At 34.5% G+C, this 64,907-nt stretch overlaps 2 protein-coding genes across 4 annotated transcripts; one reads left to right on the forward strand and one right to left on the reverse strand.

Moving 5' to 3' along the window:
* The first annotated feature begins 2,451 nt into the window (after positions 1-2,451).
* Positions 2,452-19,034, forward strand: LOC129257177 (RNA polymerase-associated protein LEO1-like). Its single transcript, XM_064095982.1, has 14 exons — positions 2,452-2,518; positions 4,569-4,808; positions 6,556-6,720; positions 7,974-8,402; positions 8,756-8,869; positions 9,207-9,316; positions 10,137-10,360; positions 13,684-13,774; positions 14,473-14,570; positions 14,886-15,020; positions 15,573-15,708; positions 16,373-16,565; positions 16,993-17,087; positions 17,654-19,034. The coding sequence occupies exons 1-14, from the start codon at positions 2,452-2,454 to the stop codon at positions 17,774-17,776; spliced, it is 2,220 nt and encodes a 739-aa protein (XP_063952052.1). The 3' UTR covers positions 17,777-19,034.
* Positions 19,035-19,360: 326 nt separating this feature from the next.
* Positions 19,361-51,729, reverse strand: LOC129257176 (WD repeat-containing protein 49-like). 3 transcript variants are annotated; one of them, XM_064097136.1, is made up of 32 exons: positions 51,649-51,719; positions 51,305-51,438; positions 49,761-49,830; positions 48,681-48,789; positions 47,995-48,078; positions 46,854-46,907; positions 45,728-45,793; positions 45,218-45,252; positions 44,706-44,829; positions 44,418-44,520; positions 44,019-44,106; positions 43,580-43,713; positions 42,514-42,612; positions 41,994-42,096; positions 41,273-41,337; positions 40,584-40,648; positions 39,629-39,788; positions 38,734-38,891; positions 38,104-38,268; positions 36,455-36,570; positions 35,605-35,677; positions 34,615-34,782; positions 33,994-34,176; positions 32,928-33,090; positions 31,275-31,409; positions 30,137-30,288; positions 29,400-29,462; positions 28,926-29,061; positions 28,041-28,159; positions 27,273-27,308; positions 23,858-23,996; positions 19,361-23,481 (listed from the first exon to the last, which is right to left on the reverse strand). In XM_064097136.1, the coding sequence occupies exons 3-32, from the start codon at positions 49,823-49,825 to the stop codon at positions 23,204-23,206; spliced, it is 3,438 nt and encodes a 1,145-aa protein (XP_063953206.1). In that variant the 5' UTR covers positions 49,826-49,830; positions 51,305-51,438; positions 51,649-51,719; the 3' UTR covers positions 19,361-23,203. The 3 variants fall into 3 exon arrangements, with proteins under 3 accessions (XP_063953206.1, XP_063953204.1, XP_063953207.1); XM_064097134.1 differs by having other exon boundaries at positions 51,305-51,480; positions 51,649-51,712; XM_064097137.1 differs by lacking the exon at positions 27,273-27,308 and having other exon boundaries at positions 51,305-51,729.
* Positions 51,730-64,907: the final 13,178 nt, after the last annotated feature.

A 64,907-nucleotide genomic window follows, 5' to 3' on the forward strand; every position in this document is an offset into this window, starting at 1 on the left:
TAACAGAAAAAATGAACGAAATAAGGAAGGAAATTTAAAGAAATGAGAGATTCAAAAGATTGAAAAGAAAAGGAAAGATAGGCAGAAAGAAAGAAAACAGTAAGGAAGAAAGCTCAGACTATCCAGTCATAAATAAAGAAGAAAATTGATCAATTTCCTTGGCAAAAAAAAAATTGTTACGAAAGAAACCACGTTTAACAACATACACACAAATGCATATGTGGGACTGTCAAACAATGTATTTCAGTGTGTGCGATACTAGACGATCATTCGAAACCCGATCTTTTTGAAGCATAACAGAAGTGAAAATTTCTCCTTTTACTGCTTACAAATGATAGAGCTACCCCAATTTTTAGGAAATGTGGACATTACAAGAGTTTTCATTAGTAAGAAATGTGAAGTTTGACAGTTCTGTGGGAGATTTCTTCTAGAGCAAACTTCGTTCGTGCAGCACCGTTGAAACCATGGGCTGCGTGGACTAGGCGCTAACTAGCTAGGTATGCTAGACTGCCATTGATTCTGTGTGTGTGTGTACGTGTCTGAGCTGTGTGTTTATTGCAGAAAATGGCGCAAATTTTGCAATTCGAATCATGCATGACTTGTAAACTTTTTTGAAAGAAATTAAAGATATGGCTTTTTTTTCTCTCTTTTTCTTTTCTATATTTTTGATGGTGAAATATGGGGAATCTTTCTAAAATATAATTTCTATATGAGAATTTTGCTTGCCCGATTTGGGCAATTAGTTTTTGTCTTTGCTTCAAAACGCTTGCCCGACTCTAACTTTTACTTGCCCCAGGCAATCGGGCAAGCGCTTATGTCGCACCCTGGGAGGGGGGGGGCTGAGCCAAAAGTGTGGGGGGGCTGACCATGCAAAAAATCACAATCGTATTGGTCATTTTTACATTTATGTACATGTTTTTGGTAAAAAAAAGTGGAGGGGGGCTGAAACTCCCTCCCCCCCGCTTCCGCGGCCCCTGCAATACATTGTGCTCACTCAACTATGAACATACAATATCAAAATTGTGTGTGGAGTGGCTAAATGATGGATAGTAAAACGTAAAACAGCATAACACCATAAAATTCACCCAAAAAGAACTTTTGCCCAACTTTGTATTTGCACAATCTGAAAAACAACTCTTGTGACTTTCAAAAATTGTCACTTTTAATTCAATCTTTAATTACTCATGCATGACTCAACTGATCAATCTCATTTTTCCCCAGGAGTTGCTTAATGAGTGTAGAAAACCACCTACGAAATATCATATCTCACAATAATTCCGTTCAAAAGTTACAGCAATTTGATTTAGGGGGACTTACTTTTTTGATGTGTATATATGATGGGGTGACCATAATTTGCTTACATTTTAAGAATTATCATGAAGTTGATTTTTAATTAAAAAATTATCCTAGTTCTCGCAAAATTTTTTAAAAATCATGATAAATACCAGACGGAAGTCAAGATCCCAAAGTCAAATTTGCTTGACGGAATTTAGACCAAAAGCTTCGGACTCTGTTTTATTGGTTGTTCCGCTGAACTCCTTTGGCTCCACTCACCAATGACAGAGACTGAAGCTCTAACTCAATCTGTACAGGGACTCAATGCCATATGTTTATGTATAAAATTCGGATAAACCAGGGAAATAAAGTTGCGCGACAGCCGAAGTAAGTCACTGTTTGTCCTTTTAAGTTTATTTTCCCCGTTTTGGTGCATTTCAGGCCAAAACGGAATAATAATCTTTATTTTGGTCCCGTTCTTTTCATATATTTTTATGAACTAAAGAGAAAAATCGATGAGCTCCATTGCATTTTTAAACCCGTAATGGCGGCTTCCCGATCACGAGCCGTCTGCGTACGAGGAGAAAAAAAGAAGGTTAAAAAACTCCTCGAAGCAGATGGCTGCCAGCTGTCTAGATGGAATTATAAAGTAGGTCAACTGGTCAAGGGTTTCGTTGGTATTGCGATCTAAAAATTCAATGGCTATCAACTAGTGCGCTCTCTGCTGAAAATGTGTTATAAAAAAGTGTGACCTTAATTTGCACATGATTGTTTTGCAAAGCTTCAGAAACAAATTCAAGCAGACAAAGGTAAGATAATTATATCAGATGGAGGATAAAATACCATAAACTCGATTGGTATCAGTTTACTTACTTATTTGGAGACCTCTGCTTGCAAACTAGCGATTTCTTGATGCTAGTTGAGAAGATACTGGGTAATTTTGGGTCGCTTTTTCTGTTTGTGATATCAGTTTTTCAAGATATTAATTAGATATAGATCTAGAGATATTCGACTGGGTATAGGTAAAATGGGTAAAGCGCAAATTAAGGTCACACCATCATAGAAAATAATTTATAAATGGCTGAACAAATTAGACCGATGACTCATTTTGTTAGTTGTTCATGGCACGTATAAGATGGGGGCCGGACAGCCCAACCCGCTGCCCTGGCCAACTCAATGAGTCGACCAAGTCGAGTTTTCCAGACACCAGGGCCAGGCTGGTTCGTCCATACCTCAGGCGAGGGTTCGTATAGGCTCCACTACACTTCACTACCGCTACCCTCCGCTCCAACTATCTGAACTTTATGGTATCAAAGCCAACATATGAAGACCTAAACATCCAATCAGCTTACTCTACAGTTACTAAACTTACCATCGGACACAGACTCACTCCTTGCCCTTTCTTGAAAACATCTAAAAATCAGTGATTTTGAGCAGGTTCTCGATTCATCACACGTATTAAATTCTCTGCTGAATCAAAAATGGCGAAGGCAAATTGCGCATGCGCGGAGGTCTGCAGCAATTTGTACCTAAAATTGCTTCAAATAATTCATGCACCCAACTTGTATTATGGTGTACATTTACCAAAGTCCTGGGTTGCGAATAAAAACAGAAATGACCAACCCATATATGCGGTATTGTCACCTATGAGATCCATACATGTTAATGTTTGGACCTCATTGGTATTAGGAGTGGTCCAGGGTTGGCTCCGGTTCGCACAACTCGACCGCTTGAGCCTTGAATTCTTCTTCAAAATTTAATGAAATGAGTTTTCCAACTTTGCTTCAAAAGTATTTTTCTGCATAATCTATGTTTCTACAATATATTCTTGACAGATGAGAGCTCAAAATCATAAAAATGTCAAATTTTCTGTCAAGAATCTTGAGAATTGTAGAAACTAGATTAGGTAGGACAAAAAAAAACGAAACAGCATTTCTACTACAAAACATGACCCTAATATATTCTTTATTAGCATTATTATCACAGACATTGCTCAAAACTTACTTCAAAATTTCCTAAATAGTGAAAAATAAGGCTTAAATTCTCCATAAAATGTGCCTGGAAATGCATGTATTGGTCCATCCCTATGGGCTATACTGTGTGGGCTAGTGGCTAAAAATAGGCATTTTAAAGTCTTTATGCTGAAGTACACTCCTCTGTGAGGAGCCGTGGAAATATGTCACATTGATAGATAATCAACTTGGCTGCCAGAAAATGTGAAGATGTCGCTACATTTAACTACATTGTGCAATATAGAAAGAAAATTTGAGGCCAACTCACCTATTGACTTTTTGGACACATGTGTACAGCACATATCTAGTGCCATTGCCTACCCTAACTAGATCTAACGTTAGTAATAGCCATAGATTATGCCAAAAATATGCTTTTGAAGCAATGCATGGGCGTAGGGGAGGGGGGCTTGGATTTTTCATGACTAAGAAAAAAAAAGAGAAGAGGAAAGACACAAGGGTGAAATATATTTTTTCCGAACATGTCAAAATCTATCACAAACTTTGATTTTTTAAATAGAATGTCAAAATTTTTGCCTGCTCTAAAAAGAATGGACACTTTGCCGACTTCGCGTAATGCTTTGGATCGATATGAGTATGGACTGGGCTCAGGACTTTTTGTACTGGAATGGCTAGGCGACCTGAAAGCGCATCAGGCAAGGTTGTTACGTGACTAACTTCTGGTGCAAGTGCAGCAGTTCCCAGTCAAGCCTCTGCTTTTGCTGAGACACTGTTATGCCTAGAATAGTCCCCAGTTACCAATCGAGCTCCTCTTTTTTGTATAGCTTCAATTTGATTTGTTAGTGTTTGCGTATGTGGGTCCCAGACAGTTGAGCAATAGTCTAGGGTCTATCTGACCATTGTCTTTGATCTTCTTGGCACAGTCGAAGAGATTCCTGCATAAAAACCTAGAGATCTGTTAGCTTTTACACATACTTTGCTGATATGTGCATTCCAGGTCAGGTCATTTGAAATATTGTCACCTAAATATGTGTGAGACTCTGAAAGAGGGGAATCAGAGTGTGTACTGATATTTAACTGGATTTCTAGAGTGGGTTATGTGCAGTACATGACATTTCTTTGCATTGAAATCCATCTGCCATTTTGTCTGCCAAACTACAAGTCTGTCAAGGTCATTCTGCACCTTGTGTGCATCTTCCAAGTGAGACACTTGGTCATAGATTATGCAGTCATCAGCAAACAAACGACTAGGCCCTAGACCAATTTTAGAAAAGTACAGTCGAAAGCCCAAGATTAAATTCCCTTGTTAACATTTTTATTCAGGATCTGACAATGAAGAGGAGGAATTTGGGTCTGAAGAAGAAGAACATGTAGCAGCTGGGTCAGGCAGTGAAGGAGAGGTCCAATCTGAAGAGGATGAGGGACATGGGGAGATGGAAGAAGAAATGGAGGAAATAGAACATGAAGAAGAAGAAGTAGATGAAGGAGAGATATTAGAAGAGGAAGAAGAGATTCAATCTCCAGATGAAGCTCAGCAAGAACAAGAGGGAGAACAAGAAGAGTGTAAGTAGGCATTGTTATAAGTGCTTGTAATATGATTCTTTTCAAAGTACGAAATCACATTTTGAAAAAAATTAGTCATTGTTTTGAGATGTTCCTGCGTAAAAAAAGATTCAAAAGTTAGTAGGCGCCGCTTTTCCGACGAAGGCGTCGTCAACATTGAAATCTTAACCTTGGTTAAGTTTTTGAAATGTCATCATAACTTAGAAAGTATATGGACCTAGTTCATGAAACTTGGACCTAAGGGTAATGAAGTATTACTAAACATCCTGTCTGAGTTTCAGGTCACATGACCGAGGTCAAAGGTAATTTAGGGTCAATGAACTTAGACCATGTTGGGGGAATCAATATCGAAATCTTAACCAAGGTTAAGTTTTTGAAATGTTGTCATAACTTCAAAAGTATATGGACCTACTTCATAAAACTTAGACATAAGAGTAGTAGTGTATCACTGAATATCCTGCCTGAGTTTCACGTCTCATGATCAAGGTCAAAGGTCACTTAGGGTCAACAAACTTTGGCCATGTTGGGGTTATTCGAGGAATTGTCCTCATGACTTTAGAAGTTTATGGATCTAGTTTATGAAACTTGGACATAAAAGCAACCATGTATTTCTGAATATCATGCGCAAGTTTCAGGTCACATGACCAAGGCCAAAGGTCAATTAGGGTCAATGAACTTTGGCCATATTGGGGGTATTTGAGGAATTGTCATAACTTTGACATTTTATGGATCTAGTTCATGAAACTTGGACATAAGAGCAATCAAGTTTTCTTGAACATCCTGTGGTAAATTCAGGTCACATGATCAAGGTCAAAGGTCATTTAGGGTCAGCAAACTTTGGTAATGTCAGGGGTATTTGCGGAATTTTCATAACTTTAAAAGTCTATGGATTTAGTTCATGAAACTTGGATATAAGAGCAGCAATGTATCCCTGAATACCCTGTGTGTGTTTCAGGAACATGGCCAAAATCATAGGTCATTTAAAGGTCAATGAACTCTGGCCGTGTTGGGAGTATGTGTTGATTTGGCATTATAACTTAAGAATTTTATGGTACTTGCTCATGAGACATCGACATAAGGGTAATCAAGTATGAATGATTGTTTTGCACATGTCTTAGGTCACATGATCATGGTCAAAGGTAATTTTGGGTCAATGGACATATTTTATTATCAGTGTTTTCTTCTGTGAATAATTATTCATTAGCTGTTTTTCAAAGGAAGCACTGCTGCTATATCAAATTGCGTAATGCAGGCAAGACTGCCAGAGGCGTTCCACTTGTTTAGGTTTTACTGCAGTTTTAGACATTCAATACAGTCTAGTAGTAGTATTTTCTGTTGATGTAGACATACAAACTATATGATTTTCTGGAATGTACATTTTTGCTCTCATTCCTTGAACAATATCAAAAGCTGATTTTTAACATATTTTGAAAGGGATAGATCTGTTCCATTGAATAAGTTCAGCCATTGAAATTAAAAAAAAAGGGAAATAATTATACACCAGCTTTGACAACTTTCATTATAAATATGAAATAAATTGAGAGAACAATTTTTGTGAAGCTTAACCTATTTTCCCAATGCTGTTGTACACTTTTAACAGACACATTTTTTTTCACCTTGACAACATTTCAAAAAGGTAGGATAGTCTGGAGGAATTTTTATTTAAGCTACTCAAGTATTCTCTCATTTCATTTCACATGTATAAATTGCAAGTATTCATCAATTATAGCTGAAAATTGCTTCACAGATGAAGAATATGAATCAGAGCAAGAGGCTGTTTCAGAGCAAGAAGAAGCAGAGGGAGAAGAAGCAGGGGAAGAAGAAGCAGGGGAAGAAGAAGCAGGGAAAGAAGAAGCAGGGGAAGAAGATGGCCACTATGAAGCTGAAGAACATGAGAGGGAAGAATATGAAGGTATTTGATAACTGGCTTATTCTTTGATTTGAATGTCATTTATTTTCGTTAACTTATTCATTTTATGTTAAAGTCATTCACCCAACACAAAGTGGACCCTAATCGTATAACCCTGGTTTTTTTAAGTGTTCTCAATTCCTTTCTTTTATTACTTCAATGATTTCATTTCCTTTCATGATGATTTTTGGTTATAAAGAGTAGGCCTACCCAGTCAGACGGCAAGCCCTGAAAAAGTAGCTTCTTTTATCTAAGTGATATTCATGACCAGAGGGTTTTTGCATTGTTAATGAGCTTGGTGCGGACGAAAACACCTCTTTTTATTTGGCCATTGCTGCTCTAAATATTGACCAAATTACCTGTTTTTGGTATCTTTATAAAGAAGAAAAGTCATTCTTTCAGGTCATGTGTTTGGATTTTTTAAAAGATTGTGTAATATAGGTGAAACCTTTGATCTAAACCATGAAAGAAAATAATTATTTTCATGCAACAAAAGTTGTTATTTTATAACTTAATTTCTGTTTGAGCCCAAATGATTTTTATATCATGATAAAGCTGAAGATCTAAGCTTTAATATGATATAAGTTTTATAAGAAGAGGTATTTTAGATGGGTCAGCAGTCAGTTTTTCATAGGCCAAGTACATTTAGCAGCTAAAAAACAAGAATACTGCACTCTGATTGGTCACAGAGACCACACACCCACGCAAATTCCAATGTTCCCCACATTGGGCGTCTGCAAGGTCACACTCACCATGTGGTAATCTCTTCAAATTACCTGTGCCTGTTGTTTTGAAAACATTATTCAGCCAATCAGAACTCTGGATTTTATGTTACTCGGAAATTTCAGAAATCTCGTCTTGCATCTTGATGAAAAAAGCTGGCTGCTGACCCATCTAAAAGATGCCACATATCAAGAATGACATTGTAAGAAAGTATAGAGTTTGAGCTTTCTGATGATATAAATAATGTTTGTGCCTAAAACAAAAAATTGAAAACAGAGGAAGAAAATTCTGTTTGAGGCATCTTTTCAGGTCAAAATTTCACTTATTTATTAAAATATTTTATTCAAAAGAAATAACCAATATAAAAGAGTAACATTTAGTCTTTCCTATGGTACAAAAATAATCAATATTACTCAAGGAGAATTGTTATTAAAGGGGTTTTATAAAATAAATTGTATATATAACAGTTAGTGATATAGCCATATAACAAAGATTATAATTTGTTCCTCATTCCCTTGGTATTTTACCTTTAGAAGAAGAGCAGGAGGAAGGCGAGGTCCAGGAGGAGGAGGAAGAAGAAGGAGAATATGAAGAAATGGTGGATGGTGAAGGAGAGGAAGGAGAAGAGATGTTAGAAGAGGAGGAAGAGGGGGGAGAGGAGCATGAAGAAAGAGAAGAAGGGTCGGAACAGGAAGTTGAGGAGCAGCAAGAAGAAGATGAAGAAGAGATGGAAGCTGAGGACAATGAAGGCAGGCAGTCTATGGATGAGGAAGCACACTTTCATGGAGAAGGTGAAGAGGAAGGTGTTCAATCACAGGAGGTATCAGAGAGAGAAGATGATGAAGATGGGGATAGACTAGTCATCAGTCAAGATGAAGAGGAAGAAGATGATGGAGAAAGAGAGCAGGAGCACAGGGATGAAGAAGAAGAAGAGACCGCAAGGCAACGGGATTCAGATGATGGTAATATTTTGGACCTCGTTTCTCTGAATATTTTTTTCATTGTGTTTCAATAATTAGCTAAATTCTTTTCATCCTTTTCATCATTTGTTTGTGATTAGGGTTTTGGACACCAGTATGATTCAGGAAGCACTTGGTAGAGAGCAAATCTTGAGTGAAAATGTTCATTAATTAAAATGCCTTTATATAAGTACTATAAAATATTAATTACAGTATGTGTTTTGTTTAAAAAAAAATTTGCATAAATTTCTTTACTCGATAACGAATGGTCACTTGTGGTGGTATTGAATTGACACAGTTTAGATGAGCATTCATCGAGACGATCATTGAAGTATCTGTTTGAATCCTTGTTTTAGGGAGTGACAGTGACGACAACATAGGTAGGAAACCAAAGAAGAAGGTTGTGGTTGGCAGTGATGATGAAGATGCTGAACAAGCAAAGGATTCTGATGATGAAAATGCACCAGGTGGTATGTTATAATTTCTTCATTTCTGAATATACATTTCAGCCTTAATTGATTTTTAAGTGAAAATAAAAATATCAAAGATGAAGATTTTGCCAGTACAGTGGTGGCTTGTCAATTTCAGATATCCATACAGTCCTACTCTTAAATGGATACAATTTTGAAATTCCCTACACTTGTGTGCTTTCTCAGTCTAAATAATCTTTCTTGCAACACCCAGTTAGTTTTTTACTTGTAATATATTTTTTTGTAGCTGGTAAAGAGAAATTGACAAGATCTAGATTTTACCTACATTGTTTTGCAATTAATATCCTGATAATTTGATTTCTTTTATTGATAACAGTTGAAGCAACTCAAGAAGATTTATTTGGTGAGTTGTCTGATGATGATGATGACGACAACCTTGATGATATTGTAGATCAGCTTGGGGATACGCAACGTGACTCTGATGATGTAAGTCTTTTTTGTATGTTTCTAATATGAGCCAATTCCACATAAAAAACATGGTAAGCTCACTTCATAATCATGATGGTCCAAAATACTGAATTCCTATTGTTGGATGAAGCTAATACAGATAAGATTTGGTATAATGCATGTTAAATGTTTGGAAGTTATTTTCATTCTGTGAAATGTGCACAGTTTTCTAACAATTTTGCAACCATGGTTGGATACTACATTTTCATGACTGAGCAAGAAAATTGTTAAAATAAGTTAGTTTGGACATTGGAACAGACATATTTTACTAAAATTTAGTATTAAAAGGCAAAAAGGAAGACAATAGTAACGCAGAAATAGGCTATCAAACTAAAAAAAATGTTTTCAAGACAATTACATTTCCAATGTTGATTTGCTCTAGAGCTTGTGTCTAATTTAAGTAGAGTCATCCCTTTCATCTTTTGTATTTGGGAATTCAAAAATATTACTACAAGGGGGACGGGTATTTCTGATAATATGAAATTTTCTGTGGAAGTTAGAGGAGTTCACATTGATCATGATTACAAAACTTAAACCATTTTAATTGAGGAAATTCATTCATTTCTTGAATATTTGTGAATACATGTATTACTAACTATTCGGGCCCTTTAAAACAACCTCAAAAACATACAATATTTATTTGAAGTAGAAACCCTCTTGTTCAGTCAAGCAAATCTGGAAGCATTTCATAATTTTATTAAAGTCATGTAGCAAATTTTTGAAAGTAGATTTCATAAATTTCACAATCTTCAATTGTAGAGAATCATGATTGTTTTGGTTAATTTGATTCAACCATTAGGAAGAGAAAGGAAGAGATGAAGATGAAGAACACGAAGACCGTGTCATCCGTGGAGCAGATATCAACGAGGATGGTGATCTCATCCAGAGAGATGACGATGAGGAGAAAGAACCAGAGGAGATACCAGAGACAAGGATTGAGGTAGAGCTGCCCAAACTGGGAGTGGACCTGGGAGAAGAGTATCACTTTGCAAAGCTTCCTAACTTTCTCAGTGTGGAAACAAGGTAAACAGCATCTTTGGTTAAGTGGTGAAGACTCAGGTCAAAGTCTTCATTTCATTAAGAGACAACAATACTCCCCTAAGATGGTTATAAAGCCCGTTTTTGGAAATAATTGATCTTTGGATGTGGCAGAATGTGAGAAGGGAGTATCAGTTTGCAAAGCTGCATTTTCAAAACAAGAAAAATACAGACCTGTGAGTATAGTGGTATTTTCTTTGACGGATGTTCAAGGTTCAAGTCTAAAATGTGGTTGAAAATTGGAAAGGTGTCCTGGCTCTATAAGCCACCAAAAATCTGTTTAGAAACGTAGGAGGGAAAGTGTTGTGGTGGGGTAGTTTGGCCAATTAATGGGGAACATCCTAGGTTGAGGTTCGGACCATGACCATTTGGAAATTACTTTAATTAGAATGAAGACTGTTCTAAGACTGTGTTATATTGCTTTTAATTTTTAGCTCATCCAGCTAGATGAGCTTATGCCGTGGCGTCCGTCGTCCGTCCACAATTTCAAAATGCTTCTTCTTCGTCATTTCATGTCCGATTTCAATTCTGTTTGCTTTATATGATAGCACTAGGTGGGGGATTCAAAACTTCTACACAGAATTTTGAAATTCATTAAATATGCTAATTTATGTGCATTTTTCAAAATTCACAAAAAAATGCTTCTTTATTTGTTGACCGATTTTGATTTTTTTTTTTTGCTTCCATCTGGTAGAGCTCTATGAGGTTCACCAAACTTCTACACAGAATTTTGAAATTTTGTCTAGAACAATTTTTATGCTAATTTATGAAAAATTAATTTATGCATATTTTTAAAAATTGACATAAAATGCTTCTTCTTTATTTGTTGACTGATTTTGATTTTTTTTCCATCTGGTAGAGCTTTGTGAGGTTCACCAAACTTGTACACAGAATTTTGAAATTTTGTGTAGAATATTATTTATGATAATTTATGCAAAATTCATAAATCACAGAAAATGCCTCATCTTCTTTTTTGTTGACCGAATTTCAAAATGCTCCTTTTTCTTCATTTCAAGTCCAATTGCAATTTTGTTTGCTTTGTATGATAGCATTAAGCTCGGGATTCCAAACTTCTACACACAATTTTGAAACTCATTAAATATGCTAATTTATGTACATTTTTTCAAAATTCACAAAAAATGCTTTATATGTTGACCGTTTTTGATTTTTTTTCCATCTGGTAGAGCTTCATGAGTTTTACCAAACTTCTGCACAGAGTTTTGAAATTTTGAGTGGAAAATTATTTATGCTAATTCATGCAAAATTTATTCATAATCACAAAAAATGCTTCTTCTTTATTTGTTGACCAATTTTTTTTTCATCCATCTGGTAGAGCTAACTGAGGGTCACCAAATTTCAACACAGAATTCTGAAATTTTGACTAGAAAATTATTTATGCTAATTTACGCAAAATTTATTCATAAATCACAAAAAATGCTTTTTCTCCTTCATTTGTTGATCAATTTTAATTTTGTTTCACTTATATGAAAGCTCTTGGTGGGGATACAAAATTTCAACACAGAATTTTGAAACTCATTTAATATGCTAATTAATGCATATATTTCAAAACTCACAAAAATACTTATTTGTTGACTGATTTTGTTTTTTTTGTTCCATCTGAGATCTTACATGAGGTTCACCAAGGTTCACCAAGGCACAGAGTTTTGAAATTTCGAGTGGAAAATTATTTATGCTAATTTATGCAAAATTTATTCATAATCACAAAAAATGCTTCTTCTTTATTTGTTGACCCATTTTTTTCTTCATCCATCTGGTAGAGCTAACTGAGGGTCACCAAATTTCAACACAGAATTCTGAAATTTTGACTAGAAAATTATTTATGCTAATTTACGCAAAATTTATTCATAAATCACAAAAAATGCTTTTTCTCCTTCATTTGTTGATCAGTTTTAATTTTGTTTCACTTATATGAAAGCTCTTGGTGGGGATACAAAATTTCAACACAGAATTTTGAAACTCATTTAATATGCTAATTAATGCATATATTTCAAAACTCACAAAAATACTTATTTGTTGACTGATTTTGTTTTTTTTTGTTCCATCTGAGATCTTACATGAGGTTCACCAAGGTTCACCAAGGCATAGAGTTTTGAAATTTCGAGTGGAAAATTATTTATGCTAATTTATGCAAAATTTATTCATAATCACAAAAAATGCTTCTTCTTTATTTGTTGACCCATTTTTTTCTTCATCCATCTGGTAGAGCTAACTGAGGGTCACCAAATTTCAACACAGAATTCTGAAATTTTGACTAGAAAATTATTTATGCTAATTTACGCAAAATTTATTCATAAATCACAAAAAATGCTTTTTCTCCTTCATTTGTTGATCAGTTTTAATTTTGTTTCACTTATATGAAAGCTCTTGGTGGGGATACAAAATTTCAACACAGAATTTTGAAACTCATTTAATATGCTAATTAATGCATATATTTCAAAACTCACAAAAATACTTATTTGTTGACTGATTTTGTTTTTTTTTGTTCCATCTGAGATCTTACATGAGGTTCACCAAGGTTCACCAAGGCATAGAGTTTTGAAATTTCGAGTGGAAAATTATTTATGCTAATTTATGCAAAATTTATTCATAATCACAAAAAATGCTTCTTCTTTATTTGTTGACCTTTTTTTTTTCATCCATCTGGTAGAGCTAACTGAGGGTCACCAAATTTCAACACAGAATTCTGAAATTTTGACTAGAAAATTATTTATGCTAATTTACTCAATATTTATTCATAAATCACAAAAAATGCTTTTTCTCCTTATTTGTTGATCAATTTTAATTTTGTTTCCCTTATATGAAAGCTCTTGGTGGGGATACAAAATTTCAACACAGAATTTTGAAACTCATTTAATGTGCTAATTAATGCATATATTTCAAAACTCACAAAAATACTTATTTGTTGACTGATTTTGTTTTTTTTGTTCCATCTGAGATCTTACATGAGGTTCACCAAGGTTGTACACAGAATTTAGAAATTTTGACCAGAAAATTATTTATGCTAATTTATACAAAATTCATTCAGAAATCACAAAAATGCTTGTTCTATGTCATTTCTTCATCAATTTCAATTCTGTTTCCTCAATTTATGTCACCAATATAATTCACTACAGTGTCAACTGGGCTGAAAAAAAAAAATTGTGTTAAATTCCGTTGCGAGATGCCAGATGAGCTCCACATTATTGATGTGCTAGTTTGTGTTGTGTAATGGTTTTGAGAGGAGTTAATGCAGAGTCTTATATCTCATCTGACTCTCTTTTCCTTTTTGTATTTCTGTCTCTCTCCAGGCCATTTGACCCTCAGTTTTATGAGGATGAAGTCCATGCCGATGAAGATGAGGTTTTAGATGAAGAAGGAAGAACAAGGCTTAAACTTAAGGTATGACATTTGGTTCTTGTCTTGTCCCTCAGATGTGAAGGCGAGACTAAGGGATCCAAATATTTTCCGTCCATCCATCACAAACATTATGACACATAACTTTGAAACTATAAGTCACTTTTGAAACAAACTTGGGTTGTAGATGTACTTGGGAGACCTGCATGTTATGCTGCAGTCAGAGGTCACATGGTAAGGTGAAAGGTTATTTGAGGTCAATGTTAAAGTTTACGTGCAATCTCTTCCTTATGACAAATATTATGCCATCCCAGTTATTTCACAATGAACTTTAGATACAATGCTGTTGCGTGCCATCGCAAATTGTGATATTTCTGGTTGTGTAGGTTTAATAACTATTGATATTTCAGTGCAAAAGAAAATAATTGCTCTCCAACTGCTTTGATTTCTCATTGTAATTACAAAAGAAAAGCATAAACAAATTGAAACTTAATTTGTATGCAATCTTTCCCTTATGACGAATGTTATGCCATCCCAGTTATTTCACAATTAACTTTTTATACAATTCTGTTGCGTGCCATCGCAAATTGCGATATTTCTGGTTATTTCCATAAGTGGGCGAGGCACAACATCATCACAAGAACATATATTTTCAAAAAATCCATTCCATATTGCATGATAGGAAACTGGATTCAATATATGGTTCATTTATTAATGTTTTTAAAAATGTTTTAAAAAATCAGGTGGAGAATACAATCAGATGGAGAAAAGTTTTTGATGAGGAAGGAAATGAGATTGGCAAAGAGAGCAATGCAAGAATAGTCAGGTGGTCTGATGGAAGGTAAGTTAAATGTTCAATCAAACCTGTTTTAGTTAGCAGTATCTAATAAATCACCTGTCCAAAGATACCACATTTTGCCACAAGTTGTAATAAATAATGTATTTTGTATCTTGGAAACATGGAAATATCTTGATATTTAAGAAATTGATTAGTAATAATAACTCATTTCTATTCTGTTTTGTTTTCTACCATAAAACAGTTATGCCTTCAAAATAATACTGAAGTGAAGTAAAATTACACTTGTCTTGAAGTCAGAGAAATCACTGGGCTTGTTTTGATAAATTGATAAAATTTTGATATTTTCATCTTGGACAGTTTGTCTCTTCATCTTGGTCAAGAAGTATTTGATGTTTACAAGATGACCCAACAAGGCGACTTCAACCATTTCTTCATCCGTCAAGGCACTGGTCTTCAAGGACTAGCTGTATTCAGAACAAAGCTATCATTCAGGTAGATATGATAACAATCCCTATGGGTAATTGCTTTGTTTCCACCAGAAAAGTATCATCACAATGCAGTCATTGGATATCTAATAATCATCATTTTGTCATAGCCATAGATAAGACATTGCTACGTCATGTTAGATTGCCATGTCACTGTTTTATTTGATTTTTCTCAAGTCCAACATGCAAACATTTCAGTTTGTGGGTATGAAGGAATTGAACACAAAAGATGATAGACCAGTTCCAATAGAAGTATTGAATTTGAACAACATTCATTTGATTTAGAAATTACAAAATTGAAATTGTTTTATTGTTCTTTGTGCACTCAATGAACTCTGTTAATCTGTGCATTAATACAAGGAAAGAATGTGAAATTTGCTTTCTTCTTTCACCTTGGTCTATAAAGTAATTTCTTTCCTCTAGAAAACAATTTCCAGCTTCTATCATATTTCTACAGAAAATTGAAAGTATTGATTCATCCTATACATGCCTTAAATCTTCTTCTGATATTGAAATTCAGTTTGATTATACCTCCTTCCTCTTGTTTGTTGTTGTTTAGACCACACTCTACAGACAGTGCTACTCACAGGAAGATGACCCTATCCATGGCAGACCGATGCTCCAAGACTCAGAAGATCAAAGTGGTTCCCATTGCTGGTAAAGACCCAGAGGCACAGAGGGGTGAAATGATCAAGGTGAGTTCCTCAGAAGACTGACCTGACATGTGTTCCAGTGAGAAATACTGTTATCTTAAAATCTCAGAAGCTATAGGGGTAGATTAAAGGTCTAAATGGGAATTGATTTAGACAATTGTGTGGATTAGGATTGGGTTTTCAACTGAGCGATTCTTGTCAGGACATACATGTATATATGAAATTGTCTCAGGATTCATTGAAATCATTTACAGGAATGCCACTTTCTTTTGTAGTTTATTACATGAAATTATAATTATTCATATTTTGTCCTCCAAGAACTGAAAAAATTGGATTGACAACTGATTAAGTGTGTTTGATATTCATTGCTGCAGCTTATTTTAATATAAGGGAAACTTATCATGAACACTTTTGTAAAAATATGAAATGATTGTGATTCTATGTGATAACATAAGAAAAGTGAAAGTGGGGATGTGACATCATCAGCCCACCTAATGAATATTCATGACGATGTGCATATGACTGTTTTCACAAGATATTGCTAAGCTTTACAATTAAATAACCTTGTTATTTGTTATCAGATTTTGATGAAATTTTCAGCATTTTGCTCAGTGAATTTTTTACTCTATTTATTTAGATATATTTACCTTCAGCCCAAAGTACCCCTGTAAAGCATTTCTTGCTCAAACTTTGTGTGTTCCCACAGAGAGAGGAGGAGAGATTACGAGCATCACTGAGGAGACAGAATCAACAGAGAAGGATACGAGAGAGATCTCACCAGCGAGGTCTCAGTGCAGGCTACCTGGAGCCGGACAGAGAGGATGGTTTTGAGGAGGAAGATGATACAGCCATCAGTCTCTCAGCAATCAAAAAGAACTTCAAGAGCAGTCTTGCCAAAGGTAAGGAAGGGATCTACTAAATTTTAAGTAGAGCTGAATCTTAAAAATCATCCTTCTATAATTTCTGCAAGGGCTTGAATGAAAGCTCTCATAGCAGTCAATCTTCAAAGGATATTTTATTACCAAAAGACTTTTGATAGTCAAAGCCTTACAGCATACTCCAAAAAGGACAGAGGAAACAGTAGATCATAAACACCTTAGATCAGGTATCAGAATTTCAGGGGGAAAAGTAATCAAACAGAAATACAAAAAATAGGCTCGCCAATGCAGGACTACTTGAATGAAGATGTATAAAAATGATACATCTGAACATATAGATGAAATGGTGAAACTAGTACCAAGATGAACCCCGGTCTACCATCGATTTCGAATTGAATAGAATGGTGATAATAATGCAAAGATGATATTCCTTGTATCATTTTATTAGTTCAAGACCATGGCCTGTATTCATCAGATGAAGAGGAGGTCGACAGAGCAGAGAAGCTTTCTAGGGTCAAGGCACTTTACAGTGACAGCGATGAGGTAAGTTGAGTCCCCACAACATCAAAGCAGGCTGGTTTATCATTTTAAAAATGTTTAATTATTGTTTTGCATTAGTACTGTCTTTGAAATACTAACAAAATCAGAGAAACAAATATGAAAATTGCATATTTTTCACAAAGATAAATGAACAATTCTAGTTATTAGTTACATGCACCTGATTTCTGCTCCTCTTTCCCATGTTGCTTATTTATGAAATTATTGTATTTTTGGAAACATTAATGAAGACACTTTTCACATTATTTGTGATTGTAACACATTGAATGATCTCTTTATATCAAAGTACATTGGAAATTGTTGATGTATCAGGGAGAAAAAAATAACATGGTACTAATGAATGACTTTGATCACAAAAAAAAAGCAATTTTCTAAGAAAATAAAGCTAAAATTGAAGATACTCCTGCTGTGGTCATTATTTGTTGTTTTTATATGAATAGTAGTTTCTATACTGCATATCCCATCAACCAGATAATGCATAGATGTATATTGTACTGGGTTTTTTTTTCTGACAAAAATAACAACTCAATTAACCTTTTATTTTTTTCCAGGATTCCGATGAAGGCAAGAAGCGAAAAATAGACGACTCTGAGGATGAGGACCGGGATGAGGGGTCATCAACAAAGAAGAAGAAAAGGGTAGCAGTATTATCAGATGACGATGATAGCGACTGAGATACAGTGCATTAAAATTAAATAGAAAATAAGAACTAATTTTGTATACTTGAGCATTTTTCAGACGCTACTCCCGATGTGTATCGGAATCCTGCTTTCATGGACCTCACAGGGCAAGATGCGGTGTAATTCCCCTTCCAATCACTTGTAGTGTGACAACAGATTGAGGTGCTCAGTTTTCATTTTCAACCCTTCAGCCCAATGAAATATAAAACCATATCTTTTTCATCAAATTAATCTGATTATAACCATTGCTCATTTCATAGTACCATTATTTAATTTGTGTATTAAAGGGGAAGTCCAACTTGATTTAAGTTGTTTTTAATTACAGTTGGACAAAAAAAATCCATTGAAATATAAGAGTTTTTATTTTTGGAGATGCCACATGCAAGCAGCTGCCCAATATGTCATGTAATACAAATGTCATAATTTCCTGCTTTTTAATGTTGCAAGATGACTGAAAGTAACATTTTATTATAACCATGTATGACATAATGTGTCTGATGATACAGTGAGTGAACAGATCATAAATCATTTTCAAGTTTTAAAAGAATTACATTTTATGGCATTTATATCACAAGACACGGAGCAGCTTAAGCATCCAGGTGAACTTTTCATTTTCCTCAACAGTTTTAATTTCACAAGTCAAAATCTGACTGCCAATAGAAAATCTTTGTGTGATTTCTTTTCTCCAAAAATCCATCCCTTAACTGTGGATTCTGATTTTGGCTTCCTATTTTAGATAAGGCTATGTGTTAAGACCAGCTGTATGCTACACCCCCTGATAAACCATTTTGGAGAAAGAAGGGCATCCTGACCCTCGACCTTTGTGCTTGATCATAGAGCTGATTTTTATGCTTGATAGCATTGATTATAATGTGCAATGAAGTTTACAAATCATCTGTACAATCAATTGCCATGCTTTGTGATAACAGGTCCTGTTTATGAAGATATATCATCTTAAATGGGTTCCATGAAGAAATGGAGGCAGCTATGTGTCACATCAAAGTCATCATGCTCGAATTGTAAAGATATACGTTTCAAATTTTTATACCTGATTTACTCATACAAACTTTCAGGACAATTTATTTGAACTCACTTGTCGATATTAAAGAAATGTATCGTGACCTTTGTTATTTTCAAAAGAAATCAGGAGGAACACTGCATAAAAAAAACATCGGTTCTTCATAGTAATTTGAAATTGTGAACATTCTGTAAATATAATAATAAAATGTACAGTTTTACAAAAAAATGACAAGGTACAATGGTTTATTTGTTGGAGTGATTTTATTCAGTCATTTAAGTTGAAGATCTCTGAAAATAAAAAATAAAGACCTTTTTCGAATTTCTTAATAACACATTTTATTATAGAGGTACAAATAGATATTAAATTTGTATATTTACAGATAACCAAGCAATTTGAAAACATATACATGGATGGAAGTGTGGACGGATTACCTGTACAAAGTTTACACATAATTATAAACGGCAGGTTGTGTAGCACTCATATCCACAACATCGCCATTTTCAAGGTGTATAGACATACTTGAAGTACTACTCCTTTACAAATGTTGATTTTTGAAAGATAGACTCATACAAAGGACCCTTCTTGTAAGGAGTTCTAGACTGGTATGGTGTACTCCATGATGATGGTGAAATGTGGACACACAACATTACCAAGGTCCTTGGGACCAACAGAATCATTTTCTTTATAATTTTCAGCAGCAGCATCAGTGATCATCATTGAATTATATAACCCCTTTCTTGACTTGTCAAAATAGTTTCTACCCTTTAATGCAAAGTCAAGTTAAAACAAAAATAAGGACAACAAATATTGCTAATAACATTCAAAGGCTTTCATGTTATTTAAGGAAGATTATTGTAGAAATTTTGCCTGTAAAGAATAGCTATTTAGATGGCATCACTTTAAGAATATGACCAAACAGCAGCTGAAATACTTTAGCAAACAATTTTGTAGTCCCATACATGCATCTCTGAGTACTGCATATGTGACTTGTTAAAACCCTTTATTTTTGCTTATTTTGGTGATTGTAGAATCAATCTTACTACAGACACTTATTTGTAGGTGCATTGCAGTGTAATTAAAAATTCCCTTTATCACTTTAAAAAGTTTCACAAATATATATCTGAAATCCACAAATGAAATAATCTTCACCAGTTACAAGAAACATGTCGTATGAACACTACTGAAGTACATCTTTATGTGATAAACAGATATCACTGAGATGTATGTGGTGAGCTGTAGAAATGAGTTTGGAGCATTAAAGATGAGTTGCTTTGCTTATTACAATTGATTTTTCATGTGAGATGTGGATATTTCTTACAATGGTAATAATTTTAAAATACTTCAATGAATTTTCAGTTGTAATATGAAAGAAAGTGGCTGAAATACCCCATGAATTTGCAAGCAAGTATAGATGATGTTTACTAGTAAACTGATGAGAATATTTCAAGTAAAAAATAAACCAAGCGTAGCAATGCACGTGATTCACTCTTGGAAGCCACCAGTATTGGCCAAAAGAATTTAAATTAATCTAAAACTTACTTTTCTTTCATTATTTGGATAATCCACAAAAAACTCAATCAATACCTCTTTTACCACCTTCACATTACCAGGGCCCTGTCTTACAAAGAGTTGCGATTGACCCAATCAATCAAAACTATGGAGAGCCAGCAAAGTCAACATATAAAATGCATGTTTGTTCAAAAGATTTTCTCGATATGAATGTACATCCTTAAATTCATTGATTTCTTGACAATTTGGTGCATTCTCCTTTGTTTACAAGGTACATTTTGCAAATTTCCTGTAGAAAAAAATATGACATTGATTGGATCAATTGTAACGCTTTGTAAGGTGGGGCCCAGATTTCCAATTTGATCACATTTGTAATATATCTACATAAATATATAAAAAATAAACATACATCACTTACCTCTTGCATTAAATATTGATTGTCATTAGCTCAATACATACCCCCCAAGCTTTGATTACCTCACTACCATGGAGTTGTTCCGTCACTCTTACACGCTTAATGATATTTATTTTTAAATCAAATCTTTCTGCTCACGTATAATATTTTTCACCTTTTCATCAGATTGAGTTGGTATTAATACTGATCATAAAGTATCCACCTCAATCAAAACATTTTTCTAATTTATTATGATCTCCACATTGATACATTTCTTCTGATGATCACATTTGTTCCGAGAAATGTTTATTCAAAGTGTAAAATTCAGACAGCTTCCCCAGATTAATATTTATATGTAGCACAGATTGATCGTCATTCATTCATAAGTGCAATTTTCATGATAGCGGATAATGGACGTGTTAAGTTCATGATTTTCACTCAATTAAAACATTGGCTCTCCAAACTCTAACATGTTAATACATGCAGTAAGTCACAAAAAGTGTATCTTCCATAATTCTGAAATCATTAGAGTGTGCTTCCCAATATTCAAATTATTAAAGAGCATTTCTCATTCCATTACTAAATAACCATATGAGAGTAAGTTAAGGTAAGTTATAAAAAGTCTGAGTTATACATTGCCTCAGTTTTTTCTAATCCTGCATAAATAAAACCAAGGTGGTTCGAGGAAAACTCCAGTTATACATGTTTACAAAGCCCCTGATGCCTTTTTCATGAAGTTACCTAACCCAATAGGTAAAACGTCTGCCTGTTAAGGGTTAGAATCTTACCATTATAAAGATCAAAGTCCACAAAGTGGGTGAAAGTATTCCTCCCATTATGTAGACAAAATATTTATTACCATGAAAACACTCAACTCCATGGAAAGGAATCAAAGAATGATGTACATGAATTGGTGAGCCATCGTCTATTCTTCTCATGAAGCCATTGGACTTTCAATACAGAGTGCTGTTTCAAAAAGAGTTGCATGTGACTTACATGTGACAAGTCATTCTTACAAATCTCCAATGTGCACATGAATAATAAAACATGCTCTCATTGATGAATTGAATACATGGCATTATATGGTCACCCAGCATTATTTGTTCAATGCAGTAATGAAGTATTTGTCAAACGCAACTGCAAATTTAAGAGCAATCCTAAGTCACATGTAACTCTATGAAACACCTTCTATGAGTAGCACATTTGAAAGAGAATGCACTCTGGACTCCATAATAAGGATGGCCAATGTTAGATTGTTTCTTAATTCTAACAAGTGGAACGCCTCTGGCAGTCTCGCCTGCAATACGCGATTTAATATAGCAGCAGTGCTAACTTTGAAAACTACTATAAAATAATCATTAACAAAAACACCATTCATATAATGACATAATACCACGTTCATTGACCATAAATGACATTTGAACAGTGACTTAAGACTTGTTAACTACACCCATGTCCACATTTCATTCACTCTATCCATAAACTTACAAAGTTATGATGGCAATTCAACAATTACCCCAACATGGCCTAAGTTAATTGACCTTAACTGACCTTTGACCTTGGTTTTGTGACCTGAAACTCACAGGGGATGTTCAGTGATACTTGATTACTCTTATATCCCAAGTTTTATGAACTAGATCCATAAACTTTCAGAGTTAGGATGGTAATTCAACAAATACCCCCAACACAGCCAAAGTTCATTGACCTTTAATGACCTTTGACCATGGTCATGTGACCTGAAACTCATACAGGATGTTCAGTGATACTTGATTACTCTTATGTCCAAGTTTTATGAACTAGATCCATAAACTTTCAGAGTTAGGATGGTAATTTAACAAATACTCCCAACACTGCCAAAGTTCATTGACCTTAAATGACCATTGACCATGGTCATGTGACCTGAAACTTGCACAGGATATTCAGTGGTACTTGACTAATCTAATGTCCAAGTTTCATGAACTAGATCCATAAATTTTCAAAGTTATGATAGTAATTCAACAAATACATCCAACTTGACCAAAGTTCATTGACCCTAAATGACCTTTGACCTTAGTCACGTGACCTGAAACTTGAGCAGGATGTTCACTAATACTTGATTAACCTTATGCCCAAGTTTCATGAACTAGGTCTATATACTTTCCAAGCTATGATGTCATTTCAAAAACTTAACCTTCGGTTAAGATTTTGAAAATAATTCTCCCAACATGGTCTAAGTTCATTGACCCTAAATGACATTTGACCTTGATCATGTGACCTGAAACTCAGGCAGAATATTCAGTAATACTTTAATAATCTTATGTCCAATTTCATGAACTAGGTCCATATACTTTCTAAGTTATAATGTCATTTTAAAAACTTAACCTTAGGTTAAGATTTGATGTTGACGCCGCCGCCGTCAGAAAAGCTGCGCCTTTAGTGTCGCTCTGCTATGCAGGCGAGACAAAAATGTTCAAAATTTATTCAGTATGTGTTCTAAAAGAAGCAAGAGCATATTCCCTCAAGTTGCGTTCCCGTTGTTCTGGTTCTGGGCTTGCTTCTCAGCACTCCTCTTTCTTACAATCTCCTGGAGTGGGGATAGTCTGAATGGTCGTGGATTCTTCTGTCCAACACTGGTGGTAGAGGATAGTGCATTCCACACCCTGCTGCTACTTCTCTTGGTCTTTGAGTGGGAGTTCTGTCCCTCAAGGAGGTAGCGATGTCTTAGTTTCATCTCGGCTTCATGATCCAGGATGTACTTGGGGAAAAGGGAACGCTCATCAAATCTTTGCTTTAGTTCTGGTCAAATCAAGATAATACAAGAATATGAAAAGCAAATGAAGATGGAATGTGCCAACATCTCTTTAACAAAGACACTTTGGGAAGAAGAAATTACAGATTGATCTCTTAATTTCAGTCGGGCAATGTAAAAAAAAACAAATGAATGCTAATAAATTTAACGTAGGGGGATGTCTTTGATTTAGGAGATCCTACCCATATCAAAACGCTCAATGTTTGAATGTTTCCTATGCCTCAAAATCAAGTATAAATTTAAGAAGTGGGAACCAGAGCTAACAATGACACTAATTAGCACCACTCCAGAAGAAAGAAAGTAAACCGTAAGCCTTTTTCTTGAGAATCATTTTCTCTAGTTCCTTGGGTAAAGCTGACCTACCTGGGCTTGAATTTTTCTCCAGTTGATTTCTGGCAAGAGCTTCTGCTTCTTCATGAGTCCTGAAGTACTTGTGAGGATGGGAGATGAAATCTGGTTTCTGCAATGTCCCAACCTTATCAAGTTCAGATACATCAAGAGCCTGAAATATTGAAGAAAAAAATACAACATTTCAATTAACACTGTAAGCTACTGTATTCTATTATTATGGATGAAGTAATCGCTTCAATACTGTACTGTCATTACGCCAACTGTCATTGCCTTAAAGAAAATTATCTCAGATTTGATTTAGAATAATAACTGATGGCATACTTTGACATGAACAAAATGTAATAACCATAACAATGTTTACTCTCACACTATCTGACTTTTGTCTCCCAAACAAAATCAAAATAATTATCTCAAATTAATTCGATTTACTTTTTTTTTCCAGAGAGATCATTGTTAAGGAAGACTAAAAAATTATTGCATATTTCATAAGAGACTGGTTGGCATTGAGAGTAACAAGTCACCTGAGTGGTTTACCAGAGCTGGGTGCAAATTCAGACTAGAACTTGCAATCGATTTCAAGTCAATCTTATAGGTCTACAATCATCTTAAGTCTTGTAATTTATGACAATCACAATTGATGATGGTCTACTTCTTGTTACTGAATTATTATTTATGAATTATTTCACTCCAGCTAAAACTAATTAATAACAAGCATATTTCCAATTGATATTCATAATTGATATTTGCAATCTATATTGCAAGCAAGTTTCTTGCAAAACCATCCTTGCTATTTTGATACAACCTGCACTCACTCTAAACATGGTCACATAATTATAATTTGATTGAACATAATCTGAACATTACGGCAAGAACTGTAATGAGATTTTTAGATTTGGCTTCAAACTTTCTACACAAGATTAGGAATGGCTTATGACTAAAGTTAATAGCAAAAAGAGTGTTGGTGATCAATAAAATTAGCAATATAGTTCTTGATCAACATATTTTATTACATGTTTTGTTAGTGAATATTCTCAATGGCACAAATATTGTCACTTGATCATTGTTAAAAGTTAAATAGACACATCGAACGTTGAACATTGTACCGGTAATAGTACACATGGTGCAGATATAACAATTAAAACCTGCCAGGCCTTAACAGGTGTCAATTAAGGATAACCTTATGATCAGGGTTATTTAGTTAGTAAGCTGGAAATGATTAACCAGACTTTTTCTTCCTGTTTCCTGCATACTAGCCATTGTTCTACCTTGGCTACTTAGGGATTACTAAAACAATCAAAACACTCAAAAATTCAGAGAGATATTTTGAGAAAGAAACATTTTGTTATCATTATCCACAGGAAGTTACGATGGTATCACAATCACAATATAATCATTATGACACACGAAAGATAGAAAAAAAATCAAAGTGAATCATCAACTGTAGCCAATTAAAAGTCAAACAAAATAAACAGATATAAAATAACAAGTGGAATGCCTCTGGCCGTCTCACCTGCATCACGCGATTCAATATAGCAGCAGTGCTGATTTTGAAAACTACTATAACTCGCACAAGATGTTCAGTGATACTTGGTTACTCTTATTTCCACGTTTTATGAACTAGACCAATACACTTATAGAGATATGATGGCAATTCAACAAATACCCCCAACGTGGCCAAAGTTCTTTGACCTTACATGACCTTTGACCTTGATCATGTGACCTGAAACTCGCACAGGATGTTCAGTGATACTTGATTACTATTATGTCCAAGTTTTATGAACTAGACCAACACACTTTCAAATTTATGGCTGTAATTCAACAAATACCCCAATTTGGCCAAAGTTCATTGACCCTAAATGACCTTTGACCTTGATCATGTGACCTGAAACTTGCACAGGATGTTCAGTAATACTTGATTACTATTATGTCCAAGTTTCATGAATCAGATCCATAAACTTTCAAAGTTATGATGGTAATTCAACAGATACCCCCAATTCGGCCAAAGTTCATTGACCCTAAATGACCTTTGACCTTGGTCATGTGACGTGAAACTCATGCAGGATGTTCAGTGATACTTGATTAACCTTATGTATAAGTTTCATGAACTAGGTCCATATATTTTCTAAGTTATGATGACATTTCAAAAACTTAACCTTAGGTTAAGATTTTGATGTTGATTCCCCCAACATGGTCTAAGTTCATTGACCCTAAATGACCTTTGACCTTGGTCATGTGACATGAAACTCAGGCAGGATGTTCAGTAATACTTGATTAACCTTATGGCCAAGTTTCATGAACTAGGTCCATATACTTTCTAAGTTATGCTGTCATTTCAAAAACTTAACCTCAGGTTAAGATTTGGTGTTGACGCCGTCGCCGCCGCCGTCGCCGTCGGAAAAGCGGCGCCTATAGTCTCACTCTGCTATGCAGGTGAGACAAAAACAGACACTTGAATATAAACAATAATTAAATAGCAACAAGCACAACCCCAAACTGTTTGTTAATTTGCATGCACTTCATCTGTTACAACATAACACCTAACAGAACCAAACAATCACTAAACCAAGACAAACATGTTGCTTTATCTTAAAAATAATTATCCAGAAAAATCAGAATTCAAATTTCTAACTTCGGTTTAGTTAAGTGCAAAAGTTAGATTGGCATCATAAATACAATGATAGCAATACTGCAAAAACAAAGAAACAATTTTTGGTAGGAAAGCATGGTTACCAAACTAAATCGACCTTCATCAATGTTCAACAATATACCCATACCAAATATACTTTTTGGATATACTTCATTTCAATCTTCAAAATCTGTAATAAAATCACAGCAATTCGTGAATTGATCTCCAATAAAAGACGCACAGAAAGATGCTATCACTCCAAACATTACTGTGTCTGCAGCATGCAAATATTTTGGAAAGGTTAGATGTAAACAATCACAAAGAAAGTAAAGGGATACAGACACAAGAGAAGCACAAATGCAGGACAAAGAAACATTAGAATTTTAGAAATGTTCCTTGTATAGCAAAATGGGTGAATATACATATTGACTGAATAAAAAAATTCCATTTGATAGTCTAATATCTGTTATTTTCAAAAAAATGATTTTGGGGAATTAAATTATATGCTTGCTTTTCTATTAATATCTAATTTTTATTGACTTATTTTTAAATCAAGTATATTATGATCTTTATTTAATGGGTGCAAGCCAGAAATTTGAATCTTCAATACAAAACTTTGATTTGTTGTGCTTTGTACCTTATAGCATTTTGATTTGTGAATTTCACTTTTATCTTCAAACCTCTATTTTGCTATACAATGATTAAGCAAAGGATGTTCTGCATAACTCTAGGGTAGTCTCAAAGAGGAGAGAAGGAAAAGTGGGGGGGGGGGCATGCATGTCTAAAGAGGAAGTTTGTTACCTGTGTCCACATGGGTGGTCTCAGCTTGTCTGTAGACTAGGTGAAGTGGAGGTATATTGTACTTGTACATATCAAATAAGCAATGGAATAGATACATGTATACTAATCAAACTAACTAAATCTATGATTACATTAATTTTATGACGATTACAAATATTTTGAATTTGGTCATTTAGTGCATTTCTATTCTAAAGAAGATATATATATGAGAGGAGACATTGTGATGCTATAACACAGGTATAAGGAGCATATTGTGTTTCTTTCTATAATGACAAGTTTAATGGGAAACATGATGCACATCAATTTTTATAGTTTCTAAAGTAAAAAGGGAAAGCAAAGACCAATGTTTTTAAAAATGTGGCCTTTGGGGTAATTCTTTTCTGAAAAATTGAATAAAATGTGTTTTCAAAACAGCAGCAGAAAATAAAATGTATTTATGTAATGACTTTCAAAATAGAAGTAAATCTTATGATACAGGTTATAGAAAATTACAGGATCTAACTAATAGCAAATGTTTATGGAATTTCTATCTAATCATGTGTAATAAGAAAACCAGTCAGCCCTCCATGTTATACTCTGATGATTATACTAATTGATTATATATTCTTTGTTTTTGATTTAGACAAATAACAGTGAACCTTTGTGTGTTTTGCATATTGTAATTTCATCAACTTTCAATTTTTACAGTGTGAATATCATGACAATCTTTTATTTTACAGTATACTAAATGAAAGTTCTACAATGACAATTAAAAAAAAGCAAACTTACTGCGTAAGGTCCAGCAGGAGGCTGATTGGTCTTTTCCCATGTAAGGTAAGGAAGATCAGGAATGGTACCAGGTTGTTTCCTTTCTCTTTTGTTCTTTCTGACTTCTTGATACTGTTTGCCTGTGCAGAGAAATGGAATACACCAGTCTTACCCGTCTTCTTCATAAGTAAAATGATAAATAGATATTATCTGACTTTATTACCCATTTCTTTGTCTACTTAAGAAAGTGCTACTGAATTTTCTTTGTTACATCTTTCTTTCCTAAAATGTTGTTTTTATCAAGAGTAGAGGTTTCAAAGTATACAGCAGAGGTCAGCTGAGTCTGAGCTGAAGTTATTTGGCAAGCAAATTTGATATACATTTGTCACATGCAATCCAGGTGGGTGTTTCATAACGCTGTTCGTAAGTCAAGAGTGACTTTAAGAACGACTGGTGATCATTTCTCGTGGTAAACGGCATTCACCATTAAATGTTCATTGGCGATGGTTTAGTGCGTTGAAAGGATCACCAGTTGTTCTTAAAGTCGCTCTTCACTTACGAACAGCTTTATGAAACTGCATCCAGGTAAAGAGGTTTGGTATCTGCCAGAATTATTCATTCAAGAAACCCCATCACACCACATTGGTAGCTATGCCGAAACTGTCAGATTACTACCAAAGTAAAGCAAAATTTGTGCAATATCACTATTCTAATCTGGGCAAATATTGAAAGTAATCAATCTTTTGACACGTTAACACAATCATCAACAATACTTGAATAAAATGGATACTGTAAATGCATTATAACAATTTATATCAATATTTTTCTACTCGTTAAAAGCCTACTGATGCCAGAATTTAGGAATAAATGAAGACATAAGGATGATTATGGTTTTCAATGTTATACCTAGTCTAGTAGTTTCCCATGTATTGACCTTCTCTAGAGGGTCAAAATTCACATGGATATCTATCTCCATTTCCTCTTCTGATTTCTTGTCTTCAACATCTGTAACATCCTGACTTGATTCGTCATCACTCATTTCCTTTAAAAAAAAATAAATATTAATTGTCTTACAAATATGATATGATAGAAAACTAGGATTATTATAAGGATACAATTCAACTATCTCGATATAAAAGCCCCCCCCCCTCCCTGCATCTTATAGAATTGAACAAAAGCATTATCAAGTCATGATTACAAATACTCATTTGCTTTCATAATCAAATACTCAATATTTATGTTAAGATTTAAAAATTATTACAGTGTTTTTACCTCCAATTTTAAACTGAAGATATCAAAGGAATGTTAAATAATACAAAAAATTCTTTTCTTTCAATAGTAAAAGGAAATGGCAGGGTAATAGCTTATCAAGTTACTTACATCCATCTCGCTAGGTGTAGGCTCAGGGGGAGGAATGTAAGGCTCAATCTTCCAATGATCCTCCTTCAAAGAAACAAAACAAACATTATTATCAGCCATAGTGACAATGATCCTATCAAATGACTGGAGGTTGAAATTAAAAAAGAGGTTCCAAATTCATAGGACATTTTTATCTTTCTATCTCTTTCTGTCTATTTATGAAGTTAAATATGTTTTATACCATTCAAATTTCAATTCTTGATAAAACATAACACTTAATCAATTAACGATATCCATTGTGCTATCCATGCTATTACCAATATCTACCAAAGATGAGTTTCAATAAGTTTCTCTTTTGTATCTCAAAAGGAAAAGCCCAATACATCAGAGTTAACTGAAGCATAATAAAGATGAAGGAAACATAATGGGATGTAATTACATGAATTACTTCCTGTCAATACACTTCTCTCCCTATCTCTCCAATATTCCACCCCTCTTTTTCTCTCTCTTCCTGTGTCTCTGTCTCTGTTCCTGTCTTTTTGTATGTCTTTCTATCTGCCTCCATTTCTCATTCACACACTCTATTGCATTCTTCTTTGATGTTAATATCAGCCTCTCAATTGTCTACTCAATCTACAAAGACCTACAAATAAGATGTTATCAGAAAAAAAAAAATTATGCACTTTCTTCAATCAAAGTTTATCAAAACATCAAAATAAATATAACAAAAAAGTTTCTACATATTGAAAATTTCTGACCTGCCCAAAAGTTCCAATGTGGTTGCCATAGATATCAGCAAGCTGAACGCTTGAATCTGCTGAAGCGGAGATGATGAGCCAACGTTCATTGCGTTCACACATACTCAGATGGTTCACTGCATCAGCATGAAGGTGCCAAGATGATAGCATGGCTTTAAAAAAAATAATAGTAAGAATTGGTAATCAAAAAATAGGAAATACAATATTGAAAACTACATACCTGTAGGAATAAAACAAAACTTAGTATAACTACAAAAAAAGTTCTCTACAGGAATCAAGATACTTTTTTCAGACAATGTGAATTTGCTGCCATTGCCATGGTTTTAAAATACACCTGTTTTCTTAGCTTTCCTTGTCTTTCTTCTAATTTACAAGGTTTTAACAGCCCACCAATGGAAATGGTAGAGGCAAAATGAAACAAATGAATGTAGTATACATTTGTTTATCATTATGGAAAAGGGGATATAGTTCAAAACCTTTGATGCAGGCACTTTCTCAGCTTACAAAAGAAATGACAAACTTTCCCGGGGGGCCAGTCAAATATATTGCTGTACACATGCGTGACCAAAAAAACATGCTAAAAGGGGTGTTTTTTTCAGTTTTGGACGCGGGCCCTGCGTGCACTCGTTAGGGTATAAAAAACACAATTTAAAAAAAAGATGGTTTTGAAAGACTGGTCAATGGTCAATCGCGGGTCAAATGTATTTACGGTAATTTTTTTTTCCAAAGCTTTTTTTTTTTAAGGAAAAGCCAAATGTGTTTAGGGTATGTTTTTTCCCCAAGCTTTTTTCCCATACAAGGGCTTTTTCCTCCTTGTTTCTGAAAAGTGATAGGGTTCTTCCCGATTGTAACCCTAACTGCACTGGGGGGCATGCAATACTCATGAATATAGTTTTATCTATTTAAGCTTATTGTTAGCAAGTAGACAAAACTGGTCATACTCTGGCGACAACTTGTTTAGGGGCCAAAATGTGTAAATGAAGCCCGCAAAAAAACTTGTTTAGGGGGTTATTTTGCACACAGAGAAAAACTTGTTTAGGGGGTGTTTGGAAAAAATTTGGTCACGCATGTGTACAGCAATACATTTGGCTGCCCCCCCCCCCGCCAATCTTTACATTACAGTGCCTGCACCACTCACCAGGAGGCTCAGTCATTAGTCTATCAGGTTTGTGTAGACAGTAGTCTTGAATCTTCCAGACCTTGATAGCCCCTTCGCTGTCTCCTGTTACAAGGTAATGATTGTTGCTGCTCACTGCCATCACAATAGAACCAACTGAAAACAAAAGAATAACATTGTTACCAAAAGTGATATAATAACCCTATTTTTGTAATAAACCTTGATATGATGAAATTTTCTAAATATACCATGACAAATTGGTAGCATGGTAAGAATCATCCAAGACAATTCGCCATATTTCCTTAGCATGGATGGCTACATCAATTTATTCCACCATCTACCTTGATTCATATTGCAGCTAGGATTGTACTAAAAATAACAAGTGGAGTGCCTCTGGCAGTCTCACCTGCATTACGCGATTCAATATAGCAGCAGTGCTGACTCTGAAAACTACTATAAAATAATTATTCACAAAAAACACCATGCATATAATGATACAATACAAAGTTCATTGACCCTAAATGACATTTGACCTTGATCATGTGACCTAAGAATTGTCAGTGATACTTCATTACCCCTATGTCCACAATTCATTAATTTAATCCATAAACATTGAAAGTTATGAAAGCAATTTAATAAATTACCTCCAACATGGCCAATGTTCAATGACCTTAATGACCTTGGTCATGTGACCTGAAACTCATGCAGGATGTTAAGTGATACTTGATTACTCTTATGTCTAAGTTTTATGAACTAGACCAATACAAATTCAGAGTTATGATGGTAATTCAACAAATACCCCTAAAATGGCCAAAGTTCATTAGCCTTAAATGACCTTTGACCATGGTCATGTGAGCTGAAACTCACACAGGATGGTCAGTGATACTTGATTACTCTTATGTTTAAGTTTTATGAATCAGATCCATAAACATTCAAAGTTATGATGGTTTAATTCAACAAATACCCCTAACTTTGCCAAAATTCATTGAACTTGAAACCCAGGTAGGATGTTCAGTAATATTTGATTACCCTTATGGCAAAGTTTCATGAACTAGGTCCATATACTTTCTAAGTTATGACGACATTTCAAAACTTAACCTTAGGTTAAGATTTCGATATTGACCCCCCAACATGGTCTAAGTTCATTGACCCTAAATGACCTTTGACATTGGCTATGTGACCTGAAACTCTAGCAGGATGTTTAGTATTACTTGATTAACCTTATGTCCAAGTTTCATGAACTAGGTCCATATACTTTGTAAGTTATGCTGTCATTTCAAAAACTTAACATTCGGTAAAGATTTAATGTTGACGCCGCTGTCGCCTCTGGTCTCACTCTGCTATGCATGTGAGACAAAAAAGTGCTTTTAAAAACTTAAGAGTGAAAAAACATGGCTGCCAATCCACTCTCGTGTCAGTTTGGATATCCCTTTGATACTGCATAGTGACTTCATTTGATGAGATATAAAGCTGGTATTTAGACAGAAAATATCATTCAGCCAAAAGAATCATCTTCTCCAAAATTAGAGATAGAATGTCTTAACATCCCTGAATCAATGTTATTCTATTCCTAAATGATTCCTGAGGACACATAAAATCAATATCAATCCATTGCCTACAGAAATTTGTATCCCATTGGATGTTCCAGGAATTCACAAGTTAACATTGACATACCATGTTGATGGGCAATGAATTCTGCCATGAGGGCATTCTTGTTGGCATTCCAGAAGCGTACCCATCCATTACCCCCACAGGATACCAGGTTAGCACCTCCCGAAGCAGAGAGGTGCTTCCTCGCTTCTAAGAACAACAGCTGCTTGATCACAAAATTATTCATCTATAGAGATATATAGATATAGATAAAAGTATATCAAAAAGGGGGGAATTTCAATAAAATACAGAGAAACAGCCAGAGTTGAAAAGAAAAAGAGGTTACAAGTAAGAGAATGATGGGGGAGCAAGTGGGGGGGGGGGTGAAGATAACAAAGAGATAAAAAAAAATTACATATGTGTACTTACATAGTTGACATGACAAATCCTGATCAGAGTATTATAATGAATCTAGAAGCTTAATCAACTTCTATTGTTAGTTTTATGGTATAATATGGACATAGTAATTGGCACTTGTTCTTGGAAGTGAAGTGTTTTGAAGATATTCTAGGAAATGAAGATAAGTGACTTACAAGGTGGACTGCAGGTGAAAGTTTAGAATGATAAAGATTGATTTGAATATCTCTGGGTAAAACAAAAACCAATCCTTCATCTTAAACTTTAGGTAACATGGTGAAGCAGTCTTAAATAATTGTTTAGTAATACTTTACAGGCCTTGCTAATTTTATATTGTTATATCTACTTCCAAACTATAAATACAAAACTTTTGGCTTTTTCTGTTCATTCTAAACCTGATATGGAACTCAAAAGTAACTTAAAAGAGCTCTTTTCAAACTTAAACCCTTTTCAGCTAATTGTTGGTCCACACCTGTTATGAAAGGGATCCATGCTAAAGTAAATTTTAGAATCACACAAAAGGGTCTGACAAATTAGTTTGCGCTATTTTGGGACAGCTTTTAGAAACCCCAAGATTAGGCCTAGTCCAAACCAGGCACGTACCTGAGATTTACTGAAAGGGATCAAGTCTCAATCTGCACCAAACTATGTGCACTGTTTAAAGCTATTTCCTAAGAGCATGTTAAACTGAACTTCAGCTATGCCACTAAGCAAAAGTTTATTATTATATTACCTCATCTGATTCACTACCCTGACTTGATCCTGAGGTGGGTCTTTTGGCAGCCTCAGTCCCCTTCACGCCATGCCTGGCAGTGCTCACGGATGCTCTGCAGGGATGTTGGGCACTATGAACTGAATGGATACTGCTACGTTGACGGGATACACCTGGTGGTGCTGTGCTTTCATTATGAAGGGACTGCAAAGATATAGACAGCAAGACTAGATCAATATACAGATAGACAAATAGGTATTCCAAAGTAAACAACAATATATGAATACATTTACTTGCACTTGCTGACCTACTTTTCCTTCGGCCAGCGCATTCATCGGAATCTGAAAAGTGCCTGCGCAGTCCTTGAACCTTGCATCACCACCACCACTTCTTTCAATGTCAATGCTACTAACAGATAATACACCTACTTCTTCTAACAATAATGAAATTTATTTAAAAAAAGAAAAATTCATCTTTCTCAGATAAATCATTCAGACCATCAATCAAACATTCTCTCTTCCACAGGTTTAGTGTAAAAATATCCCCAAAATCAAGCTGAGTGCATTAAGTCCCATATCTTTTATCTCGACAGACAAAAACTCTTGAGAATTGGGTCTCCATATCACTCTGGTTTCATCTTACCAGTTTGGTCTTTTCTCTGCTCTTTGCCTTCTTGTGGAACCTTTGTTGGAGATGCCTTGATGAAACCTCTGACCCTGTATTCCAGATGACAATCTCTCCATCATAACTGCCTGTGGCAAGGGTGTGTGGTGCAATGAAAGCTGCAGCAAGAATGTCATCTTGATGTTCCTACATTGGGGAAAACTAAACTTTTGCATGTCTGCTCTTTGAAACCGGAAAGAAATCATTCCCTTTACATCACATCTAAGCATGATATGTAATGATTTATGAAAATGTTAAATGCACATATTTCTAGATTTCATAATTCCAAATACTTTGTGTGTAAAATACAAATTTTCAAATCATGTTTTGTTGCTGCACTGGAATGTAATGGGTAATATTTTGAAAAGCAAGGGCATTAAAGACATCAAGAAAATACTAATCAAAAACTTTGTCAAATTCATTACAAGGAGAAGTAATGTTCAGTTTATAAGCCTCTTGTGAGACTGTTTTAATGACCATGTGCTAACCTTCCCTTTTCAGCACTGGAGTAAATAGCCTGACAAGAATAAGTGAAAAGACATGTTTTGGTGTGGTGATATCTGTAAAAATCATAAATAATTTCTATACACCCCCCTCTCTCTACATATCATTTAGATGGCAGCAGTGGGACAATTTTGTGAAATACTTATATTCTGTTTCAAAATGTCTTGCGCATTCAATTTTGCGATTGTCCCAGAAGAAAAGTAATAAGTAATCACCTTTCTTCAATGCCAATCCATTTTAAATACTCGGCTTGATAGTCTTACTAAATCAAGTGTCAGTCATTAATAAACTTGAAGACAAATTGGTGTTGTATAGTATCAGTCAATAATTTTGACAATCAAAATTTTGTTCAATCACTGTATATTGGATACATGTATTGTTCTTACAAGAGAAAGTTAAATAAAAAGATACAAATGAGGAATAATAAATGGCACAACATTTTTTTTTGGGTTATTAAATTCCTACCTTTCCTCCTTTCCATTCAGATGGTTCAACCATATACTGATTAATCTGTTGATTACGGAACAGTGTGATGTACCTGAAGGAAGAATGTGCATAAAAACTACATTTAATATTTCATCACTCTCATTTCATGACTATATTTCAAACAAAATACAATGAATAAAGGTGTTAATTTACATATACAAATGCAGAATTTGCTGGTTAATGGGCTCCTGGTATCTATGCGCATGTAACCGATGAGGACAATACCCACCAGTTTACAGATTACTAACAAGAACTAACCTTATATGTTGCAGCCCCCCCCCCCCCCCGACTAAAAAATTGAATCTCTATGACAAACTAAATTAAACTTCAATTTGACGTCAGGCACGTATGCCTTTTATCATGGGCGGAAATCCCAGGGGGGACAGAGGGGATGTGTCCCCCCTATCAAAAATAGTAGGGGGACATAATATCAAATATCCCCCTACTATTTTTCGTCTTGTATGATGGAGAAAAAATATATCATTCACAATCGAAATACTACATGAATTTAGGAGTAAATGACCTTATATTTTAGATAAAAACTTTTTTTTTTTGCTTGTCAAATATTTTTGGGTTAAAAAATGACCTTACATTTTGGGTGATAACCCTTTTTTTGGGGGGGAGGGTTGTCAAATTTTCTAGCCCCTGGTCCCCCTACCTTTGGGGACAGAATTCCGCCCATATATACATAATCTAACCCATCATCATTATAATAGTTCATAGAGCCCTTTTTAAAGGATTTCATCATGTTGAAAACAAAAAACCATCATCATCTTCTCTACCCCTAATCATCACCACTTTCAGCATTATCACATTATCAAAGCCTCACCTATCCCACCCAATGACTACAAGACTTCTTTTGAGCACAGCAATCTGAGAGATATCTACTGAACTTCCCATTCCTGCATTCAGTAGATGATGGCAGTGACCATTGAAATCCCATACCTAAAAATAGAAAAGTCATACCAAACATTACAAAAATATAATCATGGTGAAATAAAATCAATATATAGCGTAATCAAGGCAGTTATTTTATGTTATTCAAACAATCGTGAAAAAGGTGGATGATGATTAAACACAGCATCTCAATATTTCAAAATGTATCATTGGGATCCCACAAAGGCTCCACTGTGACTTTAAAAGAATAAGACTGGTGTACATGAAATTATATTCAATTTCTCACAATTCCCCCTCAATTTACATCATATTATAGATATATGGACTGCTTTGAGAGGCATGGTTGTTTCTAGAGGCTCAAGGGGACCGCAACGCGACTATGCCCGAGGGCTTTGCCCGAGGGCATGGTCTGGCCGATGCGGTACCCGCGAGCCGAATTGAAACAACCATGTCTCGAATATAAAAGCAGTCCATATATATTTTATGAACCGAATTATTAAACATAAACGTTAGGGCCTGGTCTAGGTTTAGATCTAGTAAAACTAAAACAAAAAAGCCTGCCCCTGGCCTAGGCCCAAAGCTAACGTAAGGTCTAGGCCCTTACTTAGCCCTGCCCTGAAGTTAGGTCTCAAAATCGAATATCAAAGCAGTTCCCGAGCAGTTCATACCGATAGGCCCTACTAGGCCTAGGCTAGATATTTTTAGGAACCAAATTAGGGTCTGATTCTGAATAGGGTCTAGGGCCTACAGTGTAGCTAGATCTAAAGTTCAGTCTTAAAATTTAGACTAGAGTATAATCTAATGTTAGATCTAGTCGACTAAACCTACGTCCTAACGTTAGATCTAGAGTCTACTCTTAACTTGTAAGCTAACGACAATTAACATTAGATCTACCCGTCCTAACGTTGTCGTTTGTCAATACCTAACTGTCCCAGGCTAAGGTTAAGTAACGACATGAACGAGTTAAACGTTTATTGTTAGAAAGTGCAGTGACCGTCTAATCTTTTCACCTGACTCACCTTTTGCGAGCATGCATTTGAGCGAACTTCCCCAAGACTTGATGATTGATATACATCCGTTATGTCCTTAATAAGCTAGTTTTATTTTCAATAAATGCCATATATTTTAACAGGAATTAACAAGCAAAAGTCAAAGATCGGCATCGTTCCATCGATATGTCATATCCGTTGCGCGCACTTGCGCAATAAGCGCGTAAATGCGCGAATTGTCTAAAACTTTCGATCAAATCGCGCGGATATTTCTGGTATCCGTAATCACCGCAGAAAGCAACATTTTGCATGCAATCAAATGGGGATTTCAGCCAAATTTTGCTATGCCCGTCGTTAAGGGGCGGATCAGGGGGCAACGGGCAGAAATCTTGTTAACTATGCCCGTTGCCCTTGGTTACCACCTTAGTTTGTTGTTTTGAAGGCATGGTCGTTTACATGACCTCAGTTTTGACCAATCAGAGGAACGGATTATTCGACATTCTTAAAGAGAGGTTTATAATACATCATATTACCCTGCCAATAAAATTCATAAAAAGATCGATAGTCATTTTTCAAAATATATAACACATACCTTGACAGTGCCATCTGAACTTCCTGTAAAAATCCTTGTCTCATTGTGATCAAATGCCAGGCAGGTGATCTCAGCGTTACCATGGCAATTAAGAAACTGCTTGGCTTTCTGTCCTGTGTCTAACATCCATACAATGACTGTAGAGCCATGGCAAGCACTTACCACCTGATAACACACACAGATTAATCAAATTCATTTTCAATCTGAGATTCACTTTATATTTAGTTATAATGGAAACCAGTCATAAAAATATGACATTTTAAGAATCCTATAACATCATAAAAGGATAATATCATTTTCTTGCATGTACTCTCATTTTAAATATTCCCTTTTCACTTTGCCTTTGTGATTTAAAAAAAATCTAAAAAATAACACTAATATAGTTCCCTTGATCACATAAAAGAAACCTCAAATTCAAGTTTGATTTCCAATAAATCAATCTAAAAGTACCAACAAAAGCAAAATCAAATGATGATGAATTATTGATTTAAACATAGTTAATAGACCACTGACTTTCACTGGTTAATTAATCATCAAGTAATTTAATAATTTCAAATGATCTGTAACATTTCATTTCTAAAATCAAAATTGTCAATACAAATATTAAAAGTAAGTATCATGCAAACTAACTTGATTAAATGTGGAGTTGTAAAGAGCCATGCTGATGGGTTTGTCATGACTCATGACCCGATCTTTGACCTCTGGTTTCATCTCAAGCATAGTCAGCTGATAATTGAAGGATGTGAGGAGACGATTGCTGGCCTCATGAAAGAATAGTGATGTGTACACTGTCAAAAACAAATAATAAAAGGATAAAGTCATTTCAAAAGTCTACTAAGATTTTTCAAACATTTTTTCATAGAAAGATTTATTCAAAATCACAATGCTACAAAAAATAAATATTAAATAACCTTGATACATTCATTAAGAACAGTGATCTAAAAAAAAATACTCAAAGATTTCTTAATCAACACGGCAACATTCCCCACAAAATAAATTAATTACATTGAATAGCAATGTAACAATAAAATTTTTAGAAGGGATTAACTGGCAGATTCTCAGATAATTACATATGTTAATTTCCCATATTTTATTATTCAAAGCCCATTCTGATTTCTCTTAGAAAAGCTTACTCATAAGTATTGTATGATACAGGTTTAAAATCAACTGCAGTGAAAGTAAAAAGGAGGACAAAAACATCAAGCCAATTGGTCATGATAAGTTGAAAATTGAATTTGATAAAGATCGAGATATCATTAGAATGACCATTTAAATGATTGAGGAACAGATTGCTGACATAACCCATGCTCATCTTCCATAGTTCTTTTTCAATGAGATAGCTATTGCACAAGGTATTCCTGAAAGTATTTTTGATGCTGGTTGGAATCAAGTACATCTATTGAAACAACTTGGGTCGACCATGAAGATAAAAAAACCTGGACAACATGGCCGTAACAGCACGATGATCACAATTTAGTACACTATTTCATATTCAGTACTTGAATTATTGAAATATTTAACTCACTCTCTGTTCCTTTTGGAAACATCCCGGCCATCCTCTGGAGACAGACTTGAAGCTGGACATCCCATATTCTTAAGACCTTGTCCTTTGAGAAACTGATCAGCTGACCACGGGTAAAGTTAAACTGGACATGCACAACCGGAGCCATGTGACCTCGCAAAAGCTATGAGGGGAAAATATGAGATGAAATTTGGCTCAAGGGACCAGGATAGTGTTTTAATATGTATGACTCTATGAACACCTGGGGCCCATTACATACAACTTTTGCCACAAAAAAAGTTTTTTAATGTGTTATTTTCAACGGCATAATTTTGTTTGCCAGTTTTTTATGGCAAAAGTTTTATGCAACGGGCCCCTGGTGAAACTTTCTTGAGTGCTATATTACATTCTAGATCACTTTCATTCCCATGAACTATGTAGTTGATATAAAGCTTTTTATTTCTAGTGCATATTAACAGAAAATTGATATTTTTAAAGTTTACTTAGGGTTATAGGAAATTAATGCCTTTTACGTTAAAACGCTGAAAATTTGAAGTATGTCATAAAGCATAAGATTGGCTAACAGGTTGTGCGTGAAATCTTGTGTTGTTTATAAACAGCTTCATCAAATTGGTCTAGGAGACTATTTAATTATAAATATACATGTACATGTAAGTGATGAGAGTAGCCAATAGACAATTTGTTAAGTTAAGAAAAAGAAATTTCACTTGTTCTTTACTTTGAGAAAATAAGAAAGAGTCACAATCATATTTTCATAAACAGATTATGTAATCATATTTCTTATTAAAAAGGACTTGTCTTGGTGAAAGCTTTTTATTTAATCGATAATTGAAATGTTTTCTTTGTGAAAATGCTGAATGCAGAATAAGGATTAACTTTCTTTTTTTTTAAATAGAATTTATTTGATATCTAATGTAAAAAAAAAAAAAAAAAGTCTTTAAAAAAACTACGAACTCACTCCAACTGCTTTTGACACAACATAAGGGTTCCAGAGACACACATGGTGGTCTACTCCTGCAGTGGCTGTTGAAAGTAAATGAAAACAAAATGAATTATAATATACAGAAGATAGAAACTTCAAATTTCTCCTTTTAAACAACAGAAAATTCTAAACAGCAAAAAAAAGATAGTTATCATAGAATGCTAAAAATTTATGTAAATAAAATACAATTACGAAACATTTTAATACAAAACATTGTGTAGTTGTAGGAAGTGAAAATTTCAAGACATATATCTAGCGTATGCATGATAGACTACAAAATCTGTTTTGTCAGATCATGAAATAAAGAATACCTTCCCTTTTTAACAAACTGTTAAATTAATATTATGATTAAAAGACAATTTACTTTCATAATAAAGGAAAAGTGCATTTTTATGTGGAGTAAGTCTACATCTAATCTAGATATAAATCTAAATATCTAATCAAGATATAGATCTAGTCAATCTGAATAACAATTAAAACATTGAATAATTATTTTTGGAAGAATACAGGAAAACATTGGTACTAGCTGTGAACAAAATTTTTTCCCTGTATCTATACGAGACGAGGCAATCCAATATTGTCTAAATTTTCATTGAAAGAGGAAATGAAAGGGCAATGAATGTAATACATTACAAGATGAAAGAGGAAAGGAAATATTGTATTACCGATCAGATTAAGACCATTGTGATAAGCAAAGGCATTCACTCCTTGGGAGATATTGAAAGAATTCCTACAAACATAAAACAATCAATTAAAATCATGATTAATGATTCTGAAGGCAAAGAAGTAGACAGAGAAAACTTTAATCAACATAATGGGAAGTCTGTATAAACCAACTAAAGAAGTGTCATGGAAATCTTTAGGGACCCCGGGGAAGAACAGGTTGGATATTAATAGGCAATCTGAAACAGGTCTATCCCTGTGATATATAATTTTGTATTACATGCATTGTTAAGTTTAATTATTGTTACATTGTTATATTGTATATAATCATTTGATCATATAATGTTTATTTTTGTCCCGTATATATTGATGGAAATATTTTCTTTGAGCCATGGATCTCTGAAAATTCTTAATCATCACAATATAAGGTTACTTCCTACTCTCTGTTTTGTTTGTACAATGACAACAATACATGAATATCTTTATTAACAGAAATACTTTCTTGTCAAATATCTATTTGTTGGGTATTGGTTGCTTTTGTTGCATTTTGTTGCATTAATATATTTGACTCAAGTGACATTTGTTGTCATTTTATAGATATAAAGAAATTATATAAATACTAAAAACATATCTTTTTGTCCATATCATGAACAGTGACAAAGAAAGCTAATATCTGACAAAATAATAAAAAATATTGGTGGAATCACCGATTCTTTTTCTTACGTTTTCATCTTTGATTTAGCCTTCTCTATCCATCCCAATACCATGGCATTCTCATACGTAGTGGAGCATGAGATGAAACAATTTAGGTGCTGAGCATACTTGACTGGAATATTGAAGGAAAATAAATATCAGTGCTTTTTCAACATCATGTTATACAGGTTTTGATCTTAACTCACAAGAAAGAAGAAAGACAGATACAAGTTAAATATCAATGCTTGGATTTTATTTAAGCATTTAAATATTCATATATACTACAGATATGAAAATAATTTACTTATAATATCATGTGAAAAGGTACAGTACATGTATATGCAATATGAACATTCATGGTTTAGGACTTATAAGAAGGGAATTGCAAAATATTGATGAATAGTGTTTGATATCATATAATATGCAAATTTGTTTTCCTCTTTCCAGTTTTTAGTATCAGTTACACATACATATCCTGGAGAAGCCGTTTGCGTCTAAACTGAATTGGATAATATTTGATTGAAATGATGTAAACATGGAGATGCCATACCTTGTTTAGCCCACTCTGTATGTCCATTATGTCTAATGAGCCGACAGTACTTGAATCTATCCTTCAATAGATGTTTGAAGTTCACATTGACAACTTGTTCTGGAAACATGAAAATGAACCATAAAATTATTTTTTTGTGACAGAACGTAAGACAAAATGAGCAAAATATATATTTTTTATATAGATATATGTAAAAATCGACAAATAATTTGTTTTTAAAAAACATGGTGGTTCACAAACCACAAGTTTCACCTGATTTTGCAATCAATAAAATATGCAATATGATCTGTTGACCCCAAGGTGACCTTTGACCTTATCTTCCTGATGAACACACCTGTGGTATTACCTTATGATTACTTGTACAAATTATAAACACAATTGATGCAGATATAAAGAAATGAGAACAAGTTTAACATAACTTGAAAAAGGAAGGACATGACCTCATATTATTTGATCTTTTGACCCCTAGATGACCTTTGACTAAATTATCATGGACACATTGCAATATTACCCAAGGATGATTTTTACTATATGTGAATTTAATTGATGCAGAAATAAAGAAATGAGAACAAAATGCACAAAAACTTTTCAAAAAAGGATGGACATGACCTCATATCATTTGACCTTTAAACCTCTAGATGACCTATGTCGACTTCATGTTCATGGACACACATGTGGTATTACCCAAGGATCCTTTGGACCAAGTGTGATCAAAATTGATGCAGAAATAAAGAAACAAGAACAAGATGAACAAAAACTTCAAACAAGTGGAGCGCCTCTGGCAGTCTCGCTTGCATTACGCCATTCATTAAAGCAGGCAATGCTGACTTTGAAAAACAAATATTGAAATAGTTAATTTAAGAATGAGAAATAATCTGAATAATTTCAGATGAAAGAGGAGATTCTGAGCTTTACAATGATAGGCCACTTGTCTATTGTATTTGTGATTATGTTACGATAAATCATCAATAAATCTCGGTTTCGTTTTTTCTGGGACGCACTGTATACTTAAGCTTGGTAAGATGCCATAATTGGCAATATGCATAACGTTACAATATGCAATTACCTTGCCCTTCTCCTCCGGGTTGCTGTGGTCTGTCAAAGAGGGCAATGTTTGTTGAGGTGAAATGGAAGGCGTTGACATTACCCCCAGTATCTCCCATAACCAGAATAGCCTCATTAGAGTTGTCTGGATTGCTCCTTAAATGACAAAATTATAAGTATAAAAGTTTCAATAATACATCAGTATCGACAACACATCACACAACAGACTAAGAAATTTGAACATGAGTAAAAAAGCAACCAAGCCTCCCTGCGGAAGGGAATGGGTGTGGGTGTTGGTATAAAAGGAAACTTTCAAATTTACACATATAAGATACAAACACATACTTTATCATATACAAATTGAATAGGTTTGACCTTCAGAATTCAAGATGATTGTAGTGTTTTCATAGCACATTAGATTAACAAACATGGGTGTTTAGGTGTTTTTTCTTTCAACTTACCAATGGTCCATGCTGAGTGGTGTATGTTCCAATCCATAAACCCTGTACTGTACATTGAACTCAAGTTTAGAGCTGAGATCATAGAAGACTGGTAAAATAATAGTGAGAGAATGCATTTCAATACATTTAAGGAAGCACAATATTGAGAAACCTGGTTTGCAAGTACATATGAACAGGCCATCAGTTTATTGTTAAGTGCTATATCAAAACAAAATATGGGAAATATTGAACAATAAGTACTTATCTAGTCTCAGAAATCCAATAGCAACAAATACATTTGTAAAGTAAATACTCAGCTTTAACACTAAATTACTAATAGCATTTGTCAAACGTTATTTCAATGAAATAATAAAAAGATTTGTTCTGTTTCTGATGTAATCAATTCCTATAAAAACTTACTGATTTCTTTGCTGGTAAAGGAGAGTGCAATCTTGTTGATATTTTGAAGTACTACAAACGTGGTTACCCACACATCCCTGGGTTTGACAGAGTCATTTGTGATCTTAAAAAAAAGAAAAAGAAATAAAAATGTTGGGAAGTTTTAGTAATCATGTTTTGCATGTTACAGAGATAAGGCCATACCATCATGCAGAATACAAATATACAGTGTATATACATATATATGGATTAATATGAAAGAAATAAGAGAAGGAATATATTTTTGTTAGAATCTTTCTTCTTTCTCACCTTAATTGATTTGTGAGTCCTGAGATGACTGTCAAACGTTGAGATGCAACCTTCTTTACTAATGATGATGTAGCGAGATGTATTCTTGATGTAAGAAATCTTTTGAACAATATCCTTGTGGGCACTGTGAATCAATACATTTTCCGTGTTTACAAAAGTTTAGTTTCAGAAAATTAGAGCTATAATTAATGAACAAAAGAACATGAATTAAATGAAAAATAGTGTACGAATAATGTTCAATAAGATCAATATCAATCACACAATCGTGTAAATTGTACAACTAAACAAGGACAATATTAATGTGGAATTAAAAAAAAAAAAAAAAATGTCTAGAAACATAAATGGAAAAAAAAAAAAAAAAAAACATCAAGTAGTCTTTTCACACTTTTTTTCTAGATTAATAATATGGTGAATCAAAAACCTTCTCAATGTTAAACAACAAATGAAATTGTAATTACACATTCTCTATTGTATGTGATCTGAGATCAATGTAAACATTTAATAAGTTTTACCTTGGAAGTTGTTTGATATCCTTCCATTGGGGAACCTATGTGAGAAAAGCAAAAATGAGGAAAAAACATGAATATGCGGAATAATTGCTTACAGTGAGCCCTATCAAAACAATAGTTATCAGTAAGCTTCATATCTCTGTGTGAGTGAGAGAAGGAACAAAAAACATGTACATCAACAAGAACCTCTTATTTTGACAAACGGAAGCCCAATAAGAAAATTATTTTCAGAGATATTGCAATGAGTCCTGAAAAAATGTGAAATCAATTTTATGGCAGATTAACAATCGTTACATGGCACACATTGTGTTCCAGAGTCACAATCGATGGTACAATTGATGTCATAAATGAGCCTTAATTATTATGTTTCCTTAGTGATTTTTTATATTTGTTTAGTTTCTTCCATACAATTGCATTATATTGAAAATGGTTACATTTAGATAAAGTATTAGAGTGATAGTACAATTAAATAATTTGTCTTTTCATAATTTCTTTGCAATATTGACGTAATACCTGAGTTGACTTGACTCTGTCATCCTTTTCCACATACTCCAGTAATAAATGTCCTGTAAATTTATCCTGAGATAGTTTGATAAAAAGAAATCCCAATTTCAATTATCATCTGGATAATCAAAATATTTGCTTACATAAATCAAACATTCATGGATGCAATTATGCAAATAACACAATTATACACAATAATGGGTGGAAAATTGCATATACCGTATGCAATAAATTATAACTATACTGGTAAATGTTAATGTGTCACTTTACCACTTACTTACAATGTAGACAGGTAACTTGTAAATAAATATTTGGTCAGCAGGAAAATTCAAAATGGAATCTTATAAAAGGCAGGTTTCTTACACTCCTACATGAAGATTAAAATACAGTAACTCACTTACCAAATAATCAATTTGTATATATAATAATAATTTGTTTATATAACAACAATTAAATATATTTTGAATGAAAAACATATTCTTTCATAACTAAATTCAATTCATTGAAAGCGTAGAAACATTTTCAATGGTGATACATTATAGAATGTGAGGGTCCCAAATTATACATCACCCATTTTCACATCAATTTCAAAAGCTAAATTTGCACTCTATGTATGGGACTGTGGCTAATAGGCTAAATGATTCCTAATCAAAATTTACATACAGGCTGCTAAGAATCACATAAAAGACAAAGGAAAAAACATTAACATTTACAGTTTTTTAGTTCTATTCTTTTAAATTTCATCTTTTCCAAAATAAATAGAAAAGATCTAAGAAACTAACGTGCAGGAATAGTGTTTCTTTGAATGGAAAATCATGTGCAAAGCATTAGGACCCAGTCCAAATCTGTTGGCAAATTCAAGAGGTGTTAGTAAAAGACAGCAGAATTTTCTTTTAAGTTTTGTATTATATTCATCTTGAGTGATGATCTTTAGAATATTTACCACAAATTACAGTTGCACAATCTTCAAGTTGTAATTTCATTCTAAAACTTGGTGTTATAGCTTTACATTCCCCATCATACAACATCATAAAGGATATTAAGCATGATATAAAGGTAAGATGTGGTTAGTAAACAATGTTCATGTGTGTTTGTATTCACATTTCTTTACATTCACAAAAAAGTATAATCTTACCCAATTCACATAGCCCTCTTTTGTGACATCAATGTTGTCAAAAAGTTCAGCATACTGCAAAAGAATTTTTTAAAAATTAGAAATGATTCACAATTCTTTCTTCAATAAAACGAATACAATCTATATCTTGGCAAAATCAGAAAATACTAGGATGAGTAGTGGTATCAGCCAAGAAATGCTCATGAACCTGAAAAAAGTCAATGAAAACTGGTGTTTAAAACAATTCCTGAGGTAAAGTCATACCTCAACCAAATTAAAGTAATTCTTGGTTATTCAAAGAATGTCAGGAGAGTTTGATGATCTCATTGTTAATTTATACCCATTCAGTAGTTCTCCTTGGCCCAAAATGTAAAATTTGGTTTCAGCACTTTGAAAAACCATGTTTCTTTTGTGAGGACCCTTTCAAAGTATCAGTCTGAAATGGAGCCACAGCAGGAAGCGTATTTGGCCAAGTTCAATTTTACGTGCATCCATGTAGTGATTTTTTACTGTTCTTAAGAGTTTTGGCCCAGATTTAGACTACAGGTAATTTATTAGTCCACAAAGGGCATTTCTTTTGTTTGGCACTGTCCCCTTTCAGTTATCCTCTGGTCAGTGTCTGCTTCTAAAAAGCAGCGCTATTTTGCAAGACCCTCTTTGTAATTAAAAATTTCACAACTTGGCATGGAACAGATATTTACTGAAAGAGATAATCGAGTTGATTGTCAACTTATTGTGGACCTAGGAATACAATTAAAATAAAATTATTCAAACAGTTCATTGTTTAACAAACACAGAATATTTATTCTAAAATATACGTTCCAGCAAATAGGTCAGATATATTTTGATATTCAATTACATGATGTAATACCAAGCATTTTATAATTAATAACTACAAAACACAAAAGAATGATTTATCACAGACAATATATTTGACCACAGATTTATACAGTAACCTTATTTTTTGCCATAATGTGAAGCTCTTTTAGTACATTTTTTGTTGTTTTAGGTATATTTGTCATGTCGATCATCTTCAGTTTCAGCACTGGGAATTATTATTTCACTTGCACAATAGCATGAAATATAGGTATTCAAAATATAAGAATATTATCCTTGAGAGGTAAAATTAGGTCTTCATTCCTAGAGCCTATTTTCAACCTACCTCATTTCTTGTTCCTTTAGTCAAGATGTTATCCATGAGATTACAGAACTCCTCTTTATTTACCCCTTCCTTCTCATCATATCTCTGAATGAAATAAAAAGTTAATTTTTTTTGTTCACTCATTTTCATTAATCTAGTTATGAATATATTTATAATTGGTTTTGTTTACAAGATATATCATAATCATGCTACATATGTATTCTACGATTAATAGTTACAACATAGTATGGTTTAAATAGAGGGATTGACACAATGTGTTTCTGTGCAGTCCCATATTTCATATTGTGTTCAATGATAGGGCTATGGTAAGGATTATTTATCATTTTCACCAATTCCAAATCTTCATTGGTTTCAGCAGTCAAAATGTGATACACCGATTAAATAATCACCCATTTCCTATCGTTTCTAGTTTCTTTCTTGCAGCAACACCTAATGTAACCACATCTCAATCTTAATCATCCCCTTCAGGGTTATTGAACATTAGAGCATGTGTTAGCAATTGTTTTTAAAACTTGATATTAGCTTTGAAAATAAAATTTCAGACTATTATAAAAACAAGTAATTTGCACAATTGAGCACTAAAACATGATTTTGGTATTAAGAACTTTTGAGGAAAATAGTTGATATATTTGATATATTTGTGTGAAATTTCTTGCTCACAGCATGGCTGTGGTTAATTTACTTACCATAAATTCATCTTTGATCGCTTGTAGATCCTGTATGTTGAGTGTATTTTCAATCTTCACTCCAAATGTGACTACTCCTGAAGCACTGGCAAGACTGGAATCTACTTTCCTGAAGAGACGAATGCAGACACAAAAACTACAACATAATGAATAAACTTACATAACTAGGTGTTGCAACTTGCCAGAATCTAGCAATCAATCAAAAATAAACTTAAGGTTAAAAAGGAATATGATTTCTAAGCATTTCTCTCGCAATTGATTATAAAATTACGCTTACTCATTTGCTTCTTGCAACATCTCCAAATGACAGATATCATCAAGTGTTTATCTCAAGGCACATTGAGTAAAATTCATTAATTTTGAGGCAATTTTGATAAACTGTGAAACAAACTGCAAAATTGTGCTTGATTTTCATTTTTTTCAAAATTAACTGATGTTCTATTTGATTTTTATTTTCAAATTTGGTGATATTCTTGACTTTATCAATATGCAAGATTCAAGATGTTTTATTCATTTTGCAGCCCAAAGGTTGAATTGTCATTGAATTCACAATAAAAGTGACATCATTCAAATTTACAATAATTCAAATTCACAATACAAATTCCAATTTACATAACGATAATAATTACAATTCACAATGGTAAATCCGGAAAGCAATTATAAGTCACAGACAGAGTTGTGTATTTGGTACTGTAATGAAGAGAGTTGGTAGAAAAAAAAAAAATTGATGAGGCATTTAGAACTTAGAGAAGAAAAATCGGGGGTCCTGAGATTTAAAAAAAAGAGGTATCGTTTTAAGGTAACAGTAAATAGTGATTTGTATCGTAGAGTAAAAATTTATGAATTTAAACTTTTGCTACTCAATTTGATGATTAAATGTTGCTAATATCTATGATTATATAATTTAATATGCAAAAAAAAGACAATGACCTACATGTACTATGCCAAGGTAGCCACCAAGATTTTATTGCATGGTCTTGATCAGCATTACATTAAACTTTCCCATTCTAATACACCAACGCCTGGCTTGAAGGACATATCATTCTCTTAATTACAAAAGAATCTTAATATTATACTTACTCTTCAGGTAATCCTCTATCTATGCTTTTGATACTTTTATTTTCTGGTGTGCTCTCCATTTCCATGTTTTCTATCAAGTAAAAAAATCAGACTAATTAATATCATAACTCCATCAATATATAGTTTTTATTTTCACTTTTAAATGGCTTCATCTGAAAGCATGTCTTTAGCTTTGGTACCTGTAACCCCCCCCCCCCCATGAGTGTGTCTAATTGACATTTTACAGATATTTATCGATAACAATGTCTAAACATATGATTACATCTGGCCTTGACCTTTAACATCACCATCCAAACCGAAGGATATCACTCTTCCAACCAACTACTATTTATGCCCTAAAGAATTACTTTGAATTATTGTTCATTAAGGATTTTTGGCAGAGCAGCTCCCAAATCTATTAGTTTCATAACTGATGTCGGATGAGAAATACAAGTATTACTTGGAAAGCCTTCAACCGAACAGTACTCAGTAAAAGCACTGTTTCCTAACATAATAAGTTTTCAAGATATAGACAGTCTCGGCTTCTAACTCTCAGAGAACAAAAAAAAATCTTCCTTTTCTCTGTTGTAACAGTACACTGTTGGGTAGACAGCTGGCAGCCGTCTGTTTTGAGGAGTTTTTTAACATTTTTTTTTTAAAGTTCTCCTCATACACAGACGGCTCGCTAGCGTGCAGCCACCATCAGGGGACTTGCAATGCAAAATCCCCCCGTCGGGGCTCTTCAATTTTTGTCTTTAATCAATAAAAATTTTGAAAATTAATGCGACCAAAATGCAAATTGATATTCCCTCTTGCCATTAATTGCCAAGAAACGGAGAAAAATCGAGTTAAAAGGAACAAAAACAGTGACTTACCTCGGCTGTCGCGCAAATTCACTTCCCCGTTTTATCCGATCTTAAGTACATAAACATATGGCCATTGAGTCCCCTGTACAGATCGCGCTAGAACTTCGGTCTCTGTATTTGGTGAGTGAAGCCAACGGAGTTCAGCTGAACAACCAACATAACAGAGACCAAAGCTTTTGGTCTAACTGTTGGGTAGCCTACTAAAATTATTGAACAAATAATACTTTCCAATCAAAATTTTCCCAAAAAATAAAAATATTGTTAATTGGTGCTGAATGTCTAGATATATATGGAATAACTTACTCTGTAAATTTCTAGATTATCATAAAATTACACTATGTTCAGATCCATGAAAATAGTACTGTTCTTAGTTAGGAGAATAAGAATTAAATATCTAATCAAAATGACGTCACAGCAATTGTGCGACAGGCTACGACTTAAAACAAATTGGACCTTTACTCCAGAATGAAGGCTTGCAATCAACATGATCAATACAAATTTTGGTATTAGTAAGCTAAAAGTTAATTTGAACCTCAAATAAAAATATTCAACTAAGGCCAGGGATTTATGCATTCACAATCAGTGAATCACATTTTCAGAAAATGAGGAAAATGATTTGTTCCAAAGTCAGATCGTAGACCAGTGGCAAGGTGTGCGGTAACTTCTGTAGAATCTTTTGACAAACAGTCCCATACTTACAACTTAGTCCCGTCTCATTCAACCCCCAAACCACGGACACGATCTCTATAGAGCTGTCGGCGGTTCCAGTTAGATCTGTAGCCCGACCACAACGGCTGAATGGTTACTGAAATCACGGCATTCTTCCCCGAGGCCTTCAATGAAAATCGATAAAAACCTGCTTTCAATCTGTGAATCTATATTATAAAGTTAACACAAGATTTCCATCACTGCAATACTGCTGTACTTCAGTAATGTATTCAATGGTTTTCAATGAAATAGTAAAACTGCGTTGATATCTTTTTCGAAAATGTAGGATTTTCTGCAGTCGTTTTGAAGTATCATGTACCGGTACATGTACGCACAATACACCACCAGTAAATCCGATCAATCCGACACAGCCCACCACCAATGCACCTGTCGCTCAATAAACTTCTTTTCGTTTCTACGGCTACGGCGTCAAGCCGTTAATAAGTTGGTGGCGCTATGACACTTTATCTTTTCCGTCACTTCAGAAATTAGTAAATTATATGTCGTACTCCTAAAATATGTAGGCCTACAAAGAGAATTAAATTTGAATGATGCAATGAGAATTACAAACAGATTCGGATCCAGGGGGGGGGGCCTAACGTGCCCTTTTTTTAATACTAAAATCAGTTCTTAAAGAACAATATGTGACTTGTGGTATGGAAGGTTTTGTTTTGTCCATCCTCTTGTGCCCTTCCCCCTTTTTTGAGGTGACGATTGGTCTCTTATTTGGCTTTTTTCTGTGCCCACCCACCTAATTCTGACTCACTGGATCTGCCCTTGATAATTGTGATGATGATTATGATGATGATGATAATAATATTAATATTAATAATAATAATGATAATTATTATTATTATTATTATAATGATAGTGATAAAAATAATGATAATAATAATAACAATTATGATAATAATATTAATGATAATGTTAATAATAATAATAATATCAGTGATGATGATGATATCAAAATAATGTTGAGAACAATAATATTAACAAAAAAATATACTATTGAAAATGAAAAATATCTTAATGGAGTAACATGGCATAACTTTGGAAGACACGGGGGCACATATACCCAGCCCCCTTCGGCTAGCAAAAAAAAAGAAAGTCTCGTTTGTCGAGGCCCTGGCGGCTAGTTTTTGTCGATTATGATCCCGAGCGAATAGTAAGGGATACCCTGGCTCCGCTCTCCAGGCCTTAGGATATGATATCAGCCGCCAGGGCTTTGACAATTAAGAGGATAGATAGAAGAGGAAAGAAAAATATTCCTATCCATGTTTGAATGCCCATTAGCACATATTAACGTTTTTTCATTATGCGAAAGCGAAATTGTGAAGAGAACAGATAAACATGCTAAAAATTTTCTTCTTCCACAAAGTGTTGTGTGTGTGTGTGTGGGGGGGGGGGGCAATAGCTCCTCCCCCCAAATAACCATCATTTGTAAATTGGATATCAGCATGATCAAATTATTGGATAATGTGCATTACAATAATCTAAATTGTTACGAATCAAAATTTTTGAAGTAAAAATAATTCAGTGGTCATAACTCATAGCAATAATATTTACACTGTTCTTGATATTCAAAATCTTTTTTTTTATTGCTCGCTGGCTGATTTCTCTCATAAAAACTATAAGCCTACAAGTTGGTTATAAGTCAGCGATTGTTTCTATCTAAATGTCAAAAGAATATTGAAAATGAGTTGACGAATGCTTGAAAAAATCTTTTTGTCAGTCGCTCGCTCACTTCACTCGCTTGAATGTGAAATATATTGGCCTGCTTGTATCACTCGCTCGCAAACATGAAAATACAAGTTTTTATAACAATATTATATATCAGAGGAATAATTATCCTCTCAAAGAGTGGGATAAGAATTTCCCTCGCCCCCTACCCAGCTGGCTATATTGAGTTCACTTCGCGCGCTCAATATGAGACCCTTTTTTTATGTGCCCCCATTGCCGTGACCCAGAAGGCCTATTACATCTAAAGCCAACAAAAAGGGTAAAATTTTATACATAGATACATTCCCTTGTGCCTATTTCATCAAAATAAAAAATATAAATAAGTGGAGGTATTGATGGCCATTAAAGACAATTATACATGTATTATTATCATTAAAGAACATGATAGACGTTTGCCAGCATCTTTCAATAGGGGGAATTTAAACAACATTTTCTTTTTTTAAACTATGATCAGGATACGGATTTGTTTGTTTGTTTTATTTTTCATCATGTAAAACAATATTCACATCGGCAAAAAGGTTAACATTTGCAGATAAAAATACATGTAGAAGAAAATAAGAATAAAAAGGATGTCTGAAGCGCAAAGTCCAACAGAGTAGACAAGCAATGAATGAAAGTTATTCATGGCTCTCTCTAACAAACTAACGCCAGCGCGAAGCGCATGCTGATTTTTTTTTATTTAATATAAACTGCCCAGAAAAGGACTGTCTCAGTGGTCACGGAACGATTTTGAAAGGGGCCTAACCATTAAAAAGTCACAATCAAATGGTAATTTTTAGGTTTTTGTACACGGTTTTGGAAAAAAAAGTGGGCGAAGGCTGAAGCCCCACAAGCCCCCGGGCCCTGTGTCAATATGAATTGATAAAGAAGTCAGTAAGAGCGCAAAGCTCGATTGAACTGAGAAGTCTTCTTTAAATAATTTTGTTTATGCTTTTAAAATGAAAATGCATGATTAGAGAAACAGCACCGGTGGCGCAGGCACAAAACCATATCCCATCCTATAATGACTATAGGCCTAATATTTTTGAGTTCGTTTTGTTTTGTTCTACAAGAAGAGCCACTATAGGCCTAATATTTTTGAGTTCGTTTTGTTTTGTTCTACAAGAAGAGCCACTATAGGCCTAATATTTTTGAGTTCGTTTTGTTTTGTTCTACAAGAAGAGCCACTATAGGCCTAATATTTTTGAGTTCGTTTTGTTTTGTTCTACAAGAAGAGCCACTATAGGCCTAATATTTTTGAGTTCGTTTTGTTTTGTTCTACAAGAAGAGCCACTATAGGCCTAATATTTTTGAGTTCGTTTTGTTTTGTTCTACAAGAAGAGCCACTATAGGCCTAATATTTTGGAGTTCGTTTTGTTTTGTTCTACAAGAAGAGCCAGTGATATATGCTCCACCCCCCATACATAATTGCTTGATCGACAGTATCTTGGGCAAGATTGGGGGAGGGGGTGCGATGGGGAATCGCATCGTTACTTCGATCCGCTCAAAAAATCGACAGACAGAGACAATTCGGAACGTCGATTCTAATGTGCAATAGCGCCACCTTATTATGTTTTATCGCTTGACGGTAATTCACTTTGCCTGCATGGGTGATGTGATGTTGCTCCTCCAAAATTGCTCGATTAATGGGAAACAGGTGAGATACCAACATGCATAATTCTACCTGACGTGTCAAGAATGGTTAAAATTATGTTTATAGTCTACAATGTAGACACAGGGAATATTGATTGTAAATTGAATATGACAGAAATTAATCGGATGCATTGCGCAGAAATTTGATTTCCATTGTTATTCACCAATTCACCGTATTTAAATTGACATACATTATGACATCAAAAGCCATGAGGACTTTGATAAACCAAATGTGTAAATGATATCATAATCAAACGTTACAAACTAGATATTCTTCGGGGTAGGAAAACGATGCTAAATAAATGAGTGCTTTCAAATTGCTCCTCGACTGAAGTTTCGATGGGGCTTCGAATATTCAATAGAAAGTTTTGGTTGGTAGACTAACTTTTCCCAGGCTACCCACACTCAACAACAAGGTTGATGGGATTTAGGCATGGTCATTTTCAGACATTATTGGAAATACAGAAGGTCACTTGCCAGCTTCATCGTGTGCATTTAATAATGCACTTCATTTTTCACCTAAAGTATGTATTTTTAATACATTGCTATTGCTTCAAGCACCTCTGTGCTTATAATAGCTGGCCCCTGTATTTTACCGAATTCACTATATCACATGCTTACGTATCAGTCTTTTTTGTATTATTTACAATGTATCTCTTCAATTGTCACATTTAAATTGTATTCATTTATATGTTTGGTATTATGTGAACATGTTAATTTATCATTGATTTATGAATAAAATGCAGAAACTCTTGCAAAAAAAAAAATAATAGCCCCTATATACTTCAAAGCTTCATACAGCCGATGTAGAATTATAAGCAAACAAGAATCAAGGCCTGTATCGATTTAAAGTAATTTTTATTAGAATGTTTTGTCACTTGCAAGCACAGCACTTTACCTTTGATCTCTCTTTTTTTTTCAATGAAAGACTAGCAGTAATACATACACCACTCTCACTGTTGTTACACCATGGAGCTATATAGCTTCATGGTTGCACCAATTGGATAATCAGAGTTTAGGCCTATATCCTTTTTACATAAAAAAATATTGACACATTAAATTTTTTCTTGTAACATTTTTATTTTTGATACATTGGTTTTCTCCATGGTGATAGGTCTATCAAAGCGAATTATCTTAAAATAATGTATCTTTACAAAATTGTATCAAAATTCGAAGAAAATTTGGTATCCGTGTCGTTCGACGTGCTTACTTCAAAATACGATGAAAACACCTGTTCCTTCAAAGTAATTTTTCCAGGTGGTATATGATATTATGCATTTCACTGCCATGATAACAAAATGCACATTTTCGAGACTTGCCACAAATATTTTGTCGGATTTCTCGTCGAAAATAAACGGGCTTAGCGTGGGTAGGGGGTGCACCCACAAACAGCGGGAAGCTAATTGCTGACAATGCTGGAATTCTGTCCTTTGGTTGATCCGCCCCTCACGTCCGTCCGCCCCTCCCCTATTTTCCTACATCCCCTGCACTTATTCCTCGAAATATGTTTTTATCGATAAGCATGAAACACTGTTCTTGTAACAATATTCACATCTAAATAGGCCTACAATATGTAGACCTAATATCATACTTATAAATATGAATCAATTAAATCAAATTCTTAATGTGTGAAGAAAAACCTCCCCTTACTGTTTTTGCTGTTTATTATGGTTTAACATTATAAGTTTTAAAGAAAAGTAAAGAGTCCATTTACTAAATTCCTAAAATAAAGAATAGCCTTGTATTCTTCTCTCTATATCATGACTCCAAATAATTTATTTTTCGTGTATAACGGTAAGTTACGGCTTATCTCTCTTTCTTTCTTTCTCTCTATTTCGCTCTCTCACTCTCCTCTCCTTCTCTGTCTGTCTGTATATCTGTCTGACTGTCTCCATCCATTCCTCGCTCTCTCTTCCTCTCTTATCTCCTCTCTCGTCTATCCCCCTCTCTCTCTCTTTTACGCCCAGGCATGCAATGTTCTATTCCCTCATCATCTCTTCCCCTCACATCCCTATAGTAACCTGTATTTCTTTTTCGAGTCGATGTGTATGTGTGTGGGGTGGCAATAGGCTTATTCTCACCAGGTCAACATGTGATCCTAATCCGTTCATTAACTTTATTATGTACGTCAATAAAGTGCACAGTTGTTTCAAACATGAGGTCTTTGTACGTACGTGACTCGTGGGTGCAATTTATTATTTTTTGTGCAAGGCCGGGACGGGGGGGGGGGGGGGGGGGGGAGGTAAATAAAGATGTTCGTGCGTAAATAATTTTAAAATTATATATCGAGAGAAAAAACACAAACACAGACATGAAAATGAACACGGACGACCTTCCTGACATGATGCAGACATTTTTTTCTACAAGAGGTCATGGGAAGTGGCATCGCTGTTATTCGCCGTTCTCTTTTGTTTTTTCTTTTCTTTTCATTTTTTTTGGCAGACAATCTATTCCAGAAGGGAGTGGTTTTCTATGACCTTGAAAGTGCAGATACAAGGTAATGGAAAGTACCAGGATGGACATAAGATAAGAGTGAAAAAAGGTTTGCAGAAATTTCAGTATGTTCCCCTAGTAATTTTTTTTAAATCAGTGACTATCCTTATTTCAATGCGTTGCAGCATAATATAAACTAGATGACATTATTTGAAAGCAAATGGAAAACCTCTTTAGCTGTCGATAATGCAAAAATCAAATAAGGCCTATAATACAGGTATATTAATGTTAGAGGTTGATGAAACTATGACTGATATGTTAATAAAGTTAAACAATTAGACACAAATTACATTTGAGAGCAAACGGCTTTGTGAATTGTTGGCATACTGATATTCAAAGAGAAAATAATGGTTAGATTTGAGGAAATACATTACCCTCTTCCTACTTTTTTTGGAGGGGGTGTGTTAGCATTCTATTCTAGATATCAACAATGTCATATGGCACTAAAATAATTGCTACTTCTCTTCAACAACACCCTCTAGAGAAAATATTTTGATGAGCATATTACATGAGGACGATGTCACCTTCGTGACGTCACGTGGTACTGATTAGGCGCTGCGTACATTGCTATTAATGAGAAAAGGACTTTATCTTAACAAACATCTGATTTGAATAAAAATGAACATCACTTTCAGTCGTTTTGTTTTTATACCACCTAGTTCTCACATACTTCTTTTGAGACCGGGTTTTGAGGAGATTCTGGATAATAAGATCTTTAGCACTAAAACGTGCCTTATTGTATCCCCCTTTCCATTTAGAAAAAGACAAATTGAAACAAGGATGCATTCCAACACTTCACTGAAAAAAAATCATGTGAAAAAAGGAAATAACGTAAGCAGTATTATGTAGAATGGACACTTTTTGGATATAGCATAAATTCAGAACACAATAAGCAACCCTTAAAAGTAGGCCAACATAGTATGTGTTTTCTTAATTTTCCTAATGGTCATGATTATATTATTACGAACGAAGGAGGTAGAGATGGGGGAGAAAGAAAGAAATAAGAGATAGAGAGAGAGCGAGAGAGAGAGAGAAATAAAAAAAAATATAGTGAGAGAGTGAAGGGGGGACTGGAGGGGGGGGGGGGGCAGAACCCGGGAGAGAGAAAATATATATACTGCAGAGGGAGAGAAATTGGGGTTGGTTGGTTTGCTTCGTTTAGTTCTTTATCATGATTAATATCACCGTTTCTATTCATCATCGTCGTCGTCATTACTGACACTGATAATGATTCAAATGAGCTAGAGAAGCCTCTCTAAACTTCGATCTCTGTGGTAAATCAATATAGTTAGGCAAAATGCCCGTTTTTGGCTTTCTGGGCAATAAACTTTGAGAAATTCAGGTAATAACGCTAAAAAGAGAGTTACTTCAAGGCTTGTAACAGAAACAAACCCACACCTTTCGCGATATAGTTTTAATTTATGTCTAGTACACATAAAAATACAAATTCACATTCAATAAATAAATAAATAAATAAATAAATAAATAGATAAATAAATAAATAAATGAATAAATAAGTGAATGAATAAACAAATATATAAATGAGTGAATAAATAAATAAATAAATAAATAAACAAATAGATAAATAAATAAGCGATGGCATTAGATGCCGACGAATGCGTCGAGTATAGTTTCAAAGTGTTTTGTACTCGTCCTTTGCATTCAATTATTGATTTGGGTTGTACTCGGATGAGGGGCGCGCGGACCTTTGAGGGACCTACACAAGCCCCCGAAATTTAGGGACCAGTGGAACTAGTGTCACCTCCCCTTCGTGTATCCCACCCCGTATATTAGGGGGGGGGGGCTTTCTTTTATTTCCCAATTCCTTACTCATTATAGAACAAAAAATTGCTCCACAATGTAGTTTATTGCTGATTGGACAAAAGTGGATTGGAAATGTGGAAGATCCGGGAAAGAATCTCCATGATTCGGCATTTCAATCAGCATGACCATGCCTACGGTCCATTATAGTTCGGCAGAATTATAGCGAAGCTGTTAAATCTCTTATTTCATTCCTAAAAACACTTGTGAATCATTTTTACAGTGTTTCTGTTTTCCAAAGAAAGGAATCTTGTGTCAACGGACATTGTGTATAGTAAGTGATATAGTCAAATCAATTACAAACATTCAGTATGGAGCTATAACATAATGCATCCAAGTAGGCGTATGAGAATAGCCCTAAATACGTCCCTGTAATATCAAACTATGGAGCTATAGCTCCATGCATGCATGACCAAACCATTAAAAAAATCGCATTTGTTGAACTCTAAAATTTGAAAGAATGTGAACAACCATAGGCAAGAAGTTTCAGTGAAATTCGTCTGGAATACATCATTCCGTTTCGGTATTTATTCAAATGGAACCCCAATTTCCTTTTATGATGAGTATGAATTATGAACATGATGAAATGGTTGAGTATTATTTCGCCAAGTTGGTCTCAAAATTCACAATAAAAATGCTACAATCTAAAAATCTGGGTGCTATATTATTTGTGAAAATAAAGCAGGATCAATAAAAGGAATATGGGAGTTCTGGGACTACTAGAAAAAAAGAACAAGAAAAAAAGGAGGAGGAAGAATAAGAGGAGGAGGGGAGGAGGAAGAAGAAGAGGAGGAAGGACAAGAAGAGGAGGAGGGGAGGAAGAAAAAGAGGAGGAAGAGGAGGAGGGGAGGAGGAGGAGGAGGAAGAAGAAGAAACGGGAGGAAGAAGAAGAAAAAGAAGAAGAATAAGAAGAAGAAATCAAATTAATGATGAGGAAGAGGAGGAGGAGGAGGAAGGGGTGTTTTTGTGAAAGTGTGAATGCAGTTATTACATTAGCATTATTTAAAGCAAAATATGATTCAGATACCTTTTGAATCACAAGGGGACCACGCCCCTATATTCTCTTGAAAAGCAATCAGAACGGAGAAAAGAAAGGTCGACTTGAGAGTAGGGGGTCTGGATCCGACAAATAACAACAATCGCATTCAGACAAAAATAGGATAATAAGTTTCAATTATACAACAAAAATCCACTTCATGTTATAGATATATTTCGTTCATTTCAGTTTTGATAAGAAGGATATCATTTTGTACAGAGTTAATCACGCATTTTGTAAAATTTCTATTGTTTTATGTTTCAGCACCCCATACAACTTGTAGTAATTAGGATCGTTGATCCGAATTCGAACTTGAATTTCGGGTCATGGCCCTGAGAAAACGAGGAAAGAATAATACACCCATTGCCAGTCAAACAACTAACGATTCCCTTTTGAACCCACAGCTTCACAATCATTTAAGAACCAAAATCGTTGTATTCTTTCTTTTTTTCAGAATGGATGGGTTTCGCAGATGCTAAGCTCTTTCCCTTTAATACCGGAAGTTCAACCTTTGATAGGTCAGTGATCAAGAGTATAAGAAGTTCAAATAAAGGCCAAGTTATTAGACTAAAAGATACCCTATCAGAAATTAAAGATTAGAAACTAACAAAGAATTAGATGTAATTATATACATTATATATTGAATTTGATACTGAAAAAAAGTGCGCTTGTGCCTGTGTAAAAAAAAAAATTTGACCGGTGTGATGTCGTTTTAGTGGTAGTGTTACATCGTCTAGATCTCTTTTTTTATACACTTTCTTCTTCTTCTTTTTCCACCCTTCTTTCTTCTTTATTTTGTTTCACTATACTTGAAAATTATATGGAGGCTGTCGCTCCTGCCCTCCCTGTGGTCCCGCCCCTATATTGATTGCTCAAAACAAATAAAATGAACGAAATTCCCGGATTTATCTGTAAACTTACTAGTAAACGATATTTGAATTTCAGACTAAAAGTCCACAACATTAAGAATTCGTAAAATTAGTTGGTGAATCGTTGTATCCTGTGACCATATATATTTTTAGTTGAACATCATTAATTAGGTAAAAAAATGTATATGATTGATTTTGGTTTTCAATTATATATATACTACATAGATCTCATGCACGCTTTATTCTGGTTAAGTAAATCAAAAAGATAAAAAGATGGCAAAGTAATCAGAGTTTTCCATGATAGAAGACACTGACCTATACAATTAAACAGCTTCGTTAGTTTCGAGTTGTGTCTTTATTTCCTGATGAGGAATCTGTAAGGGCAGACGCCATCTGGTCATGTTATATAAATTTATTATGTAACATTACGTGTATTATTGTAAATCTGTCGTCGATTATGGGAACTACAATGGTAATCTTAATTTTCATTTGTTGCTGAATAAAATCAAAATAACTATATGCAGGTCGGGGCAGGTCGTAGGCCAGTATTGTTTTCATGCAATGTCTTTTTGATATATCCGATTATTTTACGAGGAGTGCAACTTCCTTCTCCATCTTTAAAGAAAAAGCTGGAAGGGCACAGTTGCAAGAGATCTAAGATCCATTCCCAAGAGTTTTCGATAGTCGATAAATCTCTGATAAATTGACAAATCTTAATTGAAAACCCAAAGCCAGTCCCGGCACGTACATTGCCTCTTTCATATCCGATTCAACTGTAACCCCCAAATAAACCACGCCCATTTAAAAAAAAAGAGTCAAACGTTTTCAGCCAACGCTTGTGATGTGCTTTATAAGTTTGTTCAGAAAGGAGTAATCGTTAGGGCTCGGGGAAGGGTTACGGCCACCTCTTCTCCTTCATGACCCTCAATTTTCATAACTTCCCACCACCATTCCGTATTGAAATACAGTTTAACATGGTACAGAACTGAATTTGATTTCCACGTACTATTACGATGAAATTGACTTTCTTTGTGGGGATCACTAGCGTACCTACGGGGGGGGGGGGGACAGTCTGCCCCCCTGACGAGCCACAACCCATGCAAAAGACGTATTCCTGCCCCCCTGACGAGCTTGAAAGACCTTTTTGCCCCCCCCTGACGAGCTTGAAGACCTTTATTGCCCCCCTGACTAGCTTGAAATCCTTTATTTGTGATTGAAGACCTTTTTTTTTTTGCTTGTCAAATTTTTTGGCGGACGGTTTTGCCCCCCCCCCCTGTGGAAAATCCTAGGTACGCCACTGGTGGGGGTAATGTATTCGCCCCTCTGCCCATCATCAAACATGACGCCCCGATTAATACAGATACGAAACCAAACGAAAGGGAAATTGACAGAGATTACTCGCATTCTTGACAGAAAACAAAGAGGTCAACACCTGAAGCCGGAATATCCTTCTGCCAATTCACACAATCTGGTTATTGGTGATATTAAAGATAACTCTACTTTTTTATGGGTTTGTGGGACAACGGCATGCAGAGTGGGTATAGGGAGCAATTACCCATCTCCAATTTTTATTTAAACCAAAAACTATTTCTTTCATTGCAAAACTTTACCAAATTTCACAATATGTGCACGAGATCCTTCAATTTCTGTAGCTTAACTGTTAGATAAATATATCTCTGTGATTTAAAATAAGAAAAGCGCCATTCCAATACAATTTGTTCGCTTCTTTCCCTCACTCTCCTCGTTGACCTTTTTCATAGGCATTTGAAATATTTGTACATACGGTCATCATTTGGCAAACGGTAAACTAATTACAATGATTGTTAAAATAAATGACACTGATTTGTCAAATCGTATATTTCTATAGGTTCACTAACTTTATATTCCTAAAGGAGATGGATAGATTTAAGGTTGTTTCAATTCTAATCTTAACTCAGTGTTTTTATTCTTTTAAAATCATTTTTTAATATACTACAGATTTGCGATGAAAAAACTATTAAAATATTTGTTGAGACTTTTATCAAATGCCATCAATTATTACTATAACTTTTCTACTCATCATTAATTTTATGTTTATATGTATTTTTGACTAAAATCAATGAACCCTTCTGCATTATTTCGTCTCCTGTATAATAATAATAATCCGCTTTTATATAGCGCTTAATACATCGGAACGACGTGTCTAAGCGCTTTACAGATATATTATTACCCCGGTCATCGGATTCAATCAGTCATTCCCACACACAATATGTGCACTTCTCCACTCCCTGGGGAGTATTCCAGTCAGTCGCCTGTGAGGCGCACACAGTACTGGACAAGCTACAATGACTTTCACATCCTACCGGGTACCAATTTAGCACCTGGGTCGAGAGTGGCAAAGTGTGGATTAACGCCTTGACAAAGGACGCCAGACCGCGGTGGGATTCGGACACACGACCCTCTGTTCACAAGGCGAGAGTCAGAACCACTACACCACGGCTCCTCCTCCTTGTATTTATATTCTTATGTTTTACTTGTCAACTCACATTGTTAGTCTCCGGATTTTTGTGTTGAGATTTACAATTAAATTCAGAGGAGTGTACCCCCCCCCCCCCGCCGCCGTGTCTCAATCTTGAGAGTCCCTTTTTTTTCATATGTGAAATGCAGGTGATAAGAGCACCTTCTGTACGTGTTGGTCAAGAAATGGAATAAAGGAAACCGGGATTTAGAGAACTGTCCTTGAACTAGGACCTCGAAGAATGATTGCCATGGTAACCAGATGGACTTCAAAAGATGTAATAAGAGGAAGAGGACACCAGTTTCGAAACGGAGGAAACTGTTGACGAGACACCATCCTGTCTGTCTGTCGAGAAGAAGAACGTGCTTAGATAGGGTTACCATGACAACGGGTCTGTATCCCGGATCACGAGACGTGGTTTCAATTCATCTTATATTCTTGGAAAGGAAATGGATGATATCAATTTTCTTTCAAAAGAAAAGTTCAATAATATAACCCCGCAAAATGTCATTCCATTTGTAACGTTTCCTTGATAGTCATAATGGTAATGATAATCATTGCGATATTATTAATTGGATACAAAACTGTCAATGCCTGTAATCTTATGTTTGATATTGCCGCCGAAATCTTGGTGAAAACTTTCAAACCTGTGTAACTTCATAAAAGAAAGAAGAAATGTAAAATGCCAATTACTTTTTTAAAATAATTTTATTGTGCTGATGTAACCAACTGCTAATCTTATTGAAACAAGATTTGATGATCCACACTCTGAGATGTAATAACAATAGTTTTTTTTGCCGGAAGTACATGGAATACAGTAAATTCTCTATAGACGTGTTGGAAGGGTAAAAATAACATGACGTCAAGGGTAAATGACGTCAACATACGTGCTGGACTAATTGCGATACCTAGGCCCGTATTTTGAAGTCAGGTATAGACCACGATTTAACTCTGTGCTAAAATTATATATATAAATATGTTTACTATTTTGTTTGCTTTTGCTTTCATAATGAAGAAAAATACTTCAAAATACTTCAGTTATCATTCCCAGACAATTATGAGCAATTTGAGTGTCAAATGAGTTAATAAATTGAATGTTTACTGTTAGGGATTTGTGCCCCAATTTGCTATCCATAGTTAAACCACAACTTTAAACCAGGGTTTGATTTAAACCCGAGTTCAGAATAGGCGCCCTACTGTATACGATTGATCAAGGAAATGCACGAACTCCCTTCAATATCCATAAATCATTCGCTTGTGATAACGGTTAACAACGAAGATGATGCATCATTACAATATTGATTAGCAGTTCCCAGAATCTATGTCCAGATGGTCAATCACCTCCAGCCTTCTCTCCTGCTGTCCCTCCCCATGAATGAAACCTTGACCTTAGTCATTCCTCTGTCAAGGCTAATCATCAATTCCCTCATCGTGACTGACTTATGACCCGTCGTCTTGAGAAGGCGACATACCATTCTACTATTCTATACTATTCTAAACTATATT

Source organism: Lytechinus pictus, chromosome 3 (assembly GCF_037042905.1).
Source record: "Lytechinus pictus isolate F3 Inbred chromosome 3, Lp3.0, whole genome shotgun sequence".
NCBI classification, from domain to species: Eukaryota; Metazoa; Echinodermata; class Echinoidea; order Temnopleuroida; family Toxopneustidae; genus Lytechinus; species Lytechinus pictus.

Coding starts and splice junctions, on each gene's coding strand:
- LOC129257177 (XM_064095982.1), top strand. CDS start 2,452: ATGAGTCGACCAAGTCGAGTTTTCCAGACACCAGGGCCAGGCTGGTTC. Junction 6,721..7,973: donor TGAGAGGGAAGAATATGAAG/GTATTTGATAAC, acceptor TTTTACCTTTAG/AAGAAGAGCAGGAGGAAGGC. Junction 14,571..14,885: donor GTCAGGTGGTCTGATGGAAG/GTAAGTTAAATG, acceptor CATCTTGGACAG/TTTGTCTCTTCATCTTGGTC.
- LOC129257176 (XM_064097136.1), bottom strand. CDS start 49,825: ATGGAAATGGAGAGCACACCAGAAAATAAAAGTATCAAAAGCATAGAT. Junction 41,338..41,993: donor GCTAAATCAAAGATGAAAAC/GTAAGAAAAAGA, acceptor TTATGTTTGTAG/GAATTCTTTCAATATCTCCC. Junction 40,649..41,272: donor CAATGGTCTTAATCTGATCG/GTAATACAATAT, acceptor TACTTTCAACAG/CCACTGCAGGAGTAGACCAC.